We start from the raw sequence: 60,948 nt of genomic DNA, 5'->3' as shown, positions 1-60,948 counted from the left end.
GTCATAGACTCATACATACATGGAAATTTCTCTTAATTTTTTTTAGAATATAAATGTAATCCGATATCATTATTTTTTTAAACTTCCTTGTGATTGGTTTGTTCTGTTATACGATTATCTTCTTCTTAACCACTTTAGCTTGATTTTCGTGACTCTCTCTCAATCTAAATATTTTAAGCACTCTGTTGTGGATGAAAAATATAAAATAAAAAAAATAAAAATATTGAATATTGGATGATGAGAGGGCAATCCAATGGTCACGATGAGTTTTGATTGTCTCAACGGTCCTGATATTGAGTGTGGATATATATCAATCATCCATGCCTTCTTTTATATGACTAATCAAGTGTGTAATTGATCAGCACACGTGTGTTTTGGAGTTGTTTCCTCCCACGTTTCTAATACTTTACCTTTTTTTTTTCTTTATCTTTATTTATTTATTTATTTATTTTGTTGGGATTCGGAACTTCTTCACATATTAGAAAGAGTAATGGTTTTATTATTATTATTTATTTGAGAAATGCTAGGTTTTCTAGATTTTTTTTTTCCCAAAATTTTGGTTCTCTGTCATCATTTGGGAACCAAAATTATTAGAAAAAAAAAATTGAGAAACTTAGCATTTTTTTTCCTAAAAAAAAGAAAAAAAAAGCCCATATTTTGCATGAAAAATGATACAGTTTCATCTCCTATATATCTCTTCTACATTTACATACAAATAAGTTTTAAATTCATCATTGAATCTATAAATGTGGGTCCTATAAATTTAAAAATAAAAAATATAAAAATATCATTTATCTATCTTGCATAGAGTAATGCTATTAGAAAACAAACAAATGAGATAATATCTTGCGTAGTAAGCAAATCTCTTGTAAATTTTGAATTTTTTGTAGATAATAATAAAAAGAGCCCGTTTGGCAACAAGTTTTCCCCCAACTTTTTTCTTTTCCTTCGTAAAAAGTCAAATTTCTTTAATTTCTTTTCTCCATATTGACAGATAATTTCTGTACTTTTTTAGTCTTAAGTCACACAAGAATGGCTAAACAAAAAAAAAAAAAAAAAAAAAAACTTTATATGTTTGTGGAGGCTTTTATTACTATACCATTTTTTTCTCTTTATTTGGGTTAAATATTATATGTTTATATATATATATATATATATAGATTAAATATTATATGGTTAGATCATATATAATACGGCGAGGAACAAACCTTTTTGTTTTTGTTGTTTTCAAGGTCTTTCCCTCCCCTCTTCCCTTTCCTCTTTAAAAGAAAATAAATAAATAAATAAAGTATATCTCAACCTTAAAAGAGATCCCCCCATCTTTTATGAGTTGAAGTCCACGTATAAGTTAAAAGCCAAAAAAGATAATATGTAAACATTTTTAGTTATAGGAACAAAAACGTTGTTTTCAATGTTTTGTTTGTATTGTATGGTCCAGCAGTAAATCACATTCATAAATCGGCTTTGAAGGTTGGGTATATTTTTGAGAGACCGACTTTCAAAACATCTATTTCAGCATTACAGGCTTTACAGCGTCATGATATTTGACTTTCAATAGTGCATGTCGCAATCCAGATATGATTCTCTGATAACATTTTACATAATTAAAAATATAACTATTCTATATAGCAGAGAATCATATCTCTAGGATAGCTGTGATTTTTTTTTTTTTTTTTTTTTCGTGGGACAGAAATTTCTTATGTGCCTCAACAAATTACGGAATGAATAGTGACAAAATTGTTAAAAAAAAAAAAAAAAAAATTTGAGAAAAGGGCCATGTAAAGTAGCTAAAACACCAAAACAGATGACACAAATACATGCATGACTTTTAAGAGACCCTTCAACCTTACCCGTACCCTTGTTAGGTAAGGACAATAACCACCAAGGAGAAGTTGACGGGGGAGGCACCGAGGCACTGTAGAACATAGAACATGGTCTATTATCCAGGAGAACAATCTCCAAAAGCAAAGAATCTCCTCCAACTGATGAGATTGTAAAAGGTTAGAGAGATTCAAACTCAAAAACATCACACAAAAGGAGAAAAAAAAATATAATAACAAAAACACAACTAGAGCTTTAGAAATACTGAAAAATAGCATAAATAAGAATCCAAACCCAAAAATAAGTAGCACTAGATGCAGAGGCGAAGGAGACGTGATGGTGCGTGAGACGGCTACGGGTTGCGGGGAGGCCAAAGGAGATAGTGGAGGGGTGCGTTGGTGGCGAGGTTGACCGAGGACGACAGATATAGCTTCAATAAAAGTCAAAAGTAAGACCCAAGTCAAATTCAGATCGAGGAGGTGTTGTGAAGGCTCCAAGGAGGCGAAATGATGGTGGTGAATGGGCTGAGGTTACATTTTTTGGAGAATAATGATTAAATCGTCCAAGGCGTTGGATAAAACCCTGTAAAAAGTAGATTGTGCTAGAAAAAAAAATTATCTAGCCAAAATGAACCAAAGGCAGCATTAAGAGAGGGAGGAGAGTGAAGAGAGGGGAGGAGGAGGGAACAACTTGTTCTTCCCTCCTCCTAAGTAACCAAGATTTAACCATAGAATTTTATATAAAATATAAGATACAAGAATTATAGTGGAGTGGTGTGGTTTGGTGTTGGACAAGTATTCCACCATTGTGAATTTTTTCAAAGGCTACAATGTGCTCTCATTAACTTATAATGTTTACAATACAAAAGTTCCTATTTGTAGGAAGAATAATGTCATTTAGTAAACTGTTGTACGATTGTCATATAACCGAGATGATGTGATAGTAAAAATTAACCTTTTTTTTTTTTTAACCAATGTTGATTTAATAGTTGATTTTCACTGTCATATCAAGTTGTATGGTAGTTGTATATCAGTCTACTAAATAGTATTACTCTTTCTAGGAAAACTGTGCTAAGATATGATTACAATAAGCTTAAAGGGAGAATATTTCAATATCAACTCAATATGGAAAATATATATTTAGAGTAATGCTATTGCTATATGCAATACTCTTATCCCCATATGTGACATGACTTTTAAAATTCCATTTGGATTTGAGATTAATCAATATTAAAATTTAATCTAATAATAATTTTAAAAGCCCTATCATATATCGGGGATAAGAGTCTTGCATTTTGCATCACTCATGTATTTTTAACATTCTCTCAGACTCAAGTTTAATTTTTATTTTTTTATTTTTCTGAAGAGATCCAGTGTGGCAACAACTAGAAACTGAGTGTGAGTTCGACCTTGATATCCGTTGAAGTCAGTTTGATTTGCTGATGAAAGAGGCTAGCATCTGGTGCGGCACAAACCAATCCTTAAAGGCTTGCTCAGATAGGTCCAAATTAGGTGTGACACGTAACTAGAACCAGGCGTAAGCTCGATCTGGTGAAGCCGGCAAGAGGCGGCGGCCGCACCAAAAAGAATGAGTGGCAGTCCATAGTGGCCTCGTTTAGACACGTTACAATGGCCCCTCGATCATATTCTCCTAGCCACCTCAGACCCTTCAAAATCGTAGTCCTTTTTCTTTTTTGTTTTTGGTTAAGTCTTAAAGAACGAAATGGGTAGTACCGAGTCCAAGACGCCTACTGTCCGCAGCCAACGGCTTTGACAGTTCGACAGCTCTGCCTTTATGAGTGCACCTACTCCTACGGCTACCCTCCCTCCTAGTGCCAGTCTGACACCTCCACTTTAACCGTTTTGCTCTCCGTCCATCTTTCCCACAAAGATCTCTCTCTCTCTCTCTCTCTAGGAAAGAAAATGGCAGAAGCAGAAGAATCAGAATGACACAAACATACTCTGATAAAATTTAACCTGGTAACAACAGCCCAAGCGCTTCATTAAGACAAGCAGAACAAAAGAGAGAAAGAAAACAAAAAAACACAAGAATATATGGACATACAACCCAATTAATTTAGCACGTAGTCCATAGTTTCTGGCCGACACGTTAAAACCTAAGACGACAACTCCCGAAACCCAGAATGCAAGGTCAAATAATATAGAATAATAACACGTCCGCACTAGGACTAAAACAAAACCAGACGCCCAGGTAACAGAACTTGAGTGTTAGACCTAAAGCAAGTTAAACCAAGGCGATGCTGCTCTCGCCCCCAGGAGGCTTGCGTACACCACCTAGATAGTCTCGAGACTCTGCCTTCCCATCCGCAAAGATGTCATTCCCACTGATCTCTCGCAATTTTGCCGTACTCAGTGGTTTCTCGCCGGATGATGGAGGAACGTCACCCTTGAATATGTCATTCCCGGACAGTGCCGCAAATTTCTCTTTATATATTTTCTTCGCTGTCTTCATAGCAGGTTCCTCATCCGGCATGATATTGCTCTGACCTCCAGAAGGCTATGAATTAAATCCAGAAATAGGAACCCATTAGATCTTTCAATTATGTAGACCAAAATTCTAATTCTTTAAATTCACTCTGTAGTAATAAGCTGTTCATGGCAAAGAACAGAACATACGACATGCTTATCAAGAAAGAAGAATCTGAAAGAGAAAATTGTGAGCTGGAGGGCTGACATATGTGGATGAAAACGTACTCTCTGTGCCATGCAATATATACTTGTGATATGCATATGCTAAAACTCTGCTCCTCTGAACTCATTATATGAGGTGTGTGTGTGTGTGTGTGTATATAAACTTGTGTATTTACTCAAGTTGGAAACTTTAACAGAAGTGCGTACATTTTGTGTGGCAGGTTCTCCTATTTCTATGCTTCCTTTCAAGTCCAATGTGCGAGCAGTTACTGGCCGAGGTAAGATTTCGGGAGGGGGTGCAAAGATGTCATGTCCACTAAGCTCCTTGCACTTCGCGTCAGAAAGCTGCTTCTTCAACTTTGCATCCTCACTTTCCAGGGTTCCACTCAGCTCACGCTGCTTTGCAACCTCCGGCAAAGTAGTAGGCTTTTTGGGAGAAACGCTCTCTTCCTCACTAAATGAGATATGGCTAATTCCGGCAATCGCTTGCTGGCAATTCCAACCAATTACATACAAGTCAATATAGAGAAAGAGATCCAGATTTTCATAGAATTGAGATCAACAAGAAATGATAGATACCTGGTACATGCGTATTCCTGTTTTGTTAGTCACAGCAGAGTTGGCATCGCCAGATTCTTCTGTATCTTTTTCTCCATTAAATATGCCACTACCAGTCATCTCCTTCATTTTATACCCTGAACAAGGTTTCCTATATCAAGTAATGGAAGAGTTGATTAGAGATTCTTTCCTCCATTTATATCAAATATTGCAGTATCAGAGAAGAAACATGATTACTGCACAAGGAAGAGAGGAAAATAATCTTTTGAATATTCTGCTTCTTCTTCACCAAACCTCTCAGTATCCTTGACATCTTATCCATTTCTGGCACTAACAATTGGCCACAAAAATGGGCCAACCGAATAATCAATGGGCATAAATTAAATCGTACAGTATCCTATACATAACATTACATCAATGTTTGTAAAAGAGAAGGATGGTGGGTCACTTCAAAAATACATGAAACTGATCTCAAAATAGATATGATAACTACCATTGATTCTAATGGACCAATGGTCCCAACACAAGTAAACGCTTTCAAATGTCAAGTAAAACAGAAATTTCTTTTTTCAAAATTAACAGGACGTCCAAACACATCATAGAAAGTAATTTATATTCTGATTGGAAGTACTCCCACAATTGACCAGGATTAGGCAATTAGAAAATAGCGGCCTGCATCAAGTCCTAAAGCAGTCTGGGGCATCAAATTTCTAATGAGAAGTTCGATGCAAAAAAAAGAACAAAGCTCTAGGACTTAAGAATATGGATGTTTTTGTAAAGCGTTGAGAACCAATAAATGTAGCAGATAATCAACTCATAAATCCGGACATGGAATTTGCTTACTAAAAAGATTTTCTTCTAATTTTCCTCAATTCCCAAAAAGTTTAGCAGAGGATGTGGGATTTTCACAAAAATGGGTTCCCGAACTATTTCCTAATAACAAGTTTCAGAACCCAATTCTAATCAATGAAAAGGTCTACTTAGTTATAAACATTAGAAAAAGATCTCTCTCGCCGGAAACAAAATGCAACCAAATGGGTACGTGAAGCATGAGAAGCCATCAACTCCTAGTCTGTTCGTAAAAGGAATCTAGCTGTTACATAAGATCCGAACATTCGGGGTCCGAAACATTACGTTTCAATTCAATGGATTCAGAAAATTCTTTATTTTAAAGGACCCGCATCATAATTCAGAGAGAGAGCGAATTTGAATAATTCTTTCAAATTCACCGTGCAAATAAGTAGATCGATCACAGATCATTGAGTAGATCAATCACGTTTATTGAAAAGATCACCGGAATACAGAGTCTAACTTAAGTTTAAAAAATCTGAAATTGTGAAAAGTAAGCGAACTTGGTGAAAACCGAGATCAATGGAGGGCAAAAACTAAATTCTAAAATAATGATTCTTTTCTTAAAAAAAAAGAAAAGAAAAGAAAAGAAAGCTTTTAGCTAAGTGGACTTAATTGTGAAACAAATGAAAATGTGAAGAAGCTTGCAAAAAAAGTGAAGAGAAGAATAAGCTGAAGCAGAGGCAGATCTCACCGTTTGTTTAAGCTCTCAACCTCCTCATCCGTTACCTGACCTCCGAATACCACCTTACGGATCCCATCCGACGGCTAAAATTTTCCCCCACAAAACCAAACCAACCAATTTCCAAATCAGCAAACAAGATTTTCGGAAGCCAAAAAAAGGAACAAAACATTAGAATCGCTACCTGGTGCGAGCGCGTGGCGGAACGAGAAGCTGCGGAGCCAACGGCGGGAGAATCGGCCTGAGGATTCTCGGACCAAGTGAGCAGATCTGCTGTGGACGTGTGCGGCTTCCTCACCGGTGTGGTCCTCTCCATTCTTATCACTATTATCTGTTATTTTTCTTCTTCGACTCACACCAGAAAAGAAGAATAATAAAAATAAAAAATAAAAATAAAAATAACCCACTTCCCCGAATTGATAAGTAAAGCAAAAAACCAGTTCGAGTATGGTTAGTTGTTTGTTTTGCTATCGAAGATTGAAGGAAAGGAAATGAAAGGGGGGGAATTTTTCTTTCTCCTCGTCCCCAAGTCTCTCTAAAAAGCACCCGTGTTCTCTCTCGCTCACACCCTCTCGCTTCAGGCAGCTATGGGGTCGCTGCAAAATGACGACAATGACCTCCGCCTGATCTGGAACTTTCTATGCTTTGCTTTATACTCCTTCGCTTGCTTTTGTTGCTTCTGCCGATGTGTGGATTCAAAGGGAGTTTTGTAGGCCTAGGAGTAGTAGCTACTCTTCTTCTGTTTAAAACCAAAGAAATGATGATATTTTATTTTTTTTAAAAAAAAATATATTATTTTTTTAACACTTGACTCTCTCTCTCTCTCTCTCTCTTCCTCTAAAATTTGAATCTTTGTACCGCCTCGCTGATGTGTTTTCTTTCCATGGCCGGCATGTGCACCGGTTGAACCGCCACATGCCGGTTATTAAAGAAGATTTATTTCCATTTACTGTGGTGTCCCTCCTCGGGTACCCAAACTACCCTTCTTAAATTTCGATTTGACATTATAAAAAGTCATCCTCCTCCTTAACCTGCGTGATTTTGTAAAAGTTGTATACACATTTTGCGAAATTAAAGGGGGCCCGTTTATCTTTAATAATGTCCGTTTGGATTATATTAAAAATGCAATTTCAAAATTTAATTTTAAAAATGAAGTTAAATATTTAATAAACTTACAGTTTAATTTTTAAAATTATAGTTATATTTTTAAAATTATAAAAACTTAACTGGTCACCCCTTTTTTTTCTTCTTCTTTTTTAATAATTTTTTAATTTGCAGCGAAAATTGATTTGATTCCGATCTTTAAACACTTGAAAACCCATCCAAAGTGATAATATATTGTTATACAAAAAAACTTGTGTAATTAATAAAATTCACCATGTCTCAACATAAAATATTTTTTAGAAAAGAATTTTCTTATTTTTGAATATTTGCCACTATATAAAATATTAGTTAACCTAAAAAAATATTATCAATTAATAAAAAAAAAAAACAACATAATGAGATGGAAAATGGTTTACACTTTTTATTTGCGTAAATCATTTTTTGCTGCTCTTCCACAGGCGGGCTATTTTGAGATGAACCTTTATGGGGCTTACCTTCCTAAACAAGTTGGCCCTACAAAAGTCGTCTCACAATTGTCTGCTCAAATTGCAAGCATTGAATCTGAATCCCAATTAGTCTTCTATTCTCATGCATTCTCTTCGTCTGTAGGGTGGAACTAGCTTATGCTTAGGAGGCATCAAACCCTCCCCCCCAAATTCACTAAAATTCTTGGTTCCTCCCATATCCCGGGATCTTCTTTGCCGTTTTTCTTTTTTCTCGCAACTCCTCAAATTATATAAAAATAATAATAGATATTTATTAATTTTTTTTTGTACTAATCAAATGCTCAAAAATGTTTTCATGAAAAACATTTAACCCCAAAGAGACATGGCCTTTAGTCTTTGCATAACCGAGGCAACAAAAGAAAAAAGAAAATAAAAGCTGTGTTTATTATTAAACTTGGTAAAGTTACTAAGATACCCGTGAACCTCCATTAATTTAGGCTGGTCAAAGCAAGCTTGCAAAGCAAAATTGTGATATTTTTGTAGGAGCCGGAGGCTGGAGGCTGGAGGCTGGAGGCTGGAGCTGCTCTTTTTTGGCACAGCTTCTCCGAGAAACACAAATTAGCATGAAAGTGATGAAACATATCATGTTTGGCTTTCCAGTTTCCACCCTCCCATGTGAGCCACTGAGAATTCCAATCCCAGATGCTTCATTCGTGGGGCATGTCGAGAAAAAGTTTCACGTGTTGTGAATGGGCATCGATCATGACATTTCAGATCGTTCCCTCTTTTTTCTTCTTCATCCAAATTTCCATGCCGGGAAAAAGTAGGCCGTGAACCGTGATTATAGAAAATAAAAAGGGTAGGGATGTAATTGACCAGGGGTATTTCCGTCCTCTAACCTAGTAGTAGGAAAGGAATATATTCGATTTTTTTATACTCTATATGTGACGTAATGATAAAGTTATCCGTTAGACAAGATAATCCCCCACCGTGCTGGCAAATCGGACGTTTCGATTTCCTAATAAATTATGAGAAGAAGAAAAAAACTCCTTTTCAAATTTCAAGTGAAGGAAACTATAAAAAGTCACAAAGTAGCATACCAGACAAACTTCATCACATCATTATCACTGAATTAAGGTGGCCGTGTTGATTAATTTTTAAATTTTTAAATTTTTTTAATAATATATGACCTAAAAGCTGATAAACACTATCATATTAATTGAACGACACAAATTAGTTACAAGTCGATTTGTAGCAATTAGTTATAAATCAGTCTAATAAAGTGACATATTTTTTTATTAATATTATTAAAAAAACATGTGAAAAACCCTTACTATTAAAGAAATATGTGATTCTCGAATGATAAAAGAGACACGTATCATTTTATTAGACTAATTTGTAGTTAATTTTTATCCTTAATCTAATGGTACAAGACTAAAATAGAAGACATTACTCGGATTTTTATGCTCTCTTTTTTTTTTTTTTTTTTTTCCGTTTTTTGGAATTACGAAAAAAAAAAAGTTGACTACCGAAAAAGGAAAGGAAGGAGTGGTGATGAGGTGATGTTTAGGGCCATTAGGTACGCCCAAGTCCATCCAATGGGAGAAATAATTCAAGAACTACAGTGAAAATCCACTTATTAAAATGTTTGAGTAAAGGTGAAATATGCAAAAGAATCCTAAGATTGAGGCTGACAGAATTTGGTTTACAAAAAATGATGTAACAATTACTTCTTTTTGGTAACTATCAAGTACATATTATGCAAGTTATTTTTTTTAAAAATAATAATAATAATTAATTAAGGTTTTTAGGAGAGCTAATATTTGAGAACATAAACATTGTCACATGAGTATTTTCTTATCGTTGTTAATAGAAGCGAACAAGGGTTATAAGGAAACAAACAAACAACAAAATCCTAAATGCTAACTACTCAATACTAAAAGGATTTTGATTTATATATATATATATATATATATATATATATATATATATATATATTGAAAGCAAGAATTATTAGAGTGATTTATTATTATTATTTTCTGAAACACAGGAAGAATATTGAGTGTCCATTAATTTCGCACTAGTTTGTTAATGATGATATGGTGTCCAACAAACAGTCCATAAGGGTTAGTTTTTTCTTACCTAGAATTGACCAAAAGTCCCAAGACTCCCAACCAACCCTTTTTAAAGTTGTTCATGGGAATTTGAAACCAATTATAAGCTCAGAAATCTGTTACTTCCCGTACGAAGAGGCAACCACATTATGCATTTGATTTAAGGTCCCGTTTGATAACCCTCGTACCGGATTTTTTTTTTATTATTTATTATAAAAAATAATTGATGTGATATAAAATATAAATAATTTATTTAAAAAAATAAAAAAAAATTGTATTGTAGTAATTTTTTTTATTTAAATAATAATAAAAAATCGTTAATGTGATATTAAAAAGTGAAAAAAGTTAAGAATGTTTTGAAGTTGATATTTTTTTAGAGAAGTGAAAATAAAAGAAATGGGAGGGGAGGGTCGAGGGGGTTGCCAAAAAGGGCCTTAGGTTCTTAAATATCTTTAAGCATTACTAATTCAAAATGAACTAACAACATTCTCCGTACTATTGATTTTGTTTTTATAGATAATGCACTTAGAGCATTTTTAGTAGGCACATTAAAATAGTTTTTTTTTTTTTTCTATTTTGATGAGTTAATTTGTTAAAATTGTACAAAATCAGTCCTCAACAGCCTCACCAATTTGGTGAGTGAACTGTGCTCACTAACTATTCACTCACCAAATCATTAAAAAACTACCCAATTTTTTTTCTCTCTCTCTCTCTCTCTCTCTCTCTCTTTTTTGTTTTTTTAATTTCTCTGTTATATATCACACACAACCTCACTTTTGAAAAATATTATTTAAATAGAATAGTGATGGTAGATGGCTAAAATGGTGAAGCTGCTATATGTGTTTTAAAAAAAAACGAATGGCTAAAATAGAGGAAAATAATCTTTTTTTTTTTACTATTTTGGCTCAGTAAAATTTGGTGAAACTACTAAGAATGCTCTTAGAGTACTTTTGACTCACTGTTTCATAGGTAAAACAAGCGTTTTTAATCAAAATTAATGGGTGTGTTTGATAAATATTATTGACGTAATTTTTTTTTGAGTGGCAGTAAGAATTAAGAAGTGATTGATGTGATATAAAGTAAAAAGAATTTGTATGAAAAAGTAAAGAAAAAAAAAATGTTTTGTAGTATGTTTTTTTATTTGAATAATAATACAAAATGATTTATGTGATATAAAAAGTGAAAAAAGTTAAAGTTTTAAAATGATTTTTCTTTTTTCTTTTTTTCTTTTTTTAAAAAAGTGAATATAAGGAGAGATGAGAAAAGGTTGGTTGCCAAAAATGGCCAATATAAAGGTTATGTTTGATAGTGCGTTTGAAAAAAAAAATGGTTTAAAAACTTAAAAAAAAAAATTCACGTTTTTATACAATTGGCAAGCAATTTTTTTTAAAAAAATCCGATTTTAAAGATCAAACCATGTTTTCCCTATACAAAAGAAACAACCTTCTTTTATCGATTTTACTAAACATTTAACTATATTTTTTTAAAAATTACATTTTTATTAACTGCATTTTGAAATTGTTATTTTTTTAAATCATACGTTTTAAAACTGTTAAACTAAATCGATATTTAAATAGGTGTGCCAATTTAAGATATGCATGAATCCCACAATCTGTGCACCCTATTGTTGATTGGGTTTCATCTCCAAATTGGTTAGAAAAAGGTTTGTCCTTCATTTATTTATTTATTTTCTTTCATCATCATTTTAAGGGAACCCATGTCCGTGTATGGGATTAATCATTACCAAAGGTCCAAAGCCAAGGTGCGAGGGAGAACATTTCAAGTAAATACTATGAATGGACCACCTTTTAAGTGTAAATTATGATTGATATGTAAGTGCAATAGGCGATAGCTCTTTCTTTTTAAAAAAAAAAAACAAAAAAAAACATAATAATAAATTAAAAAAAATTAAAACTATTTTTTGCTTTCAATATGACAATTTGATTGAGGACTCAAAGATTATTTTGTCTAGCTTCCAATCACGGTTTGTGGTGCATACAAGAAGAGAAACAAATGGGGATACAACTGTTGGCGAAAGCAACTATTCTGAATTCTGAAGAGAAAATTTGGATGGAAGAGTACCCGATACTTCTCCATTATATTGTAATTGCTGATAGACGTATGATTTGATTTATTTGAATGAAATCCAGAGAATTCACTTCAAAAAAAAAAAAAAAAAACTATTTTATCATTTTCATATATCATTTAAATGTTATTTTAAATAAAACTATTTAAATATTATTTTAAAAAAATGCTAGAGAAAAGAAAAATCTTTTTGCTTGCCTTGGTGTTCCTTGAACCAATGGCTCGTTTGATACGCGGAATAGACCTCCAAAATGGAATAACTATTATTTTGTTTGATTACACATCATTCTTAAGAATAGTTATTCCTGAATAAATAGCTATGTCCTTACCTGGTCAAGGGGTTTCCAAAAAAACCAATTAAATCCCTAAGATTTATGAACCTATCTCACTAGATTAAAACATTGGTTATGCTACTTGAGAAGTAATTTGATGGGCAATGCTATACACCCTATTTTTCTTTTCTTTTTTTTGCTCAAGTAGCACTGTCAATCCGTCATTCTTTAAAGATTCAAAAGTTGATTGACAGTAACGTATATATTAGAAAAGTGGAATAAAAGTGTGGTATATAACATCTCATAATCGGATAAATGTGGTATATAACATTTTTTGTAAATGTTTAGATTGATGGGGTGCAAATGAAAGGCATTTTGTTTTCTATTCTTCGGCGTGTATGCTACAATAAAACCATAGTAGTCAGAATGTCTTCCAACGATATTAAATATCTCTGGTATAACTGTAGGAAAGCTCACTTTTGTTTATTTTGAATTAAGTTTAAGAACTACACTTTTATCTTACTTTGCTGACGTAGTAGTATCAAGTAGTCTTTATATTTATATATATATATGCATTGCCATGCTAACAACATTATATAATGATGAAATAAAAGTATATTTTACAACATTACTCTTCTGCATTACTCTAAGTTATTAAGTATTCACAATTTGATATGCTCTAGGAATCTCATCTTAGTTAGAAATTTTAAAAAAATAAAAAATAAAAATAAATGAATGAAAAGAAAAATCTGTGTTTAAGGTTTCCTTCAATTTAACCCCGTTTGAAAGTCTCTTACCCCTTCCCTCTCCTTGGGAATTTTTTTTAATGATTGAAAAATATGATTGATGTGATATAAAGTTGAAATAATTTATATAGAAAAGTAAAAAAAATTTGTATTGTAGTAAGTTTTTTTATCTAAAAAGTAATAAAAAAGTGTTAATTTAATATAAAAAGTAAAAAAAGTTTAGAATTTTTGAAAGAAGTGAAAATAAAGAACAGATGAAAAAGTAAATTTCAAACGGAACTAACTCTCATCCTATCCAAACAAAACATTAAGGTTACTTTCATCGATTTCCGTGCAATTAGGGGTGGGGCCGTGGGGGTGGTTACGGTGACAATGAGTGTGTTAAGAGAGAATAATGGGGGATGATATTACTAGAGCTTATATAATATAAATTCTCTATGATTTTTTTTTTATTTGAATTTTTTGTTTTGTTTATTTCTCACTACAGATTTGCAAACATCTCTATCTCTAAGATTACGAATTTTAATCACCAGTGAAAACAGAACAGAAAAGAAAGTGGATGATGACATCGACAAAAGTAAAAAAAAAAAACAAAAAAGAAAAAAAGAAAAAATAAGAGAATATTCAGGATAATAACATACCCTTTCTTCTACAGTTGACTGATCTTGAATTTAAAATCTTAAAGATGTGTTTTCCACTATTATTTAATCTCATATCTTTATCCCATAAGTTACAAAAGTGGAGGTGATGATGATAGGGAAGATTTTATTTTATTTTATTTTTTCTTTTTAAACAAAACAATAATGGTTGTAAAAGAAATATAAGAGATGAAAATCACTTCTAGTTCAATGAGATGACAAATCCACAAGATCCAGCCAGAGAAATCAGTAAAATTTCCCCACCATTCTTCCATATCTAAGTAGCCTACGAAGACAAAGTCGACACCAGAGCTGAACACGGTCAGCGAACATCTAAACTACTTTTGTTCTTATATGATCTCTATTCGACGTCAATTCCACAAAGAAATTATGGATATAATTCATACCAGAGACATTCAACATCACAGGAGACATTTCGACTGTGGTTTTATTGTAGCATACACGCCGAAGAATATAAAATGAAATGCCTTTCATTTGCACCCCTATCAATCCAAATATTTACGAAAAATGTTATATACCACACTTTTATTCTATTATATTGACGTGCCACTATCAACCGAGTAATTCTAGCAGTCACTCTTTTGTTACTCTTGTGTCCCTCCAAAAATGATGTGACTTTTAAAATCACTACTTGATAAAAATTTAATAGTGATCAATTACAGGCTCAAAAGAACGATTTCTAGCATTTTGGAGGGACGCGAGATTTGACAAAAAAAGGACTTCTAGCATTACTCGTAGCATTACCCATCCAATTACTTATCAAGAAGCATAACCATACCAGGCAACAAACATATTTTAATGTAGTGAGATAGGTTCTTCATAACTCAAACGTATCAATGACCATTCATGATGCTAACTAAAGCAAGAACATAATTTTCTCTAGTGCATTCCATAAATTCTTCGCCTGTATCTAGCTTCATTCTATTGGACCAAGGACTAATACAAGCCCCAAACTGAATGAAACAGGGAAAACATAGATAGACACCCAAAAACACATGGCTTTCAGTAAAACCAGCTTCTGTTAACTTGTAACCCCATTCATCAAGTGTTGTCACTCCTCTCCATAGCTGCAACAAAGTGCAAATGTCAGTGGCAGTAGAGCCATAAGCATTCTCCTAAACTGAACTGTTGAGAGAGAGAGAGAGATTACTATTGTAATTCAGAAGCTTTTCAATGAGATCAACATGAGTCATGAGCATTCGCCTACAGCAATAGCGAACCAAACCCAATGCATCAAGAGCATCTCTGTGAACCAAGTAACCAGAAATCAGTACCATCATGTATTATTCACAAAGTTAAGTCAATAGTCATAACTAATACTAGGTAACAAGGACGTCCACACGCAAATGCGTTCATATTTGTGCAGGATTAAATTACCAATGAAACTTAGCCAACACTGATCATAATGTCACATTAACAAATTGGCACAATAATCACCCACAACTATTGATGTATGGTAAACTTGCAGATACACATCACCCAAATAATAGAGTCTACAAGTGCAAGTGCGAATGGCTAAATCCCACACCAGATGGTAGACACAAGAGTGAGTAATTGAGGAAAGTCTTAACATCTTATACCAAGATCTTACTTTGAAACTTAAAAGGTGGAATTGAAGCTAATAATGGTGTACAGCAAGTTGTACAATGGTGGTCTTTTTCATAGTTAAAACGACACAATATGTGTGCATATAGATGAAAAGTCAATCAATAATGAGGTCTCTTTCCCAATTGGAGTTGGGACCAAGTGTATAATATAAACAAATCCACAAAAACTGCATAAGTACAAGAGGTTCTCACCCTTCGGAGTAATCTGATTGGAGAAGGTCAAGATATGTGTCCCACTTGTTTCCAATCACCTAAAGAACACAGCAAATTGCACGTTTATGAGCCATTGTTGAGGATTAGCGAAGTTAAGGGGTTTTCTCGGTGACAAAACTTAGGATCTATTTTACAATTACATTGATAGATTTGTTGTTCTTTGTGGTGTATAGTTTAGTCCTTACTGTATAGTTTTAGTTTTTGGGAAACTTGTTTGTTTCCTGGAGTGCATTGTACTTCATTGTTGATATATGAAAGATTTACTTATTCATCGGAACGAAAAATGAAGCAGTTTTGGAGTAGAGACAATACCTTGCCGCAGGTAAAGCAACGAACTGGAATGATCATCTTCGATTGCCTAGGGTTGTTGCTCTGTCACAGCCAAAACGTGGGACAAAAAAACTGAAACACTTAATAATTTTTGTATTCAATAATATGTATCTCACAGCAAGATTGCACCACTAGCTGTCACCACAGAAAATATGGCTGATAATTTAATGATACATTCCCCTTATTCACATTCGGATAAAGCCAAGCCCGTATTAGCTAAGGGTGTACAACCGATTGCGGTTGCGGTTTATTTGGTCATAACAGAAACCGCAACCGGGATACCCGGTTATTTCCATTTTAATAACCGCAACCGGTCGCAGTTTTTACCAACATCCGGTTATCTGGTTACTGAAAACCAGTTACTAACCCGATAACTAGTTTTCTGTGAAAATTATGAATGGGTGTTGTTTTCTCCTTTTGAGGAATTAATTCTAACTAATATTGGTGCGGATTCAACCTTTCTTATACCATATATATTTCAAACAGTATCGAAGAAAAACAAATGATCTTAAGAAAAACACAAAGAGACAACATTAAAGTAAAATCACATAAAACCCACTCACAAAATTTTCAAAATACTAATCGAAATCTGCAAATATTTCCTCCACAAAAATCGCAAACAAATCTGCAAACAAATCTACAAACAGACCGAGAGAACCTTTCACGTGGGCACTGGGCGTCGTCGGCGTGGCACTGGGCGAGTGGGCGTCGTGGGCTTGGGAGTGGATCAGAGATTCAGAAGAGAAGAAGGAAAGAAGAAGAGAAGAAGGAGGCGACGGCGTGCTGCGAGTGAAGGGTGGAGAAGAGTGACTCAAGGTCAGAGTGAATTAGGTTTAATATTTCGTTTTTTTTTTTTTTTTAATTTAATTAATAATATTATTATTATAATTATATTTTTTTAAAAAAAAAAAAAAAAAACCAATTAACGGTTACATTAACCGGTTTTTTAAAATTCTATAACCGATAACCGCAATTGAATATCCGGTTATCCAGTTGCGACTATTTTCAATTTCCTAAATACCGGTTGTTAGCAATTGATAATCGTTCCGTTTTTACGCTTCTATTATTAACAACGTTATTCTAAAATGGAGAACAACTTATTTCACTTACTATCGGCTTATGCTTTTAAGCTGAGTAATGATTTAATAGTAACATAATAAAAAAAAAAAAGAAATTAGATAAAACCGATGGCTGGTCGTGACTAGCTGGGAAATAAAATATGATCTGCACTACAATTTTTCATAATCAAGCTAAGATTAGATGATTTATCGAATGGGTGTATCAAATGGGTTACAAGTCTCATAGGCAGAAAAAATTTCGAATTCTGAACTTGTAACCAGATATGTGAGGAAATCAAAAGACATTATTTATCAAAATAAAATAAAATGTGAGGAAATCAAAAGGAAAAAACGAAAAACAGAGAGAAAAATGCTTTCTTCTTTTGATGGCTCGGGTCGTCGGCGGTGGTCACAGACACACGCACCCAAGTTAGGGTTTCCTCACTAATCCGCAAGCAAAATCCCCCGGTACAGTCAAACATTCCAAAATTAAGGTTTATTAGCAAAATCTAAGGGAGATTGACTGAGAGAGAACGGTGCGAAATTTTTACCAAGATTGTGATGGAGAAGGCGTCGCAAGGTGCCCTTCAGTGGTGGTGGCTCGTCAGGAGGGGGCGTGTGGTGAAGGGAGGAGAGGGAGAGGAGCCCGGTGGGAGAGGGTAGATTTGAATATTTGGGGGGGAAAAGATTTGGGAATTGTTTTTATTTTCTGTTCGAAGCTTTAAAACAATAAGCATATTCCGTTCACGGTCCACTAATACAACAAATTTCGTTAGTATAATACGTTAGAGCAAGCTCTAACACAATTGTGACATGTATTATATTTAAGTCAATGTCACGTTAACATAATTTGTTAAATTCGTGGATGAAATTTCATGGTAGGAAGTAAATTATTTTTTTGGCATATTTATTATTTATGTTTATTTTGATACCACATGAAATTAATTGTAAATTAGGTAAACACAATGACCGAGTTTATATTTTTCCCAAATATATAATGCTATATGCAATACTTTATCACATTTTATCCTCAAAAAATGTGATAGAATAATGCTAAAGAAAGATTCATGTTTTCTTTGTATTCTTTCGAAATTGATGTGATTTTTTAAAATTACTATTGGAATTGTAATAGATTACCATTAAATTTTAATCAAATAGTAATTTTAAAAGTTATACCAATTTTTGAATGACACATAAGAAATATGGGCCTTCTTTTTAGCCATGTCACATTTTTTAAAAGCTATATTAAATAATAATTCATCATAAATTCAATAATAATTTTAAAAATTATGTCACATTTGAGAATAAAAAGGAATAAGAGTCTTGCATATGTGTTTAGAGTAAGTGCACAGTTGTCGGTCACAATCCATTTGATACACCCATAGACTCTTTTGAGTAATAATATCAACTCTTTTTTCCTAAAAAAAAAAAAAAAAAAAAACAGTTAAATACCAGACAAGGTAGGTAAGTGGGCTTTGCTCATGCCCCATGCAATATTATTTTACGAGTAATACTAAAAAGAAAGATTTGTGTCTTTTTTTTAGTTATTTTAAAATTGATTTAACTTTTAAAATTATCATTTAATCAAAATCTATTAGTAATCTATCACACATTTAATTGTGATTTTAAAAGTTACATTAATTCTGCGAGGACTTAAGAAATAAATTGGTCTTTCTTTTAGTATTACTCATATTTCAATGCAGGCGCAAAATTACTGGGTGTTTTGCTTTGGCTGGAACATGATTCTCTATATTTAGTTATAGAGTATAAACATAATTGTCTTTTCACATTTTCATGAAATGTAAAAAGATAACTATGTTCATACTTTATAACTAAATGGAGATGATTCTCTCAATTTTGAACGAAGAGGATCCAAATTCTTGCTTGGTCGCCTGTTGTTAAAAATATATGTATTTTTTTTTAAAGCATTTATATTTAGCCATTCAAGTGGCAAAAAGTACTAAAAAATGCTATAATTTGCTCAACAAAATAGTTAAAGATTTGTTCTACTGCTATGGAGTACAACAAGTTTGTTGAGCTCCATAATTTATATTAATAATAATAATTAAAAAAAAAAGTCAATATGATTCTTTTGCTTCTTTTGGAATAAGAAAAGTAGATAAATAAACAATATTTTAAATGGAAAATTAAAAGTGAATAGCTAAAATGTTGAGCTTGATATAGTTGCTTTGAAAAAGTAGATAATTAAATTAGAAAAATGTATTTTTTAACTAAATTTTAAGTAAATATTTTTTGAGTCTGATGTAAGTATTCTTATATGTTAAAAAATAAAAAGAAAGAAAAAATACATAACTTCTTCAAACTTGTAAGTAATTTGCAATGTCTCCCAAACTATTAATTGAATCAGTCTCCTCAAACTATCATAACAATTATAATGTACTAAATCAGTACAAAAAATGACACAAATTCCCTTCATAACAAATATAGAGAAAAAGTTCCAAAAAATAAAAAAAGAAAAAAAAAATAGAACACCAATCCCACGGCCAATGTGGGTCTTCACAAGACCCATGACACAGTGAATTTTTTTTTTTTATATGACAATCTTATAACTAACCTAATTTTGAAGAAATTTATGTCCATTTGGATAATAAAAGATCATCTAAATTGTTGACACTTGTATTACAAAAGTGTTAAGGATAATCTTACTCCAAGTAGAATTGGGATAGTAGTCCCAATTCGGGTCCAATAATGACTCATTAAAGAATTTGGTCAACAGTCCAACTTCCACTTAAATGGGGATATGACTCTCATACCAAATCAAACACCAGACATTCCTAATTTAAGTGGGAGTAATAAACCCAATTCAGTTTGATTCCACCTCTTTGTCTATAAATAGGCCCATACCCCAGGTATAAACGACAGACTGATTATTTTATGCATTAAGCATACATTCTCACATAAACTAATTTAGGCATCGGAGTGAGACACTCGGAAGGGTCTCTTAATTTTAGTTGTTTTGTAGTGATTGTGGTAGTGTGAAGAACATTGAAGAACATGCAATTCACAACATACCAGAAACTATCCTAACAATTTGGCGCCATCTGTGGGAACAATTATTCGCTTCTCATACAAAAAAATATGTTATGGTGATGAACACGCGTTTAAAATATGCTAGAAGAACTGAGACTACTCAAGATGATGCAGAGACTTGGAACGATCCCCATGCGCAGATAAGCCGGTGCTGGTCTTCACCGAGCGTGCGAGATAAGTTTAAGTTTTTCCTTTCAACATTATTAGTAGCAGTTATCAATTTTAGTAGTTTATTGTCTTATTCTATGGCTTCCCATTCAAATACATGCCTTCTGTAATTATGAAGATTGTAAAATTTTATGACAATTGGTTTTACAAAAAAAGACAAAAGTTTGAATGAGATAAATATTATCTCTTAAATGCTTTATTATTTGAAACCAAAACTTAGTTTTTTATGAGATTACTGTTGGAAGGTTTTGTCGAGATCAATAATAAGTAAAAGTGCTTACTTTTATTAACATGTTAATATGTTGTCTTTCATAACTGTGTAAGTGTAGAGAACAATAAATGAAGAAAACCCTAAAGCAAATTTAGGGAGACAATTTTGTAGAGAAAACAAGGCAATGAGACAACTCTATTAAAAACATGGAGCCAGAGCCCAGCCCAAAGATAGGGAGAAAACCCTGAGGCGAATACAGAGAAACAACCCTGCAGATAAAACAAGGATGAGATAAAACCCTAAGGCAAATTCAGGGAGACAACCCTGTAGAGAAAACAATGATGGGAGAAAACTCTGCATAAAAAACAATGATGGGAGAAAACCCTAAAGCAAATACATGGAGATAACTCTGCAGAGAAAACAAGGATACGAAAAAACCCTAAGGAAAATCCAGAGAGACAACCCTACAGAGAAAACAAGGATGAGAGAAAATGCTAAGCCAAATTTAGGAAGACAACATTGCAGAGAAAACAAGAAAGGGAGACAACCCTCGGTTTTCAGGTAACCCCTGGTTTTCAGGTTTCGGGTTTACAAGTTTGCAAGTTTTCAAGAGGAATGAGGCTATCCCCGAAGATAGGGAGAAAACCCTAAGGAAAAACAAGAAGGCATGGAAAGTCATATTTATCCCTCAATTTTCAGGTTATAGATTTACAGATATAAGGGAGCTACCCCGGAGACAGGGAGAAAACCCTAAGGAAAAACAAGAAGGCATGGAAAGTCATATTTATCCCTCAATTTTCAGGTTATAGATTTACAGATATAAGGGAGCTACCCCGGAGACAGGGAGACAACCCTTCAAAGAAAACTTCAAGTTTTCAGGTTTAACCCAGGTTATGGGGGGTACATATATTATGTTGTGCCTTAGCAAGTTTGATTGCAAAAATCACAAAGGCATCACACAATTTCAGAAGATATTACAAGAAAAGACTATTTCATTCATTATCGAGATAAGATTACAAAGTTCACTAAGGAGCACCATCCTCATGAACTTTAGACTTGAGACATTCAAAGGCAGGAAGCTAAAGATTGTTCAAACCTCGGAACAAACCAAGACTTGAATTTTTCGAGCTATAAAATTCTCATTATTCGAGCATGTCTCGGATAAGAAAATTGGGGATAACGGTTGGGAATAATTATACTCCAAGTTTAATTATAGTTGTAACAACTCACCCCTAATGACACAATATTGTCTGCCTTTGGCTTTTCCGAACCAAACTTCTCAGGAGGTCACCCATCCTGGTACTACTCTCACAGAAGCACGCTTAACTGCGGAGTTCTGATAGATTTATGGCTATTATGACTTTAAAACGCGTTGTGTCAAGAATGACATGTTTATATATTAAGCACATTCTCATTACAAAGCGATGTGAGATGTCACAATCACCCCCTATTGGGACCCAGCGTCCCCGCTGGTGACCCTTATGGGCTTGTGCACGCTCCCCCCATCTCAGGCTGGGCAATGGTTCTGATACCATTTATAACGACCTACCCTCAATGACACAATATTATCCGCTTTTGACTATCCCGAACCAGACTTCTCAGGAAGTCACTCATTCTGGTACTACTCTCGCAAAAGTACGCTTAACTGTGGAGTTCTGATAGGTTCATGGCTATAACGGCTTTAAAACGCGCTGTGTCAAGAAGAATGTGTTTGTCCATATAAGCACATCTCCATTCCCAGGCGATGTGAGACGTCACAGTAGTAGTCCCAACTCGAGTCTAATAATGAATAATTTTAAAATTTGATCAACAGTCTAACTCCTAGTTGGATGGGGATAAGACTCTCATCCTAAATCAAATACCAGACACTCATAGTTTCAGTGAGAGTAGTAAATCAAATTCAGGTTTGACTCTACTTCTTTGCTTGGAAATAGACTCATATCCCAAATATAAATGACAAATTGTTTATTTTATGTATTAAGCATAATTTTCTCTCATAAGCTAATTTAGGCATCGGAGTAAGACTCCCTATAAGGGTCTCTTCTTAATTTTAGTTGTTTTGTAATGATCGTGAAAGTGTGAAGAATAAAATAAAATAAATTTTTTTTTTTTTTAAAAAAAAAAAACATATAATTTGATCAGTACTAATGCTCTGCCATAACAGCGTAACCACACGATGTTAACAGAATTAACTCAGGATTAACAAATGGTCATCGTCAAGGAGTTGTGCACGCCTCCTCCGTCAACATTGTTTAGTTTAGTTTTTCAAGTGTGTTCACTTGATCAGAATAGTTTAATAACTAAACATCAGTTAATCTCAAATCAACTAAGTATTAAATTAATTAACCAATCATGGTTGTCATTGTCTTGGGTAAGTGCAAGAAAATTAGCATCTGGTGTGATAACCACCATCGGAAAAAAGACAACCCTAAATTCAGTCTAAGGCCAACACACCATCCAGGGGCGGAGCCACGTTGAGGCTTGGGGGGGCCTGGGCCCCCCAAGCCTCAAGGTTCTCCCCCCAAAAAAAAAAAAAATTTAAAAAAATTAAAATTTTACCTCAAAATTTATTATTTTTTCAAATTTTGGCCCCCCCAAATTTTTTTTTCAATTTGGCCCCCCCAACTTGGGGGGGCTGGCTCCGCCCCTGACACCATCATGATTATAAATTATAATCTTACGTGGAATTGAGATCTTATGCAATTCGCTTAATCTCAGCGGTTCATTTGTAATTATAATGAAAGGTTGAAAACAAGTCATACTGACAACATAAGGAAGAGAAAAAAAAAATTGTTATGAGGTGGCCGACCATCCGCCATTTTTTTTTGAAAAATGATCAAAATACTCATAATATACAACAATGACACAACATCAAGATACATTGGAGTGGGGTTTATACATTGGATCCCACCCCAATGTACCTTGGTATTGTACCATTGTTGTACACAAAGAGTGCAAGGATCACTCCCCATTTCTTATCTAATCAGATTCACAAATCTAAAAATTTGTCCATTTGGCATAAGCTTATCAAACTATAGGTGCTAACTTTGTCGTCATCAAATGCAAAGAGGCTTCTCAAGAATAAAATAACAGGGGAGCAGTTTAATGGGATGGCCCGACCAGAAAAAAAAATGCAATAAAGCTGTTGTACAAAAAAATGAGGAGGAGAGAGATAAAAATACTGCAAACGCCCACCGTGGGGCTCGAACCCACGACCACAAGGTTAAGAGCCTTGCGCTCTACCAACTGAGCTAGACGGGCCCTTGATTGAGACGTCTAGATATATATATTAACTGCTAATACTAGTTTTTTTTTGTTAAATGATTGTTATTATAATTATGATTATGAGTAATGATTATGATTATGAGCTAATGCTTATTTGATTTGAATTTGCGTAGATATCAATTTAATATTGTACTTTTAAAAATGTGGAATTTAAAAAAATAATTTTTAAAAACGTAGTTAAGCATTTGGCAGAATGATAGTTTAGCTTTTAAAAATTTGTATTTTCAAAAAAAATACTCTATTGCCAGAGATTTGAAAAGGCAAATTTATGCGTTTTCAAATTGTAGTTTTTTAAAAACACAATCCTAAACGATTCATTTTCTGTGATTTGGTTTAAAATCACACATATTATTTAACATTTAACTGCATTAAATTCAACGAACAATTTTTAATAAAATGTTTAATTTGTCACATATCTATAGTGTAGAAGATAAATTATTCAAATTGAAAGTGTAGGAATTAAATTAATACTCATGTCAAAGTGAAAGGATGATGTTTGTTATTTTTCACTGCTATTACTAGGATATATATATATATATATATATATATATATATATATATATATATATATATATATATATATATATATATATATATATATATATATATATAGGATCATGTTTGTTATTTTTCACTGCTATTATTAGGATATATATATATAGAAATCATTTATGAATCTACACAAGATTGATTAAATAGGAATAGATAATCTTTGGATTAAAAAAGAACAGATAATAATAATATTGACTAAATTAACTATTTATTTATTTAACAATAATTAATCTAATAAATTGGCCAACACGCTCCCCTCCATCCAGACGAATCTTTGCATGTCAGGACATTTGGAAAGGCCCAAACAAACAAATACGTCTTTTTCTTCCCAATAAAAAAAATAGATAAACAAAGGCTTTTCTGTTTTTTTTTTTGTTAAATTCCGGTGAACGTCCAAAAAGGAAAAGGCAAATTCAGGTCAGTGCTAGAACACATTCCTCTTTGAAACAAAATTGTCAGAAAAAACTGAATTTCAAAGCAGAAACTAGCAAACACGCTCAGCTATGGCGGGAGTTATGAGCAACATCTCATCGGTTTTCCTCCCCAGACAACTCGGTGACTCGAGGCGTTTTTTCTTCAAATCCTCTGCCGCACGATTCTTGGACAAACGCATTTTCGCCGCAAAAGTTCGAGCTTCTTCTTCTTCTTCAACTGCCTTTGTCGAAATCAAGCCACCAACGGTAGCTATTGCCTTTTGCTTTTCGCTTTGGCTTTTCCGTTGTCAGATTCTTGAAATTTGAATGCCCCCCATTTCAGTAATATACACTTCTTTTCATGTGTTGACATGATCCCACCAAACTCACACACCCGCATTCTTGATAGTTCTCTCTCCTCGGCGAGAAAGTAGAAGATGTTAAGAATATTAATTAAATTATTAAATTTATTATTTCTATTAATCGAAGCTTTTGAGATAATTGGTAATTTAACATTCAAGAGTTCAAATTTTGTCTGAAGTCATTCACTCTATTTTAGTTAAATATTCAACACGTAGGTTTCACTTATTGAGGGAGAGTTTGAGTCATATGTGCGGGAAAATGATTTTATATTAATTAAATGAATAAATTTATTATTTCCTATTAGCTTAAACTTTTGGTGATTGAACCAAAGAAACGGAGGGGAGATGAAAATTTTGAAGGTCTGGTTTGGTGGTTGTATGGGTAGGTGCTCTAAAGTTTGATTTATTCAAGTTTACATTTGTGTTCTACACAATCAATCTAATTACAATTACTACAATTGTTCAAATCAGAAATGATAATTATTTATATATGACTGTTAAGATCTGAACAATTATGTGGCTCTCTATTATTTCGCGTAATTTTGTTTATGTTTAGGATCCTGTTGTCGTTGAAAAGGAGGTAAGCAGCAGCAAGAACATTTTAGCTTGTCCCATATGCTATGAGTCATTATCGTGGATTGGCAATCCGGGCTTATCTGTGTAAGTAATTTCATTAATGGAATGGTTCCAGGCTACTTGTTTGGAAATTTTCTGCTGTGTGCTCAATCTTCAATTTGTTTTGCTTCACTAGTTTGCAATGCACTCAATTTTTAATTTGTTTGCATTGGAATGAATTTTCCACAGAGAGTCTGTGGCCGGGTCTACTTTACAATGTAGAACTTGTAAGAAATCTTATATTGGCAAGGAAACACATCTAGACCTGACGGCAGCTAGTGGGGCCAAGAACTATGGTGAACCAATGCCACTTGCCACAGAGCTTTTCAGGTGGGCACATTGTTTATCAATCGCGATTATATGACCTTCAGTAGCATTCTTCAATTTTATAGTACATGTTTTTTGGGGATGGATTAGAGCAGAAAACAAAGGGTTGAAGAGTATTCAGATGCAAATTCACTCAGTTTCTCCATATCAGGAAGCATTTGTATATTGCATATGAGGATATTAGGCTCTGATTTTTGGGTTTATTCCAGTAATATTGTCTCATTTCAGATTCTGGTTAAGAACTTCACGTCATATATAGGTCCTTCATTGTCAACCTTGGTATTTTTGGCTTTTATGGTATGGATAGTGCATGAACATAGATCAAATGTTGTTGCTACTACCACTTTAAGTGCTTTCCTTCATAATCCATATAATTGTCTTATGTCAAATCAGTTGATTGTTTAATATGAATCATACAATGGTATTGACTTGGTTGGCAACTTGTATCATGTGTATTGGTTGTTTGCTGGATCAGGCTTCCATTGATATCGTTTCTATATGAGAGGGGCTGGCGTCAAAGTTTTTCTGTCTGGGGTGGTTTTCCGGGACCAGAAAAAGAGGTGATTTACAAGTTTATCTATTTCTTTATTTACTCTGTTGCATAAAGATTTACTAAATGCTTCTTTACTACCTTTCAATTGCTGTTATTTTATGGGTAGCCTGTAAAGCTTATGCAATCATAAAAAGAAGTTGCAGCTTTGAGCAATGCAGTTGAAAGCATGTCCGATACTTGGTATATGAAGGTGTTCTTGGACATACTGTGGAAGTTAAATCAATCCATCCTGCTTTTTTATTTTTTTAGATGAAGTGAAAGTCATTGATTCTAGAATAGCATCATCAAAGAAAGTGGAAGCCCTGCTGTTAATGATAGTAGCTTTGATCAAATGAAAGCAAGTGATTTCAAGATATGATGTGTGAGGAAACTTTTTTTTTTGAATTTAGTGCTTCCAAATACACAAGGACCCATTTGAAATGCTAGTAATCATAAATTGTATCTATTTCATCGTATTTGTCAAATAATATGGAGGTGACATATAATAGACACAGAAATTAGTGGATTTTTTTGGCTAATGCCTCCACTTATGATTGATGAGTTACTAACCAGGTGCTGATTGACTGCAGTTTGAATTGATGAGGGATTTCATAAAGCCGGTTTTAGGAGGAAATATTGTTGATGCTAGTTGTGGAAGTGGGTTATTTTCTAGACTATTTGCCAAGAGTGGATTGTTTTCCCATGTTGTTGCTTTGGACTATTCAGAGAACATGTTGCAGCAATGCTATGAATTCATTAAGCAGGAGGGGAACTTTCCCAAAGAGTATAAAGTTTTAATTTATAGATTTGAATTCATTTTTTTATGAATACTTATAAATTTAAATTCATTTCATAAGACAAGTGAGCTTTCATAAGTATAATATGAGTTTTCAATCTGATTGAGTTGGTTTTCTGTTAGGAACTTAATCTTGGTCAGAGCTGATATCTCTAGGCTTCCTTTCGTTTCAAGTTCTGTTGATGTTGTGCATGCTGGTGCTGCTATACACTGTTGGCCGTCACCATCAGCAGCTGTGAGTATTTCTTCTATATATGGTTTTTCACGCTAATTCTTGCACAGGGTTCCTATATATTGGCACAAACAACTTATAGAGGACCATCAGTCTTTGTAGCCAAGCGGTACCTCCTCCCTTTAGGAAGGTGTAATCTTAGGTTCAACTTGTGGCCAGTGATGGTTTAAGGGTGGGGGAGGTATAACCTGCAATGCAATGGCGGAAGAGGGCCCATATAAATTTGAAAAACTTCCTTTGACCCTCCCAAAAATCTGGAAAAACTACCTAGCCCGCTTCCACTACACAAATATATATATATATATATATATATATATATATATATATATATATATATATATATATATATATATGAAAAAGAACAAATATATCTAGTTTTTTTTTTAAATCCAAAAATTTAGTCATAAAATCTTTTAAAAAAAGTGCTTTTTTCAAAACCCAAAAAGCTCGATCTCCAAAAGTTTATAAATGCCAAAGGATATCTTCTAAAATCTAGAACGTGTCACTTTCCTTCACCCTCCCCCAAGTCCCTTTAACCCTCCCTTTTACTCTTCTGCTTTCTCTCTCCTCCATGACCATGACTTCAAAGGGGAATGCGTACGCCAAGTTCTCGGTCAAGGAGAGAAAACCATCATCTACAATTCATCGTCTTTAACTGTCTTGGACATGCGTCATGCATTCCTAGGTCAACAAATAGGTTGATAATGGGGAAATACTTCATTTTGCATCTTGAATTATGTTTATAATATTTTATTTGTGTTACTATATAGAGCAAAATATACAGTAGTAAAAAGAAAAAAAAAATTAATCATTACACATTAGTTGGCATCCCTCAAAGATAAATTTCTGGCTTTCGTATTGACATAATTTGTAGCCAATCATGGCCATTTATTGATTTAAAGGTATGTGAGTTCACATATCAAGGTGAGTTTAAAAGGAAAATTCCAAGATGACAAAAAACTCAAAGAGTGCCAGCAAAAACTTCTAGTGCCTTAACAGCCTCAGAGGATGACAAAAACTTCTAACCTGCCTTGTACCTTAAAAAACCATGATGGACAAAATCTTGAAATTCACTTACCAAAAAATATTGTTGAAATTCGATTTCTATATTTCCTTTTTCATTGCTGGATTTTTCAATCTCTTTTATATGTTATATATTTTCGTTGTGGAGAATATATGCACCATATTCCGGCACTGCTATAGTGAGAGTCCCAAAGAACTTAGGATTACCTTGAAATCACTGAAGTACCTGTATATTTTTGGCTTTTCTAAAAGATTTAGATTAGTTATAGGGTAGAGGGTCTGTAGTAGACTTTGAACGTCTCAGAAAGGGCTTTTTTTCTTTTCTTTTCTTTTCTTTTTTCCTCCTTAAAATCTGTTGACTTACTAAAGTTTTTACATCAATGCATTTGAATTTCTCTAGACAAACTTCATGCTGCACTGATTGATAACATGACAGCTAGAAAAGATTGCTGATTAAATACCTTTTCACAACAATTTTCTTTGCTGGGAAATAACTCCCTTAAATCAAGTGGACCAAAAGATAGAAATTTACTTCTATTTTTATATTTTTTATTTATTTTGTGTGGAAATTCTTATGTTTATTTTTGTTTTGTATGGAATTTGTCTCTACAATTTCCTTGACTACATTTCCCCATACATCTTTCTTGTGCATTACTGTGTAAAAACCTTCGACATAATCATGTGAGCAGTTGAACTTATTAACTTGTTTCATAGGCCAACCTTTAGTTAGTGCCAAGTGCGTTGTGAGGTCAAGGAAAATTGTACTCTCAACTTCATTCAATATATTGTGTGAAGGGTAAAAAACTATTATGTTATGTGAAGACTTATCTACTTGTGGGTCTCTTAACTTTAAGGAGAAGCCCCTTCGCTGCTTCTAATATTATATAATGCCTCAGATCTCTATGTTCTTTATTTCCACATAAATTTGGTAGCTGTGGTTTTTTTAGGTAGCTGAAATAAGTCGAGTTCTGCGACCCGGAGGAGTGTTTGTTGCTACCACCTACATACTTGACGGGCCTTTTGCTTTCCTTCCATTTTTGAGGACTCTACGCCAGGTACACGTTTTCAACTTTGAATCTGGCATGGCTGTTGATCGGCAATTTGATTCAAAATGCTCCTTTGGAATGGATAGTTTGCAATCATAATTGTAGTTTAGATCAAAGGGACTTGATTTCTGTTTATCTTCTATCATCTATCATCATGGTTTCTGGTGTTGTTGCTGGATATGAGATATATACCATGGCTTCTTATATTTTGCTGTCAAAGATTTTCCCAACTTTGAGCAAGAATATTATTCTTTTAAAAAAGCTGCGAAAGTTGGTTTGAACTCTGAAAAGTTTTTATGAAAAGGGTCTTAACTTATTATACTCGTTGTGATTGATCTGTTGCTGATGGTGGGTTATTTATTTCTTACTATAGAATACAACACTAATATCAGGCAGCCACATCTTCATATCTGAACGGGAACTAGAAGATCTGTGCATAGCCTGTGGGCTAGTTGGCTTTACATGTATAAGAAATAGGCGTTTCGTGATGATCTCTGCTTCGAAACCCGTCTAGGTATTTGGCATCCTGCTCCTCTCCACCGTGTGCTCTCAAAATTATCTTGGCTTTGTAAGTTCAAGACATGCCAAATTCCGTATCTTCCAGATACTTACTATTAAGTCTATCAAATAATGTGATTTGTCCATTTTCTTTATGTGAAATAAAAAAAAATTAATTAATTAAAATATGTTTATATGGTAGATTGATGCATATGTCCTGTGACAATCATAATCAAATGGAAGTTGTATAAGATGGGCAAGGAAGAATGAATAAGTAAAAATTAATCCGATCTTCAAATAAATCCTGAAATTTTATTTAAAAAGATTTAATCTAGCTATATATAAGCATTTTATCACCATAAGTTTGTCTATAAGATACAGGATCAAAGGCTTCATACACAATCGAGGCAAAAATAAAATAAAAAAATAAAAGAAAGGGGCTATATTGTACACTGCTTACATTTTCTGCTACACACTAAAACTCTGTTGTTAGAAAATGGACAAAATTGGGAACTCACTAAGCCACGAAATCTGGCAAACAAAACCGAAGACTCATTCAATAGTCTTTAAACCTTTCAACGAGTTCATGTCGACTACATTTCTTTTAAGGCTGCAAAATATCAGAAGAAGATGGGTATGTGGCTTCTGTATAGTATGTTATTCTCATCAACAATGCTGAAACGTTCCCCTGTGATGAATACCAACTAAAAGCTCTGAAATTTCCCACGAGGCGAGCTTCTTCAATGGGGGTGCTGCCCTTTGGTCAGGCCAGCTTCTGGGTTTTGGCATCACTATTCACCTAAATTGGAGAATGTCAACTGGCGGTAAAGCAATATATTCTCTTCGTCATCAAGATCAGAGTCTCCACCAATGGGTGAATTATCTATTTCCATTTGTTGCATCTCTGATTCTATCAGAACTTCCATCTTGGCCCGTTCCCGGTCTCTCGGGTAGGTACGATAGAGAAACGAATAGAAGAGACAACAGAGAGCCATGGGAATTCCTATTGCCATGTAGAGTGCTTTGGACAACGATGCGGCATTCCCTCTATCCGTCGCAATCTCTTCGGATTCGCTGGATCCTTTGGAAACTGGCTTATAACCATAAACATGCTGAGCCAATATCCCAACTATAGGGGGAGCAAATGATGATAGTATCGACTCGAAAGAACGATCCAAAGCATAGACGCTTGTTCGGGATCTCTCGGGAACTATCTCTGCAAAAATTGGACTGCATACACCATCTAATCAAAATTTGCAACTTATAAGTAATGAAAACATCTTCATAATTAAAATCATCACTTATTAGTTAACATATTTTTAAGTACCATCCCTTCCCTTCATGAAAAGCTAATAAAATTTTGTTTTAGCTTTTGCAGTACATGATAAATAACTCTATGTGGGCCTTCCTGATGACAAGAAAGTGAAACAATTCATCATAACAACTCTATGATGTTCTTCTTTCTTAATAAGAAAAGTACACATAACCCCTCAAATTATCATTCTATTGTCAATGTGCCCTTCAAACTACCAATTGTGTCAACGTCTCCCCTTAAACTACCAAAAAGTGTTAATGTCCCCCTAAAGCCAACAAAAAGACAAAAATAACCCTAAAAAAGTTCTAATAAGACAAATATATCCTTATAAATTCGGGAAAATAAAAAAACTAAAACTAAAACTATTTTTTTTTTCGATTTTTTTTGAATGATTGAAAAAAAAACAATTTTCTTTAAAAAAAAAAAAGGAGAAAAATAGAAATCCAAGGGGTGGCCCAAATTGAAAATTATATAAAACAAAATCTTAAAAAAAAAAAAATGAAAAACCTTTATTTTTTTTAAAAAAATATGATTTTTGTTTTTTTGTTTTGTTTTGATATAATTTCAATAATTTTTTATAATTTTATGAAGGATATTTTTGTCATTAGGGGACATTGACATTGTTTAGTAGTTTACGGGGAGACATTGACACAATTGGTATTTTAAGAGACACATTGACAATTGGGTTGTAGTTTAAGGGAAGTATGTGTACTTTTCCCTTCTTAATAATAATGACATAGTTGCCGCGCATCTTCTATGATTAATCTAGTTACTTTGATGATAGAATCCATTTTTTACATTATGAACTTCTGTGCAAATGCTCCTGTTATCAAAGTGAATATTTTTATTTACAAAAAACCCAAAAGCCTTGTGACATTATTGGATTATTTGCGTGTAAATTCTGAATATGTGAATTTATTTTAGCAGATGGAAGGGGAAAGGATGCGAGTTTGAAAGACTTACTTGTTTGCAGCAGGAGCATTCCAGGATATGAAGAAACCCATGATGAACATGAGCAAACCATGGACCACTACTGTAGATGGATCATTGGGTAAAGCCAGCAGAAGTATTGCTGCTAGAGGGATAGCCGATGCTGAGCTTATCTGTGCTAGAATTATCCTTCCAGAATTTGGGAGGCGAGTGGAAAGGAGATCTCCCATTGTGCCACCAAATAGGCCTCCAAGGGAACTGGCAATCACAAACAGGGCAATGAGGAATGCAGTTTTCTCATGGGAGAAGCCAGTGAGCTCTAACCACATGGCTGAAAATGACATAGCTGACCAGGGGAATGAACCGGTGACCCCCTGTGCCACAATAATCTGGAAAGATGGAATCTTAATAACTGATTTTGCTTCTTGAATCAGGTCCTTCACTTCTGACCAGAAAGGTTTACTTGGAACTGGATCTCTAGCTTTTGTACCACCATCTGAAAAGTGTGGATCATGGGCAAAAAGACGGACCAAAATCCCTACTATAACGCTGATTACTCCGACAAGATGAAAGGAAATTCTCCAACCAGGAATTCCCATGAATGTTATTGGTGCTATCAATACCGAACAAAGTCCACCAATAATTGAACCAAGGTTGCCTGTTAGTTGAAGCCATCCAAAAGCCATACCACGGTTGCTGTCATGAGTTGAGTCAGCTACAAGTGACTGGATTGCTGGTGCAACTAGTGCAAGGCCAATCCCATTTAAACCTCTAGATACGGCCACCTGTTTGACAGGAGATGGATGACTTTAAAGCAGATACAATCAGCTGGTATGCCAAGGATAGTACTCACTTGTATAGCCCTAAAACTTCATATATTTGCCAAGTATAACACATATTTATAGATCGTATTTAAATATACCTTCAACGACAGTTTGGAAGGTAAAGGTAGAATATGCTTAAACTTTGAATTTGGGTGTGGTTGAAGCTCTATTTCACAACAGAATCTATATACTATCACATAACCCTCAACAGCTATAAAATGTGGTGAATCTTATGACTATTCATGGTTTCGTCACTGGAATTGTTCTTGTTTGATTTGACAAGGAAGCCATCTGAGGCTCGGTGAAGTGAAAACTTCTTCTAGTCTGTTATGCATTTAGGGCCAGCTATATGGGTAAGCAATTAAAGTGTTTGCCTAAGACCTCCTAAGAAAAAAATGTCTTCTAAGAACTATAGACACAACAAAAGGCACGAAGGTACCATCTTTCATAGAGCAGAACTCTGAGCACTGTCAACAGTCCACCAACACGCTATAAGTCGACTACTCGTCTCGGCATAACTCCAAGACAGCCCAAATCGATTGAAGAAAACATCCCATGAGGCACCAGCAACCTCACAATTGAGAAGAAGATGGTCCACAGACTCTCATTCATATTACACAAACAACACCTATCAATCACAATGACATGCCGTTTCCTCAAATAATCTATGGTAAGGATATTTCTCAGGGCTGCCGACCAAGCAAAAAAGGCCACTCTCAAAGGAATTTTAGTCCGCCAAACACTCTTCCATGGGAAACGAAAGCCCATCATTGCGAATCAAGACACTGTAGAAGAATCTAACAATGAACAAACCTCTTTTGAAGGGGATCGTGAGAGGGCTATGGCGGAGATTAAGTCGTTAATTTTCTATACTCTATATCTTTGGGCAACATCTTTTGTTTCTCCTTAGGTGATTAGTTCTCATGATTTTTTTTTTTTAGTTAAGTGCTTTCTCATGTATACTTCCTATATAGCTGGGGGTGCCTTACGCTTTTAATGTATCTTAATTGCTTATAAAAAAAAGAACTACATGGCGAAAGAATTAATTAGTTTGCAAAGAGAGAGGAATGATAGCCCTTTTTGACCATAGGAATTTTCTTTCTTTATAAGGATTATTTCACCTACCTAATGTGATGTGACGAAAAAAGCAATTTTCAAAGAGTTTACCTCTCTTTCTATGAGCTGAAACATCAAAATGTATTAACCTGTATCATTATTCATTTTTTAATTCTTTCCTCTTCTTTTCTATTTTGATTTTTACTCTATCAATCTCTCATTTCACTCTATGTTTCTCTGCCACCTTATCTCTATTTACAAAAGCAATATATTCTCTCATACATTCTTTCGACATATCTACGGTAATTTTTATTCTCTTTCTCTTTTGTTAACTAGTTGGTTAAATATTAATATTTTTTTGATGATTATGCAAACACCATTGATTTTAGTTGGCCGTTGTTCAAAGTTGTGATCACTTATCATCACATGCGAAGTCCTATTGCTCTAACCTTTATATTTTAGTTTGTTTTGATTTTAGTACAAATAATATTTATTTTGTTTGCAAATATTTTTCTAACTTTGTGCATTTTATTTTTCTTAGTAAGTTTGCATCTGAAAAAGTGAAAAGAATGATTCTTAAATATTTTTTTTGATATTTCATATTTAATGTAAATTTTTTATTACATTATCATATTAAAATTAAAAACAATTCATTTAAAATTTTCGCTTTAGGCCTTAATTTTGAAGAATAAGGAATTAATCTCCTCAAATGTCTTCTCGTAGTCCTCAAAACTTATGTCATTCATTTCTCTCCATAAACACCATAAAAGGCACGCGTGCACCATCTTCCACACAGCAGCACTTTGCGTGTACTGTCGGTAGTTCTTTATATCTTTTAGGAAATTTTGCACAGAACTTTTGACTATGCCAAGCTTGTGTTACAAAATCCTACAGAGAATTTATTTCAATTTTTGCCCATTTTTCTAAGTTCAAGCTCCAACTGACCTCACTTTTTCATCGCCAACCTCTTCCTCCTTCAATGAGAAAAAATTTACATTCCTATCTTCAATGAGATAAAGTGCTTTACCTACATGCAGACTTTTCACATCACATATGTTAGGGTCATGGATAATTAGCGTAAAGGGCTCCTTATTACTGTATACCTTTAGCTTCTCTTGGCTTCCTATTTCCCAAGGCTTCCATTATTGAAATTTCTTTATTTAAGTTTCCATTGCTTCATACCCGAGAACACAAAAACCTAATTCATAGAACTAGTTGGCATATTAGATTTATTTTCTTTTTCGCATCCGCAGTTTGCTCATCAATCAGAAGTAGAGGTACCCTTCTTAACCTATCCAACAACAGCAGCACTCCAATAGAGAAAAACCCCTCACCCCCACGAAATCTTCCACTATTTGTTTGCTAGTGAAGCTACCGAATTTTCAGGGAAGATGTAGAATTGCCAAAAATTAATCCTTCCATCAGGGCTTAAAAATAATAATAATAATAAAAAGCCCTGATCCAAAGGCTAATTTTTAGGCAGTTGCAAATGATTCTACTATATAGAATTACTCTACAGGAAACGAATATACTCAAATTCTTTCCTTCAAGTTTGATCAATGTTAATAATTTAAACATTCCAAAGCTGTAGACGTTCAGACCTCGAAATATATGGAATTCAATGTACCAGCTACCTAATTTATCCCAATTACCATAGCCAAAAGACCTTCTCAAAACTGACCCCAGAAATGAGAAACCAATCAAACGAATACCATATTTAGCAATATATTTTAATGGCAAGAAAAGGAAACAAATTTTTGATCAGGGAATTCTCAGAAACCAAACAAGGATTACGAAAAATTAAAAAAAAAAAAATCAAAATCAAAATGGGCATTTTCTAGTCTTTACCTGAAAGAAAGTGGAGGAGAAGGCGACGAGGAAAGTAGCGGCGGCCCAGAGGAAGGCACCGATAGCGATGACGTGGGCGCGGTTGTGGCGCATGGCCAGGTAGGCGGCGATAGGGTAGCACAACGACTGTACTATGGACCTGAACAGAGTGAGAGACCCCAGGCCCGTTGGGCCCGTGTGTAGCGCCGCACCCACCTCTCTGTACACACCCGGTAGCAAAGACTCGTCTGCCCTCTCCATAATCCCCGCAAGATTCACCAGAATGAGAGTCACCGTCTCCGCCTTCATCTTTCTTTCTTCTTTTCCTGTTTTTTCACAACAACATGTTTCCACTGTTTCTGTTTCCTTTTCTATGACTCCATGTTTTTTCGTGTGTTTTCTTACGTTTTGTGAGGGAAAGACGAAAGAGTAAAAATGGCAAGTGGGTGAGCCTAAGGGGAAGGCCGTGTGTGGTACGTGTAAGACCGGCAGGAGTGGGGTGATGTAATGGTATCATTCGGTGGGCTTGACTCTCGAGCTAATTACAATTGCAGGTCGGATTCGGGCAGGGCAGAGGCATTATATATTTTAATCATAATTCGATGGCTTTAATATAACTGGTCAAATTTGTTAATCTTAACTTATTAATTTCGTACCAAATTTTAATTTATTTTTAAATTGTGAGTCCAATATTCCATATTTATTTGCTTAATAACGGGATAAAAATAAGGCTGTCAATTTTTAACGTAACCTTCAAACCCGACATAAATCAAACGCGAAATTAAAAGATTAGGGTCAAAGAACATGATCCGTTTAATTAAATGGGTCAAGTTAAGATTGACCTATATAGTCTTATACCCATGACTCGACACACGATATAACGATAGATAATTTTTGACATGACCCGCGAACCAGACACAAATTTAATACAAAATTAGAAGGTTAAGGTTAAGAGGTTTGACCTGTTTAATTAAATAGGTCGAGTTTAGTGTTAATTTATATAATCTTATATTCATCTCTCAATACAATCTAAACCCGACAAGTGAACACGAATTGCCATCCGTAAAGAGGTCCGCGATTGACTAAAATGGCATTTGTGAGAAACGTGGAGATTGGGTTATATGGCTTTGTGCTGCGGATTGCAGTGCGGCAGGCATGGGCCGAGCCCAACCATTGTTGGACTGGACCCGGAAAACTCATGTAAACTATTACTGGTGTGTTTGGTTCGAATGTTTTTCAACATTCGAACCGGGTTTTTTTTTCAAAAACCCGGAACCCGGAACCAACCTGAATAAAACCCGAATGATGCTTGAATATGGTTTGAATTTTGAGGCGAAAACCGTGAAATGATGACATGCTCGACTGGCTTTTCAGACTGGTAGCATTGATTGCAACAATCAAACCAACTTTTTCTTCTTTTTAAAAACAAAACTCTCTCTCTCTCTCTCTCTCTCTCCGACCGGCGTAGAAGCTCGGGACGACAGGATTTGGAAGGCCGGCGGGATAGGTATGACGGGTCGAGACGCTCGGCCGGATCTAGGTGGTTTTCTGGTCGGATCTGGGTTTGGATCGGGACGCATGGACGGATCTGGGCTCTGGACGGCATGGTTTTCTAGCCGGATCTGGGTTTCCGGTTGGATCTCTCAAACCCACGCCGGTGTGCGTGGGTTCCTGCCGGATCTTTCCCGAGCTCAGTCGCCGCCCGTCCATGGCCTTCGGAAATGGACGCTCGGCGGCGACTGTCTTGGAGGTGGCGATGTCGACGTGTTCCAGGGTGGTGGTGCCGGGTGATTTGGGTGGGTGGTTCGGGGGCACCGATCTTCCTTGTGTGCTTGAGAAGAAAACCAAAAAACTCAAGAAATAAAGATGGGAATAAGCTTTTGGGTGTGAGTGTAGCAGAAATGATTTGTGAATTGTGGGGGACGAATTGTTCTCATGAGTGTAGCAGCTTTTTTTCTTTTTTTGATTAACCCAGATTTTTGCTATTAACCCAAACTTTTTTTTTTTTTTTTTTTTTTTTTTTTTTTTTTTTTTTTCCTTTTGTCAAAAATAAAAATAAAAATAAAATTTTAGTTTTATGAGTTTTTAATTTTTAATCCTTTTTTTTTTAGTTTTTTTTATTATTAGTTTTATTTTTTTAATTGAAAAGTGACACGTGACGGGAGTAATATGAGAATATTTCGTCAAATATGACATTTTCTAAAGGTTTTTGTAGTTTGTGGGGCTAAAATGATATTTTTTCCAAGATTAATTTTCATCATACCAATCATTATTTACAATTTTTCAAAAATATTTTTTTTCAATCTAAAAAATTTAACACTTATTTTCATAACACCAATCATTATACACAACTTTTCATACAATCCAATCATTTTCAATCACTTTCTATCATTAAAAAATATTTTTTTCCAATCTCAAAATTCAACACCCAAACACATATTCAAAAAGAATCTGAATTTTATTCAACATCCAAACACATTTTCATTACCTCGAAATTCACAAACAGATTCAGAATATTATTCATATTCGAAATATTCAATACCCAAACGCACCATACAGCGTTTGGGGGTTTCTCATAAATCTGACTTGTAACGTCAAGTTCGGTTCTTATCAAGTCGATTATAAGGCAGCATGAGTAGGTTGACTGTTTATGAGTAGAAGAAGAAAAGAATCTTGTAGAATAGTCGGCTGCTTTGAACTAATTTGTTTATCTCACTAGTCAAATTAGATGGCTCCAGACTCCAGAGGGAGGGAACATTTTTGCAGTCTCCCCTTCATTACGTCCTCATATTGAGAGTTAGGTCAAGTAAAAACGATGACAGAAAAGGTCAAGATAAATCTTTTTACAAAGAGCCAATTTTTTTTTTTTTTTTTTTTTTTTTAAAAAAAAAAAATTCACTTATAACTTTTGAACTAAGGTACTTAAACTTTAAAACGTCTCAATTTATGATATTCAACTATCTATTTTTCAGAAAATTTTAATATTAATCATCCGTTACAATTTTTCATTAAATCTTATTAAAATTTTCAAAATACCCATGTGTTTATTTTATTAAAACAAATTTATAAAAAATTTTCAAAAAATTCTAAAATTCTAGCCAACACTTAAATCCTAACAATTTTTTTCTTAAAAAAAATAGGAGTATTTTGAAAATTTTGATAGGATTTAACGAAAAATTCTAATTAAGAATTGAGTTTGAAACTTTCTGAAAAATAAATACCTTAAATTAAGATGTTTTAAAATTTAAATCATTTCTTTCAAAAGAGATGAAAATTCAAAAGTTATATGTGAAGTCCTTAAAAAAAAAAAAAAAAAAAAAAAATTATTAATTACAAAAGTACGATTTGCACAGTCCATTCTATAACAGCAGCAACCCTATTCGGAATTCAATTACAATAGAGTTTTTTTTTTTTTTTTTTTTTTTAAAAAAAAAAGATTCTAAAAAGTTTTATCGGTTTCTCAAAATCTGTTTATTTGTGGCATGGACAGCAAAAAGAGCAATATTCTTTTTACTCCTGTTGTACGTGAGTTGTCCATTTTCATTTGGAAAGAAAGGAATTTGAGATTATTCTTGAAGAAGAAGAAGAAGAAGAAGAAGAGGGACGCGTTCAGATACTCAGAGTAGTTGAGGAAATCGTGCTGGATGTCAGACTCAGTCAGACCCTGTTCTTTTTGTTGGTCTTCGTCTTCCGCCTACTCTTGCTCTCTTTAGTACAACTACTGTTGTTTTCTGGGTAATTTTCTGAAAACAAATAATTATTGTAAATTAATTTTCGTCTAATTTTTTTTATGTGGCAATTTTTATTTTTATTTTTTTTAAGAAAATGACAACATTTTTTCTATAGAGATTTCACCCTTTTTTTTAAAATAATAATAATAATAATAAAAACTGTCACGTAAAGAAAATTAAACGAAAATTGTGTCTACGATTGTGATGGTTATTGTTTTGCATGTACTTCTGCGACGACTATTAATTTGTCAGCTTTGTTTGTTGCTTTCTCTTTACTATTCTATCAGAGCATCTCTTTACTTTTACCATTCATGAAAAATAGAAAGATTTTAATTTACAAGTACAAGAAAAATCTTTGGATTCAAGGTTGAGACCCCTTTGACAGCATCTTGAGATTTCGCTCTTTTCATGCAATTTTGAAAAATCTTCCACAGATAATTTGAGAGTAAATAGATATGAATAGGATTTTAATCGAGTTGACCATTGAATGTTTAAGTTTTATTCATTTAATTTTATTTCGAACACGTGTTGAGATCAAGTTTATCGTCGAGTTAGATAATTTATTCTAGCTTAACTCATTTATTTTTTTTGAGTGAATTTGAATTTGTTCACGAGTTGTTTTGTTAACCTATTTATTCCTTATATAAAGTAAATATCATGAATATTTAATTTTTCATAAGTTCATATTAATTATTTTTAAAATTTTATCATTTAAATTAATTAAATAACTTAACTTAAATCTTAAATAATCCAATCTCAAGAGTTCAAGATTATATATATATATATATATATATATATATACTCATTATTTGGGCCCACCCACACATATTTCCTTTTACTCCTTTTATTGTAGGAATTTCTTAATTTATTCAATATTGAGGAGCTTGTACAACAAAACTACGCGGAATTTTATCGTTCTTTTAAGTCTTTTGGTTTGTGTTTTCCTTCCGATTAAAAGACGAAGAAGCTTCTATTCGTTTTATCCGCTTTTTATTGTCACACCCATAAGTACACACATATATATCGAAACTTACGAGAACAGCAATTCAAACTATATTTATTATACTATAAAGATTTATCTTTACTTAGAATATTTTAATTATAAAATTAAAAAATACTATATAAAATAATAAAAATAAAATTATACGAATTTATCTGAATGGCCTCTCTCATTCTCAAGGCCCATTGGGCCTTGAGTGGCTAGGTAGAGTGATCTAGCCATGACAATATATTGTACTTAAGAAAAACAAGTAACGAAATGGGTGGAAAATTCAAATGGAACGTATGCAGATTGGAAAATAGGATTAGAAAATTGGATTTTTAGGAGCCAATTGTTGTCCCTCTGCCCCGCACCAATCCGTCCAAAGTGGATCGTCGCAATCCCTCTTGACTGGCGACTGGTTTGGTCCATCAGACGGGAACATGCCTGGTTCTGAGGTTTCACTTCTCTCTAATTTGGTGCCCCTTATTGGTTTCTTTTTGAAAGCCCCGCCAATAATAATAATCTATTCTTCACGTCCGTCCATTTTATGAGATAGGTTGAATGATCACCGAAAAAATCAAAATTTTTCTTCCTCCATTCAACTTATGCCACGTTAGCAGTCTGAAATGGATGTTATGATAAAATAAATGTAAAATGTAACATTTATTTATTGCAAATTCGTGCCCCATCACATTACTTTTCAGTGTTTTCACTACTCGGCTCCACCTTTTGCTATTGAAAAGTCACGTCATTATTACGCTAATCACCACATTTCCTTCATACTTAATGCCAAACTATTGTGACCATTGAGCGCTAGACAACCTACTTTTGTTTTTGTTTTTCTTTATTTTTATTTTAAATAATTTCACATAAGAATATTAAAATATTGATCATTTTAATTTAGAAGTACTAAACTTTCAAGTGTCTTAAATTAGGGTATTCAATTTTTCAAATGTCTCAATTATAGGTACTCCTTTAAGACTTGCTGTTAAATCTTGCAAAAAATTTCAAAATATATTTCTTTTTCTTTTTTTAAGAAAAAAAAAAATTGTTAGGATTTAGGTGTTGGTCGGAATTTACAAAAATACCCGTATGAATTTTCAATTTAAATAAACACGGGTATTTTGAAAACTTTGGCTTGATGTAACTGCAAATCCTAACGAATTACTCTTTGTTAAGACGTTTGAAAACTTAAATACCCTAATTTAAAATATTTGAAAGTTCAATAACTTTGTGTGAAGTTATTCTTTTAATGTTTTTCCTTACCTCTTGTGCTGACTTGGGACCTAATAGTTACTCATTATTAGGACAGCAAGATCTCTTGTTTAATCTAATGAAGGGTCCCATAAAGTAAGATTAATCTTCTTCTTTTTATGCCAAATTCTTGGTCTTAATTTGAGGAGGAGAATAAAAACTAAAAGGAGTTGGTTTGATAAAAGTAATTATTGTGAAATTAATTAGAGTGGGTGGGGGTGAAAAATAGTGAAAGACTGAAAAGGACAGGGGGAGGGGGGGTGGTGGTCATCATATGCAATACATAATCTCTTTGGGGACTAGTGAGGGCGCATATAATTGCAATTCGTACAACGTACTCAGAATTCAGAGAGAATCACCGCCATGACTTGAGGTGGAGCCAACCATCATTAGACAGCTAGCAATCGATGCCACTCTTCCCACGTGGGATCCCTATCTTGCCGTACACGTGTTCATCCCTCCGTCTTTTGCGCCCCTTTGCCGGCCGGAGCCCCAATCCTATCCTTTTGTCATCTCGCTATTTGAAAGCGTGAAGTGGTACTGACGTCGTTTTGTGCGTCATATGACTGACTCTTTCTAATTCTCTGTCCCTCAACTTCACCCTTAAAAAAAAAAAAAACTCCCGCAATTTTCTTTTCCCTTAACATTTAGAATTTATATTCGATTTAAAATTAAAAAAAAATATTTAAGATCTATATATATTCCTCCTTCTTTTTTTTTCCTTGAAAAAATATTATCCCATTTGATTTGATTGATTTAATCTCTAATATATCCTCCATAAAAGAAAATTATTTTCTCATTGGTCCTCTAAAAAGTTATGAAGTATCTATTTCTCATAAATTTTAAGGAAAATTACATAATTATCTTGGTAGTTGAATTAAATTACAAAGCACTTCTTGTGATATAAAAATAATTGTAAGATTCTTGTGGCAGATGAAAATTACAAATTCTTTCCTAAAATTGTTTTTCGCCCACAAACTTAACAGAAACCATAAGTTGTCATGTCAGTTCAATAAAAACGTGACACGTGACACGTGTCACTCTTAATAGAAAAAAATACTAAAAATTGAAAATCTCAAATTTTATTTTATTTTAAGGATGGTGATCGCGCGCCATTCCATAGCCCAAGGGTGGCTCGTCGTCAACCACTACTCTATGGTGGCCCTCGAGCCACCTTAGATGAAACTGGGGTGGCTGCGCCATGGCCCATAGGAGAGGCGGTGAGCCACCGCCACCTCTAGGGAGGCTTGTAGGCCACCCCTTCTTCAAATAATATATTAAATAATTTTTTATTAAGAGTGACAAGCGTGATTTTTTTATTAGACAAATTTAATGGTTTCTGTTAAGTTTGTAGACAAAAAAACGACTTCACAAAGTAATTTATAATTTTTGTCTACCACAAAAACTTTATAATTATTTTTTATACACATAAAATAATTTGTAATTTAAGGCACCCTTAAACAACAATGGTATAATTTTCTTTACTTGATGGGAGAAATGGAAATGAGAGGAGGAAAAAAAACTAAAGAAAAAAAGCGCGCGAGAATGAAGGAATAATTAACGTGGACTGGTAGCTAGCTGTGATTGAGCAACTAAGCGCGCGGTTTAAGTCTAAAAGCGAGAGAACCGTTGAAAAGTCCAAATTTATAGTGTCAAATTTTTATATTAAATTAGTGTTTTAAAATGTTTATCAAGCCCAAAACAGAGATCGAGACTCTAATTACGTGGCATTTAGTGTTTTTTGTTTTGTTTTTATTATTATTATTATTTTTTTGCATTTAGTAGAAACTAACATTCTCTGTAGCATGTACATTCTCAGAAATGTGAAATCTGAAAATATAGATTTTCAATGACGATCTATATTATATGGATTTTTAGGGATATGACTATTCTCATATTTGAGAATGATTAAGAATATGATAAGATTTTCAAGGATATTAGATTTTCATATTGGGTTTACTCTTAAGGCATCATGTAGGAATTATTTATTTTTTTGAAAATATCTTTGTGTTTCTCTCTTCAAGTGTATAAGTTGTTTGATACAAAATTATTTAAAAATTAAACAAAAAACTACAGAATATATATATTATCAGATTTATTTTTCATCTATAACCAAATAAAACATGTTCATTAATTCTCCTTTTTCTTTTTGGAATAAAAAATAGTTCCCCATTTTTGTACATAAATTTTACGAATTAATGGTTATAAATTTCTAATCAAACCCAAAAGTAGCAATGAAAAAATAATCTTTTAAGATTTCAAAAAACCCTAAAAATTTACCCCATCCAAACGGGGCATTAAAATGTTAGTTTCAACTCACACATACACATACACATACACATACACACAAAATTCTTTGTTCTTTTCCTGGCGACACATATAGAATTGGTAACATTAATAAGCAGCTCCCTCTTAGTGCATGTTTGGTAGGAGCTAAATAATTGATGAAAGCATAAATGTACAGTACTTTTATCATTACATGCATTAATTCCTGTATAAATTGTTTAAAGTGAGGGTGATAAATAAATTTCAGAAACTTGTGCATGTGAAGCTTTGCGGGATTTCAGCACTTCTTTCTCTCTTAACCCCCCTTCTACCAAAAATGTAGGTACTTTAGTGTCCCCTCTAAACTTTTCCCTCTTTTACTCCTCATCTCTCCTTCGATTTCTCCACACAATCAGAATTAGTTTTCTCAATTCTTGTGCCTAAATTGTCGGAGTAGAACAACCTAGTCATCCCCACAAGCAAAATTTCCATGCCGATGATCAAATTTTCATGATGGGATTGGGAAAATCAACTCTTGAATTAACAAGGTCTTGTTATTTGTTAATTGTTAAAAGAAAAAATCAATGCCTAATTTTTTACTATCACAATTATCATATATAGTTGTATGCATGCAATCATACGAGAGATTACTAAATAATATTTCTCAAAACGTTTATAGTTTATTGTTTTTTTGGTTATTTTTCAAATGGTGACTCTCCTAAAAAAATCTCAGTCCAGTCCACTCCCTTACATCAAATTTTTTTTTTTTTTTTTTAATCATTGCCCCTAATTAAAAGAACCCTAATTAGTCTCACAGATTCTAAGAACTCTTAATCCCACAAATTCTCCTTTGATAAATCCTAAATATCTACATTTATATATTAAAAAAATAGGCACCGGCCATTAAGTTACAAGATTATTGGCCTAATTAGATGATATTAGAAAATGTAAAAAATGTGTAAGTTACATTTTATTATTATTAAATTATAGTCTATTTTATGCAACTCATTAGCATATGTTGATGTGATCCAAATAAAATAAAAAAAAAATTGTTGAGGCCAAATAAATGGGGACGCATAGGATTGAAAATTTTCTTTCACGAGAGAGAAATGGTGGGTGAAATAATCACCTTAAATAGAGGCTTTTTCAAACTCATTGATATTCATACTTTTAAGTTTTGATTTAACTACTATCATGGCAAAGATGATTATGTGAGCCAAGTACACACATGCTTTTTAACTACTCTATGATGGTGAAAATGAGAAATAAAGAAATTAACTATATATGGGAGTTCATCATGAATTGTGTTTAACACTAATTATCTTAATTATTAAATCTTCTTTTCCATGACCCTTTTGTGGGATTTTTGTGTGGGTTTCGTGCTTGTATTATCATCCACCTTATGGCACATGATCATCAATTCTAATATTACTTGTTGGGGAAGCTAAATAACCAAAAAAAAAAAAAAAAAAAATAATCTCTAAATGTGGTATTAATGTAGGTTCCTTAATCCAAAAGATAACGTCTATGAATTTAAACCTAAGAGTAATGCTATTTAATATATAGATTATTATACAACTTAACTAAGATGACGTTTTACAAAGTCCTTGTTAATCTAAATGACTAATTTTCATTGTTACGTCTTCCAGTATAGAACTGAGATTACTAAATAACAATTTTTATATTCTAATAATAAGAAATGTCGTCGCCATCCAAGCTTTGTTTTGTTTTTATGTTTTTTGTTATATTTTTGTGTTAAGAAAAGAGATGTAGGAGGAATTTAACCCCACAACTTTCTTAACAAAGGGGGAAAAGACCATATATCAGTCGATCACTTCATCAGGGTGCATGTAGCCTGTGTATGCTTGTACAAAAATTTCCAGATATAATTAGGGTAATAACTTGAGTTCTAATAATTAACCCTTGGATCGACGAGGAAACATATATATGTATTTAGCACCCTCCTTCTCAATGGCTGCTAATAACATATTTTATCTTGTAGCTCATTCATCAAAAAGGAAATTGAAGTGGGGGACATGTGGGGTTCGTGAAAATCACACAACACCCACTGAGGTAGACAAAGATAATGTCTCCATGTCTCTAAGAAACGAAATCTTTCTGAATTTTAAAGCCTAGGAAGATTTTTTGTATCCACCAAAAATAGAGATCGAGAGGGAAGAAAGTACAGGGATTTGGGATATTGACCATAATATTAGAAGATATATGCGTGGATGCCGATCGAATTTGTGAAAAGTCCTCATAATCAAAGGCAACAATTGGTACTCAATAAATTACACTGAAATAAACAAGTTTGTATAGGATGATCTCAGTGATCAATCACTACGATTAATAAGGAAATCAAAGCAAAAACGATTTCCCCACTAGTTGGAAAAGGGGATACAATAACCATAAGTACTGTTAATTTGTAGTTTACACTGACTCAGTATTTTATTTTTTATATAGATGACTCAGTATTTTATGAACATTGTATTTTTTACATTAATAATAATCACTGCATGTACATTTTTACAGTAAATTATTTGAAGTAGCTAGTGGCATTAATTTCTTACATTTAATTTCTTCAATTGTTTTGGATAAATATAAAGCAGTCTCGAGTCTCGACCTTACTAGTCTCTTGACCATCCACAATGTTTTCTAAGGCCTTTGTATGTCACTATGGACCATTACCACCAGCATTTTTGACAACTTTTTCACTAGCTATCTCCTTTCATCTAGCTTGAGAATCTTCTTCGGCCCGGAGCTGTGAAATGAATTGCTGCAATGAAAAATGTGATTTTTTTTTTTTGTCTTTATTTTAGTCATCTATAATTTGTTTTCTTTCCTTTGTATTGGTTTGCTGTTGTAATTGTTACTCATCTATAAATGAAAAGAAAAAGAAAAAAAAAGGGACCTTTGTATATATGTATAAGATTGTATTTTTTTTTTTCCTAGGAAAACATGCATGAAGAAATTTGAACTCCAACAACACGAACGAGTGCATCATGTAGGGATTATTATATATCAAAGCTTGTCAGAAGCATTCTTAGGGTTGAATTTTTTAAAGCAATAGTACGAGGTTATGGTTTAGTTGAAAACTTCAACTCTTCTAGAGTCCCACAAGTAATTAAGTTCATAATAAACTTATAAACATGCATGTGTCTTAAGAAATTAACCTAAAACTGATCCTAATTAATGAAAGTTCAAACTTGTAGCTTTGGGTGCATGTTCTTTCCAATTAGGAAGGGCTTCATCAATTAATGGAGTATTGCAATATGCCTAACTTCACTAGGATAGAGACTTGTCAAAGAGAGGCCAGGTCATCCCCTTTAAATTGGAAATTAGCCAACAAGTTGGCCTCCATTATTATAGTTAAATAAAGCAGCCCCATTTATTAGGCATGGCCTCTTAGTTAATGGTTTAAGGTCCAAACTCTATATCTACGGCTACAAGTTAGCAATAGATGATCACATGTTCATTTCCTTGATGATATCCCAGTCGTCTAAATATAAACCAAACAATATTGGCTAACAGCATGCAGTCTAAAGCCACGGGGGGGTTTTGGTTCAAGTCTTTGAAGACCCACATGCATGCGTCAGCTTGTCATATACTTTCATCATCGCTTACGTACACTAAATCATTCAAAACGACGAAATTAAACAAATAGTAAAAGTGGGAAAAAAAAGAAGAAGAAGAAAGGTAATCAACTCAACAGTGCATAAGTTGAAAAAATAAGAGTAATAATTGTATGATCAGTACTACTGAAGGCCGAAAATAAATATATGAATTAATCTATATATGTATTGTTCCTCTTGCATACACATGGGCCATGGGCATGCGAGTTTCAGTTGGCATGGGGGGTCGAAAAGGCTACTATATATATTGGGTGTTTAGTGCAGGAAGTTTGGATGTCCATGGCCTGGCCTGGATCATGGCCATGAGAGAGAGGGAGGAAGAATGGAAGATAGAGAGATAGAGATAGAAAGGATTCATGATTGCTAAAAACCAGATTATTCCCTGGCATGGGGCCACCACGATTCCGAAGGTGAAAGAGAGTACTCACATGTCACCACATCCTCTCAATGTGTCATCATCCCCAAAATCCGATGGATAATAATATGTCCTCCTCATCATCATAATGTTTCTTGGATATATATATAATTTAATTAATATTTCTTTCCTTTTAATATCATTTACCTAATTCCATCCCTCAATATGCTTATACATTCCATCTAATGAAATATTAATTTAATTATAACAAATAGTAACAGAAACTCTCTCTCTCTCTCCAATCAATATTTATAAAAAAATTGCGAATGACTTTTAGTTAGATTAGCCTGATTGTTATTGTATGATTAATTAATCCGTACACTTATTTTGGAAAGCATCTCTTGATCAATCAACCCTTTGGAATTAAGTTTGATCTACGGTCTACGTACCAATATTGTATAATTATATATATATATATATTGTGCATTCTACTTTCAAGGAAGAAATTATATTCTTTATGTAATTGAATAATTTGCGTGCATGATGTACGTGTGGATTCTTACATTAATCTTATCATAATTTAAGGACTCGATCGGCAAATAGAATTTCATTCTTATGCGCATTCAATCTTTGTATTGTCTTTTGCTATATATATATATATATATCAGGTTTTAATTCTTTAGTCATTAAAAGTCTTAAGTCTTTTGTTTAAAGGAAAATGATATTCTTGTCTCAATTGCTGAATATATATATATATATAATAAGTGGGGGTGCATGGTTAAATATTTTAAAATCTCAAATGGAAAATCTAAAGAACAGAAAATAAGAGTTCAATTAATTAACCATGAGTCCAGTAATACTCCTGCTTGCGGGCATCTCTTTCAAACTAAAAATAAGAGAAAAAGAAAAGAAGAAGTACTAGAAAAATTGAAAATCATGAAAGGCAATAATGAAGATCGAGGTATAGAAATAAGAGTGTTCTTAAGACTATTACAATTTTTATTACAAGTTCTTCTCAAATTAATTAATGTGATAGAACTAGTTTACGTGACACTTATTATGTCAACAAATAAATAATTAAATTTTGATAATAGTAAATGTGACGGTGCCTCGTGCCTGTTTGTAACAGGATTAATTGTAGTACTGGAAATTATATAGGGGGACTTACTCAACTTGTATATATGTCTACTCAAAAAAAAAAAAAAAAAAAAAAATCTTGTATATATATATATATATGTTATGATTGCGGCAGGTAGGGATTCTCCTGATCTGGCCATTAGTCGCTCCACAATTATCATCCATACTTCTAAATCAAAATAAACGACAATTAATGTTATGGAAGATATATCATGTAACACACACACAAGACAAAAATCTTAAATCTGTAGTCCTAGGGCTTATAGTTACACCCGCATGATAGACATGGAAATAGAAAATAGACATATAACAATAGTAGTGGAGCTAGAATTTTCGTTAAGACTGGATCAAGATTAAAAAAATAAAGTTGAACGAAAGTTAATAAAAAATTAGAATAATACAACAAACAAAATTTAATTATTGTTTAAAACTAAAATGCAAATTACAATTTATTTTGCCATGCCTAATGTTAAATGTAACATTTAAATCCTCTTTAAATTTAGTTCTTATCATTAGGATGGTAATAATAATAATAATAATAATAATAAATAAATAAATAAATAAATAAAAAATAGCCCGATCAATAGCCTTGTTAGAATATATATTTTTCATATTAAGTTGATATTGAAATATTCTATTTTAGGGTTGATTATAATCAAATTTTGGAGATTGATTACCATTATTGTATTTCCTCACCTACTTATATAGGGACCTTTGTATTGTCAACATAAAAAGTTAATAAGAATACAATGTAGCCTTTTGAACAACTCATATTGATGAATATAGGATGTCTAACACCAAACCCTTCCAAAATTTGTTGTGTCTTTTCCTCTAATCTCTTTACTCGCGATTTAATTCTCCTATTTTATATTTTATATAAAATTTTACAAACCCTATGGCCAGTGATTCTTGTTCTAGAATACCACCAAAAAAGAAAGAAAAAGAAAAAGAAAAAGAAAAGACCTATAGGTATGGGTACAACACTATTAGGCTTTTGCCACAAAAAAAAAATAAAACCAAGGGCAGTGTAACTTATAGCAGCTCTCAAAGAAAAACACACACACACATGTACATACACACACTTATATATATATATATATATATATATATATATATATATATATATATATATATATGGACCACCCTTGAGTTACACACACATATCCATCTATATATATATATATGGACCACCCTTGATTACCAACTCTTTTCCCAAAGGATAGAGACCTTCGAGTCCTTTTAATGCACCTCACCGCCCTATTTATCTTTTTCATAGATAAAGTACGAGGAAGAAAATTTGCTAAATATTCTCCATATTCATCTGTAAATCCAGGATCAAAAAGGTAAAGAAAATCGTTTCAAAACGAAAACTAAGTTTTATAATCTTCCTATGGATTATTGGATATATATATGTCTAACATCAATTACAGAAGAAAAGGGCATATTAATATATCACGATATATATATATATATAAAATAAAATGACGCCTCACATTTTTGACTAATTACTTATTCATTGTTTAATATGAAAAAGAAAAGAAACATATATAAAACAGATAACATGATGATGCCGAAAAGTGGCCAACAGGCTGAGGCGTGGTGACTACTCGCTCAGGGGATAATATTTATAACAAGCTAAAATATTCATCACCACCACCACCACCGGCGCTGCCGCCACTGGCTTCTATGGCTGCGGCAAAACCCTCTTCATAATGTAGTACGTATTTCTAGCTTTGATCATTATTTGAGTTAACCAGAATGACAAAGCCATGAATCAACCGTACCTTCACCCCTACCAGACACATTCTCCAAAGACTTGTCATGGACGTTAAAATCCGATGATGAAGATGCTGAATAATTCAACTTACAGCCACCGACGCGCGGCGAATTCCCATAATTCCCATCCAACGGCCTCAAATGCTCCTGACTTGATCTCCCGTCGTTTAATCCAGCTCCATGATTTGGTAGCCCACCAAGGTTCAGATTGGCATGTCCGTGGCTCATACCTAATTCCTCAAGGGATGGCAGGGCTAGACTTCCCGGAGACGGTGCACCAAATCCGGGAATATGTGGCTGCGGAAGAGACTGGAATGTGAGAATATTTGGGTTTTGCATGTTTAACATACTTTGAGGCTGTCGGGGAATCTGGCCTAGATTAGATGGGACTTGGTGGTAGTTATTTAAGGTTGAATTAGCAACATTTGTACCATCAACGACCATGGTATGGTTGAACATCGAAGTAGAAGAAGAAGAGGAGGAAGACATGACAAATGGTGATGGCTGGACCTTTTCAGCAGAAGGACGTCGTAAAGGGTAAAAAGTTCCCGACCGCAAGGCTGAGCTAGTGCCGAAGAGATCAAGCCGGCGGGAGTAGGGCGAGCCGGAAAAAGGCGGCGAGGGAATCCCGGTGAATTCTTGCACCATTGCCCTGAAATTCGATGTGTCCGTGGTGAGAACAGTCGTGGGTGCTCGCCTTGTCGCTCTAGTTCGCTTCTTGGTGTTGCGTTGCGCTGTAGCTCGTGCACCATTGTCGTGGCCTGGCCGTATCGAACCCTGGTTAAGTTCGGGAGCAGCCGGGCTCGAACTCCTCACCGAGCTGGATAATCTATTCAAACTGAATGATGAAGAGTCCAGAGGTAGGTTCCCGAGGTCGGTGGAATTGGGATTTGAATTTGGTTGAGGTTGAGAGAAAGGATGGAGATAATTAGAGGAAAGATCAAACAAATTGGCCTGGTGGTTTTGGTGTTGATGAAAGAACGAAGGGCGTGGGTTTGACATGGAGCCGTAGTGGGTAGGAGGCATATTATTAAAGAAGGCTGGGGCAGATGACTCTGCCCGTGAATCATACTCTTCTTCACCACCGCTAGAAGATTGCATACTTCCACTATTACCAGAATCCATAGCTATAGCTTGAAAATGAAGTAAAATCAGTGAAAGATAGCAAATAAAGGAACCTGGAAATGTAGTGCGAAGACCAGAAGAGAGATGGATTTCTTCTAGAGCAGCTTTAAGACAAAGGCCATATCTTTTGAAGCGTGGATCTGAAATGGAAGGAAATCTTTTCCTTGTCTTTCACTTGAAGCAAAAGTTGCTATAAAAAGAAGAGAGAATATGCATACAGATCTTAGTTATGATCGTTGGAGATGAAGGGAGAAGGGTATTAGATATGAGAGAGGATCTCTTGATCTTAATTGCTTTTCTTTTTCTAGCTTTCTAGCTTTTCCTATATGTTGTGAACTAGGGTTTCAGAGTAGGAGAGAGAGAGAGATGAAAGGTTATTTAACCTTTTCTGCTCAGAAAAAGAGGGCTCAACATTAGAAGATCCTCAAGAGAGAGTGCAAGGTGGGGTCGCCATTCGAGTAGAGAGAAAATTGCTGCCGGTGGCTGGCAACGGGTCAAACTCAAAGTGAATGAAAGAGAGAGAGAGAGAGAGAGAGAGAGAGAGGGTCGGCTAATATGTTTATGAGTGTGAAAGGGAGAAAAGGATGTGAGATTAAAGTTTTCAAATACAAATCTATATAAAAAAAAAAAAAAAAAAAGTTTTCAAATACAAGGCGATATATAATATAATATATATACCTAATAATTCACAAAAAAAATAAAAAAAAATAGAGAGAGAATTAGGAAAGAAAGAATAGGAAAAGGAGAATAGTAGAAACTAAGAAGAGGTGGGCTATATATACTAGCTAACAGCTAAATTGGAACACAGCAAGTGTTATTATATATCAGAAATTATCTTACGTGCACACTAAAACAAAATAAAAATATATATTAAGAGGATCATTATATAATATATAGCTTTTACGCCTTTAGTATACGAGAAAAACAAGGTTGGTAATTGGTATATTAATAATTAAAGTCTAAAGTTCTTTTGTTAAGGTAGTGTACATGTTATAGGTTGTAATTTTTTTTTTTTTTGGGTCACTTTCAAATTCCTTGTTTTTGTGAAGTCTTACATCGTTCATCACGGTATGAGAATGAATATGTGCTTATATGTATATTCGTACTCTTTTTGAAACAACGCGTTTTAAAGCCGTGATGGTCATGAACTTATCACAACTCTGCAGTTAAGCGTGTTTATGCAAGAGTAGTACCAGGATGTGTAGCATTTTGAAAAGTCTGGTTCAAGAGAGCAAAAAACGAATAATATTGTGTCATTGCGGTTAGTCGTTACAAATGGTATCAAAGCCATTGTCTATCTTGAGATGGGGGAGCGTGCACAAGCTCATGAGGGTCGATAGTGGGCACTCGTCGAGACGCCAAGAATGAGGTGACCTCATAAGGGTCGCCAGTGGGGACGTTGGGTCCCAAGAGGAGGTGATTGTGACGTCCTACATTGCATGTATATGAGAATAAGGATGTGCTTCTATGTATATTCGCACAATTTTTGAAACAATGTGTTTTAAAGCTATGATAATTATAAATTTATCAGAACTCCACAGTTAAGCGTGCTTATATAAGAACTAGTACCCGAGTGGATGATTTTCTAGAAAGTCTAGTTCAAGAAATAAAAAAACGATTAATATTGTGTCGTTGGAGTGGGTCGTTATATTGTAAATTGATACGTTATATTGTAAATTGATATGATAACTAATGTCCTGGTGTTATGTTAATTATATTAATATGTGGTGGTCAACTAACAATATTATAGTTCACTGCCAAGTACATATGAATAGAATAAATCAACTTAATTAGCTCCTATACGTACATGCATGGCCGAGCCAGCATTTGGAAGTTAGGGGGACAAATTGAAAAAAAATAAAATTGAGGGGGTAAAACTAAAAATAATAAAATTAAGGTAATTTTTTTTTTTTTTTAGATTATATATATATATATATATATATATATATATATATATATATATATATATATATATATATATATATATATATTTGGGCCCTTGGTAGCTCCACCCCAGCGTACATGATCATTTGATAATATACATATATAAAAAATTCTTAAGTTTCAAGAGTGAGTTAATGGGTAGCATTGGCGCAACATCAACTCATCGTCCTTCTCCTTTTCATCACTTCATCCTTAAGAAAACAACAATTTTTTTTTTTTTTTTTTTTTTTTTTTTTTTTTTTTTTTAAAAAAAAAAGAAAGAAAATAAACTGATCCCACGGATGAATCCAATGTCGATAAAAGGAACGATAAATGGTTTTTTTTTTTTTTTTGGGGGGGGGGGGGGGGATGAATAGGATGAATGGTTGTTTTTAAGTGCTCAACCCATATATTATTAGAGTTTAGAATATTCTTTTTGGAACGAGCTTGAGAATTAGGTCATGATGGTTATTCGATCAGGTCAGAACACATTGCAAATTCGCTGAAAACAATGGGAATTAACGCAAATGATATGGTCTCTTTAATTAATTATTAATCTAACTGAAATAATAACAAATATACAACAACGTATGGACCACCTGCTAGGTTTGAATAGTTTGATGCTCTTGTAGAAATCAAAAGTTGCCTCCCGAAAATCAAAATAGGTGTTTGTGATAAGTCTATTTGCATGGTGGGCTTCTAGAAAAGGCTTTTATGTCAGTTCTCATACTTGGAATGCTCTCATACTAAGGAAAACAGTGGTTAATTGGTGGCAGTTTGTACGGTTTCCATATATATGTTATTTCCAAACATGTTTTTAATTGTCTTATGGTTGGCTATGAGGGATTGCCTTTCCGATGATGATCAACTCTTCAAATGGGGGTATAAGGATGATGTGTTATGCATCTTCTGCAGAACTAGTATGGAAAGTCGGGATCATATCTTTTTTGAATGTGATTTCTCTTCTGTATCTGGAATGCTGGCATGTTTTGGTGCAGTATAAATTCTCTTCCTTCCTCTTGACACGATGTGATTGGGATGAGATGTAAAAGTTGGAAGTCCAAGTCCATGGTTGGTGTGTTGAGCAAATTAGTTTTCATGAGTTCTACGGTCCATAACCTGTGGCGTGTTAAAAATGAGCTTAGGCATAAAGGTCAACAAAAAACAAAGGAACATATTTTAAAGGAGATTATTTGAAAGGTTCGTTCCAGAATTTTAGGGAAAGGGGGATTTAAAAAGTGTAGGGAGGATTTCAATCTTTGTTAAAATTGGATTCTCAATGTTAATATGCTGACGTAGTTTTCCGTTTCTGTTTCTGTTTTGGTTTTGGTTTCGAATTTTGTTTTTATTTTTTTGTTATGTACATGGCTTTTCTTGTGTTTATGCATGTCTCGTGTTTAAGTTGTATTTTAGCTTAATTTGAATGAAATTGATCTACTTATTTATAAAATAAATAAATAATAAACGGACATATGGTAGATGTCCTTGTCTCGAATTAAATTAATTAATTAATGGCTATTAATTGGCCTGCCCTACGGATCCAGATCAGCGAATCAGGAGCCCAAAAGATCCGAATGGACCTTTCTCACGTCTTCCATACCAAATATACTTGTACCAGTTTAATGGGTGTGATCTTCCACGCCCATCCTCGATATATATATATATATATATATATATATAGACATGTGAATTAGCAGGCCAGGGGTTGCTGGGAGACAAGGATTTTAGTTGATGGCTGTTTCAGCTTTATATTTTAGTTGTAATGCTTATCCAATGCATGGGATGGGAGATTCGAATATGTACGTACGTAATCTTTAATCTTTATGTAATTGTACGTACACTACATATATATAAGACGTACGTAATATCCCTCATCGTTTTCTCCCCCCCCCCCCCCCCCCCATTTTCCTCGGAAATTTGGAATCATCTGCTTCTTTTCCACAGCCTATGGATAACTCGATCATCTTCTCTTTCGTCCTATTATATATTTTTTTTAGTTTTTAAATTTTAAAAATCGATCCCATGAATTGTAACTGATCAGCCAGTACTACTCCATGGCTAGCTTCATTTTTTCACCAGCGAGCTAGATTAATGGTTTTAATTCAAATGAAATGACACAGATTCATTTGGGAAGTATATGATAGACTCCATTTTCCTTTCACCTCTAGTTGTTGAGTTTTATATATATAAACACCTTTCACAAAGTGTGTGTACGTACGTAGCTTATTATCACATTTTGCCTAAAGAAAAAAAGATATTATATATAATCCCTGAATTTTCACCACTTTTACAATTAAAGTATCTACATTAATAAAGTGTCAATTTAGGGTATTCGTCTTTCAGTTATTTTTAATTTCAACTCTCCGTTAGAATTTTTCGTTAAATCTTGTTAAAATTCTCAAAATACCTCTCATTTTTTTAAGAAGAAAAAAATAGCAAGGACTTAGGTGTTGGTTAGAATTTAACGGGATTTGCAAAAATACACATGCCTAAATCTTTTTTTTGAAGATTTAAATAATATTTTTTTAAAAAAAATACAGAGGTATCTTGAAAATTTTAATAAAATTTAACGGAAAGTTGAAATTGAAAATAATTGAAATATGGATGTCCTAAATTGTCACTTTTTAAATATCGATGAATACCCCAATTGCAAAAGTGATGAAAGATCATGAGTTATAAGTGAAGTTCTCTCAAGATATTTAATGCACAAATTTATATTGTTATAAATATTTAGGAGAAAATAAATTGCATTTGATACAACATGCCACCACTAATATATAATTAATATTCTTACCTACCTTTTTCTATTATTATAAATAATAAACGTAGCATCACGTACCCTTTCACAACTTAGTGCTCCCGTGTAGCCAACGTTATATACGCCAGTTTTGTAATTTTCTATATTATATTGCAAAAGATCCATCGATGATCTAAGAACACTTTTTTTTTTCTTGGAATATATATTTGTTAGAAAAAAATTATACAGTGGCCGGGAAAAAAAAAAAAATTCAGTACCTCTTTTGCACTGAAAATAAGTTTTGTTAGGGTTGTTGATTCAATTATTGATTCTCCGGCGTTTTCTTCCTCCGTCAGCTCCGACGGATTCTACCGGTTGCCCTGTCGTTACTCCTGCCGTCCCCTCCCTGCTTCCATTTTATTCAGCTAAGAATTCTCCCTTATTAGTGTTACTAGCAGGGCTTCGGGCTTCCCTTGGCCAATGCAAGCCATATGGGCTTGTTTTTGGGCTTTACGGAAAACTGATTCGAATAGGATTAGTGGGCTTGCCTTTTTCGCAAAGAGAGAGAGAGAGAGAGAGAAATTTCCGCCGTACCAGTCACTCAAAATTTTCTGATGCCATCACCCAATGGGGGCTGGTTATATATAGGTGCACCGTCGTTGGTGGAGAAACAGAGATATACAACAATATGGGTTGAAATGGGTTGTGTTTGGGTCAACTCGGCCAACATGATTTGTTCATAAAACAGGTATGTGTGTCAGGTCGTGTTACACATTTATTTAAATATGTTGTGTCGGGGTTAAGGATTTTAATCTGTTTAATTAAATGAGTTGAGTTATGATCGACACATATTGTTGTATACATATGGTTCGATACGACACAAATGTGACCCATAATTCGAATTACTACCCCTGCCCCTAATTGAAGTGATTGATCCAGAGAAATGCTAGGGGTACTTAAACTTTTACAAATAAAACTTTACAAACTGACGTGGCATATGTTTAAAGACGAAAATGCCCTTTTAGCAAAAACCATTATTTTAAGACCACCTTGCTCCGTCAAAGGATGTCTCACCGGACGTCTCGCCGTTTGTCCGAACGTGAAAGGGCTGGATCTACATTGCCGTTTCAAGACCACCAGAACTCCGTGGCCGAACGTCTGCCGTCTGTCTGGGATTCGGTGGCCAGCGACATCATCTAGCCACGAACAACCAAATCTGGTCGTTCTCCAATCATGGCCGGGATTTGTCCCCCCACTAGAACAGCCGAATCCTGGCCATCTGTCCAGGATTCGGCCCATCCCCGGCCAGAACGGCCGGATCCCAACCATCTGGCCGGGATCCGGCTCTTCCCCGATCAGAAGCTTGGTCGGGGTCGAGGTCGAGTACGAGATTGTCTGGGGTGCTGGGTTCCCGGTGGGTCGGGGTGCTGGGTTTCCGGTGGTCGGGGTCGGAATCGTTGTTGGTCGGCGTGCTGAGTTTTCGGCGATACGATGGTTCCGGCGAGTTGGGTTCAAGAGGAGATAAAAGGGTATTTTTGTCTATGTACTAAAATTTGTTCTAACTATTTTAATGTTAAGCTGATGTGGAGCTTCTTATGAGCCTCCATGTCACTTTGTAAACTTCTCTTTATAAAAGTTTAAGTACCCCTAGTATTCATCTTGATCCATATGTTTTGGATGGAAACTTAGCTTAACCATGACGTTTATGTTTACCTATTTACCACGTAATTATGATGTCAATTACTTAGGAAAAATGATTTGTGCTTTCTAATGGTTCTATGACACTTGTGAGCACCTTCGACAGTTTCGTGAAACGGCGCTGATAGTTCTACCACTTGCATCTTGCAACTTCTGCTCTACATCTGGCTCAAAATTTTAGCTTTCTGCTTTCACTTTTTAATTTAAAATATATATTTCTGATTTCACTATTTAATTTAATATATATATATATATATATATATATATATTTCTAAAGAGGAGATACAATAAGATTTTTTGTTATTATTAATATAACTTAAAACATTTTTAGGTACACTACTCAACAAATTTGTTGAGCATTGTAGTAACTAGTCAAATTTTTAGGGTGCGTTTGAGATTGCGATTTCGTAGAGAAAAAATGTAATTTTAAACTAAATCGCAGAAAATGAACTGTTTGAAAACTGCATTTTTAAAAAATAGCGATTTGAAAAGGCAGAAAAGTGCTTATTCAAATCGCAGGCAATGTGGTACTTTTTTGAAAACATAGTATTTTAAAAGGTTAACCTGCGATTTTAAAGACCAAATTGCGATTTTGCCAAACGCTTAACTGCGTTTTTAAAAATCACTTTTGTCAAATCGCAAACCCAAACGGACCCTTAGTCAAAATGGGTAGACGGATACAAAGCATTTTTTTAATATTTTTTATTAGATAACTAGGACTATCCCAACTGCTCATAGTTACAAGATGTGTGGAAAAAGCCTGCTCAAAAATTAATATTATGTTACGAATTGAAGGCTCTAAGGTCGATTTAATGGATTAGAACCAGTATTGGGCTTTTAGCATTTAAAAGGACATAGAAAACGATTAAAAGCGTTCTAGGCCCAAACGACTATCATGGACATTTTACTATTTTATATCACCTCAAGGCCCACTTCTCGAGATACATAAATATAGAACACTTCTTGAGATTTTTGAAATGGCTAGATCGAGTACTGGCAACAGTTTTACTAAATATTATTTTCTTCCTTAAATGTAGGATAAATTTTTAAAATATTTATTGAATCATATTTTCTTCTTTCTTTCCTAAACTAAGGAAACACTAAGGCTAGGAAACCAAAAGTTGTATCATAAATCTAGAAAAACAAATGTGATTCTCTTAATTAATATAAAAAAAGTTTTATCTTTCTTCTCTTTTCCCTAACATTTAATTTAAAGAATATTTAAATGGTACATAGAACAGATAATGGAAGCTATTGTGAAGTTTAAATAAAAATGGAAGCAAAAAGTAGTTTGATTTTCTACATTTAAGGAAAATCTAAGAGAAACAACGGTTTTCTTTATTTTTTTTTTATTTAAAAAAAAAAAAAGGAAATTGAGCTACTTTTTATTTTCTTATTCAAATAAATTTCATAATAGCTTCCTTTATCATTTATCTAAACCATTTAATATTCTTTCAAATAAATGGTTATGAAAAGAGACAGAAAATGAAAGTCATTCATATGTTCTTTTAAATAAATGCTGGAGAAAGAAGATTAGAAGAAAGAGGAAAAAAAGAAAGAAGCTTTTTTTAATAAAATAATGGATTAATTGGGAAGCAAAAGTACTACCCTTTTGTTTACCTTGGATTTTCCATATTTTAGGGAATAAAATAGTTTTTTTTTTTTTTTTTACTATATATATATGTATATATATATATATATTTAAGAAAGTGAATGGGATTTATAGAGTATGTTGTTAGTTAACAGAAAATATCGAAAAAAAAAAAAAAAAAACTTAAAAAGAATATGGACACGTACGTACTCCACCTGGTTCTCCCGGCCCGGCTGTTCGGTTTGGAGTGGGACATAATATGTATTATTATTTATTACTAGGTGTCAAATGTAATGAAGATTTAACACTTCCTATCTCTAGCTACTATATATAATGAAGAGCCCGATCGATGAGATCGATAAGACTTGATTTGCAACCTATGTTCCACGTGACAATAATAATCACGAATGATTGAAGAAAATATATTTAGCATTAATTTATGATATTACTATTGAATTATGATTATATTCTTTTTTCCGGACTT

The 60,948-nt window shown here is 33.7% G+C and overlaps 5 protein-coding genes and 1 non-coding gene across 7 annotated transcripts; 1 reads left to right on the top strand and 5 right to left on the bottom strand.

The window, feature by feature from the left end:
• Positions 1-3,783: 3,783 nt before the first annotated feature.
• Positions 3,784-7,279, bottom strand: LOC133870990 (uncharacterized). Its single transcript, XM_062308313.1, has 5 exons — positions 6,746-7,279; positions 6,574-6,647; positions 5,052-5,181; positions 4,680-4,961; positions 3,784-4,338 (listed from the first exon to the last, which is right to left on the bottom strand). Exons 1-5 carry the CDS (start codon positions 6,875-6,877, stop codon positions 4,066-4,068), a joined length of 891 nt encoding a protein of 296 aa, XP_062164297.1. The 5' UTR covers positions 6,878-7,279; the 3' UTR covers positions 3,784-4,065.
• A 7,483-nt stretch (positions 7,280-14,762) lies between these two features.
• Positions 14,763-16,956, bottom strand: LOC133870881 (DNA-directed RNA polymerase subunit 10-like protein). Of its 2 annotated transcripts, none has more exons than XM_062308137.1 (5): positions 16,796-16,956; positions 16,120-16,179; positions 15,787-15,845; positions 15,138-15,232; positions 14,763-15,054 (listed from the first exon to the last, which is right to left on the bottom strand). In XM_062308137.1, exons 2-5 carry the CDS (start codon positions 16,153-16,155, stop codon positions 15,029-15,031), a joined length of 216 nt encoding a protein of 71 aa, XP_062164121.1. In that variant the 5' UTR covers positions 16,156-16,179; positions 16,796-16,956; the 3' UTR covers positions 14,763-15,028. The 2 variants fall into 2 exon arrangements, with proteins under 2 accessions (XP_062164121.1, XP_062164122.1); XM_062308138.1 differs by having other exon boundaries at positions 16,787-16,953.
• A 6,857-nt stretch (positions 16,957-23,813) lies between these two features.
• On the bottom strand, positions 23,814-23,886 carry TRNAK-CUU (transfer RNA lysine (anticodon CUU)). The gene has a single exon. It is a non-coding gene; the product is annotated as a tRNA-Lys (tRNA).
• Positions 23,887-24,856: 970 nt separating this feature from the next.
• On the top strand, positions 24,857-30,452 carry LOC133870312 (uncharacterized methyltransferase At1g78140, chloroplastic). The gene is made up of 8 exons (XM_062307405.1): positions 24,857-25,142; positions 25,794-25,897; positions 26,042-26,182; positions 26,655-26,739; positions 27,302-27,495; positions 27,631-27,742; positions 29,710-29,817; positions 30,182-30,452. The coding sequence occupies exons 1-8, from the start codon at positions 24,966-24,968 to the stop codon at positions 30,320-30,322; spliced, it is 1,062 nt and encodes a 353-aa protein (XP_062163389.1). The 5' UTR covers positions 24,857-24,965; the 3' UTR covers positions 30,323-30,452.
• Positions 30,453-30,598: 146 nt separating this feature from the next.
• Positions 30,599-36,716, bottom strand: LOC133870311 (uncharacterized). Its single transcript, XM_062307404.1, has 3 exons — positions 36,280-36,716; positions 32,585-33,336; positions 30,599-31,536 (listed from the first exon to the last, which is right to left on the bottom strand). The coding sequence occupies exons 1-3, from the start codon at positions 36,565-36,567 to the stop codon at positions 31,098-31,100; spliced, it is 1,479 nt and encodes a 492-aa protein (XP_062163388.1). The 5' UTR covers positions 36,568-36,716; the 3' UTR covers positions 30,599-31,097.
• A 14,340-nt stretch (positions 36,717-51,056) lies between these two features.
• LOC133870200 (uncharacterized) lies at positions 51,057-53,053 on the bottom strand. The gene has a single exon (XM_062307270.1). The coding sequence runs from the start codon at positions 52,513-52,515 to the stop codon at positions 51,364-51,366; it is 1,152 nt and encodes a 383-aa protein (XP_062163254.1). The 5' UTR covers positions 52,516-53,053; the 3' UTR covers positions 51,057-51,363.
• Positions 53,054-60,948: the final 7,895 nt, after the last annotated feature.

This window comes from Alnus glutinosa, chromosome 6, assembly GCF_958979055.1.
Source record: "Alnus glutinosa chromosome 6, dhAlnGlut1.1, whole genome shotgun sequence".
Taxonomy (NCBI): Eukaryota; Viridiplantae; Streptophyta; class Magnoliopsida; order Fagales; family Betulaceae; genus Alnus; species Alnus glutinosa.
The sequence above is the reverse complement of the archived record's forward strand: the minus strand, read 5'-3'. Positions and strand labels throughout refer to the sequence as shown.

Bases quoted from the DNA above. Each gene is read 5' to 3' on its own strand.
- LOC133870312 (XM_062307405.1), top strand. From the start codon at position 24,966: ATGGCGGGAGTTATGAGCAACATCTCATCGGTTTTCCTCCCCAGACAA. The intron at 27,496-27,630 runs GTATAAAGTTTT...GTTTTCTGTTAG, and splicing joins GAGGGGAACTTTCCCAAAGA to GAACTTAATCTTGGTCAGAG. The intron at 27,743-29,709 runs GTGAGTATTTCT...TGGTTTTTTTAG, and splicing joins GGCCGTCACCATCAGCAGCT to GTAGCTGAAATAAGTCGAGT.
- LOC133870311 (XM_062307404.1), bottom strand. From the start codon at position 36,567: ATGAAGGCGGAGACGGTGACTCTCATTCTGGTGAATCTTGCGGGGATT. The intron at 33,337-36,279 runs GTAAAGACTAGA...CCTGTCAAACAG, and splicing joins TCTCCTCCACTTTCTTTCAG to GTGGCCGTATCTAGAGGTTT. The intron at 31,537-32,584 runs GTAAGTCTTTCA...TGGTGTATGCAG, and splicing joins AATGCTCCTGCTGCAAACAA to TCCAATTTTTGCAGAGATAG.
- LOC133870200 (XM_062307270.1), bottom strand. From the start codon at position 52,515: ATGGATTCTGGTAATAGTGGAAGTATGCAATCTTCTAGCGGTGGTGAA.
- LOC133870881 (XM_062308137.1), bottom strand. From the start codon at position 16,155: ATGATCATTCCAGTTCGTTGCTTTACCTGCGGCAAG. The intron at 15,846-16,119 runs GTATTGTCTCTA...TGTGTTCTTTAG, and splicing joins GTTGCTTTACCTGCGGCAAG to GTGATTGGAAACAAGTGGGA. The intron at 15,233-15,786 runs GTGAGAACCTCT...CTTGGTTCACAG, and splicing joins CAATCAGATTACTCCGAAGG to AGATGCTCTTGATGCATTGG.
- LOC133870990 (XM_062308313.1), bottom strand. From the start codon at position 6,877: ATGGAGAGGACCACACCGGTGAGGAAGCCGCACACGTCCACAGCAGAT. The intron at 5,182-6,573 runs GTGAGATCTGCC...TACTTGATATAG, and splicing joins GTTGAGAGCTTAAACAAACG to GAAACCTTGTTCAGGGTATA. The intron at 4,339-4,679 runs GTACGCACTTCT...TTTAATTCATAG, and splicing joins GAGAACCTGCCACACAAAAT to CCTTCTGGAGGTCAGAGCAA.